General features: G+C 42.4%; 2 protein-coding genes, 2 long non-coding RNA genes and 1 pseudogene across 6 annotated transcripts; all 5 read right to left on the reverse strand.

Moving 5' to 3' along the window:
* Positions 1–2,067: 2,067 nt before the first annotated feature.
* On the reverse strand, positions 2,068–4,270 carry LOC111071631 (fork head domain-containing protein FD4). The gene has a single exon (XM_022363080.2). It carries the CDS (start codon positions 3,453–3,455, stop codon positions 2,316–2,318), a length of 1,140 nt encoding a protein of 379 aa, XP_022218772.1. The 5' UTR covers positions 3,456–4,270; the 3' UTR covers positions 2,068–2,315.
* Positions 4,271–21,634: 17,364 nt separating this feature from the next.
* Positions 21,635–21,994, reverse strand: LOC121404272. The gene is made up of 2 exons (XR_005967856.1): positions 21,819–21,994; positions 21,635–21,759 (listed from the first exon to the last, which is right to left on the reverse strand). It is a non-coding gene; the product is annotated as an uncharacterized LOC121404272 (long non-coding RNA).
* Positions 21,995–22,654: 660 nt separating this feature from the next.
* On the reverse strand, positions 22,655–34,814 carry LOC111071620 (protein unc-13 homolog 4B-like). Its single transcript, XM_041593610.1, has 3 exons — positions 34,741–34,814; positions 22,985–23,350; positions 22,655–22,930 (listed from the first exon to the last, which is right to left on the reverse strand). The coding sequence occupies exons 1-3, from the start codon at positions 34,777–34,779 to the stop codon at positions 22,655–22,657; spliced, it is 681 nt and encodes a 226-aa protein (XP_041449544.1). The 5' UTR covers positions 34,780–34,814.
* Positions 34,815–34,866: 52 nt separating this feature from the next.
* LOC121404271 lies at positions 34,867–36,123 on the reverse strand. Of its 3 annotated transcripts, none has more exons than XR_005967853.1 (3): positions 35,926–36,123; positions 35,015–35,285; positions 34,867–34,951 (listed from the first exon to the last, which is right to left on the reverse strand). It is a non-coding gene; the product is annotated as an uncharacterized LOC121404271 (long non-coding RNA). The 3 variants fall into 3 exon arrangements; XR_005967855.1 differs by lacking the exon at positions 35,926–36,123 and adding an exon at positions 35,726–35,740; XR_005967854.1 differs by lacking the exon at positions 35,926–36,123 and adding an exon at positions 35,377–35,391.
* Positions 36,124–37,777: 1,654 nt separating this feature from the next.
* On the reverse strand, positions 37,778–39,713 carry LOC121404269 (annotated as a pseudogene).
* Positions 39,714–72,089: the final 32,376 nt, after the last annotated feature.

A 72,089-nucleotide genomic window follows, 5' to 3' on the forward strand; every position in this document is an offset into this window, starting at 1 on the left:
AATAAAATAAATAGTTCAAATACAATGGCTCTGGCTCTAGAACGGGCAATTTTACGTTTCCACCATCGCAACATACGACAGACAATGAACCGATATCAACTCAGCGAAGATCATGATAGGCTATTGCGCAATCGTATTCGAAAGCAGCGTGATTTAAGTCTACTGATCGAATTTGAGGTGGTAATTGTGCTTCGCGAACCTGTGAACTTCTGCACGTTCCTCTTGCGTTAGATTAATAGGGACATTCCGAATACTTATTTCACGACGTGTACGTCGTCCAAGGTTTGCTCGTCTAATAGCAGTCATATTGTAACTCAATTGATGAATAATAATCTCGATCTTAGAACTAATCTTCGACTATGACAATTTCCTCATCGCTTACTTAGCAGACATTAGTCAAGCACATAACTCAATTGATGAATAATGAACTCATCTTCAACTATGACAATTGGCTCTTCGTCTACTTCCATAAAAGAAACAAATACAAAATCACTTTTTTCGCGATCGTAGGTTGGTTTTTCCAAAATTGTCTTTCGTAAAACCATTCTTTTGGCAAATTCAAACAAATGAGCAAAATTTTAGCCAAATCGGCTCAGCCGTTCTCACGTGATAATGCACTATACATTTTTATCTTTCCATTGTTATATATATAGATAAATATTAAACGTCAAAATAAAACAAATTTTAATCAAAAGTTCTCAAAGAACAACATTTTTTCTTAAATTTGTACGTATGATTGTTAAAGTCACAATTAGTTTGATATGATCCAAGCACTTTTGGGAGCATACCAGTAGGTACATATGTATGTATGTATATTAGGCTGGGCCAAAAAACTGAACTTTCCAAATAATTGTAATCAAGAAAATTTAAAAAAAATTTTTGCTGAATGAGTTGGATAATTGGTGAAATCTATTGCATATATATTGATTACATTCATTTCGTCATTAATCAGTTATTGGCACTAAAAAACCTGCACAAGTTTTTGCGAACTAGTTAACTAAATATATCAACCTCAGCTGAACCTCTTGATTTTCACCAATCGTAAATTTTTTAACAGTTACTACAAAAAAAAATTAAAAATACTTTATCAATATGATAAGTTTCTAAGTTTCAATATTATTTGAAAAAAACCGACGAATTAAATTTTTTTCAAATTTATATTTACCCAATAATTTGTAAATTCTTTTCGTGGTAGCAAACCCCAAACATTAAACTAAAAATTTGAAAAAAATGTTGTAATTTTATTGAATAACAAAGAACAGAATTGTGGGGTGTCCACTTGAAAAATAAGAAAAACAAATTTTAGGTCGAATTTTGGCCCAGCCTTATGTATATACATATGCATGTAGTTTTCATACGAAAATAACAGTATATATTTGGTGACTACGTTTCTTCTACTCGTACGTACATCACATAACTTACACGCCTATTTTACTTGGCGAAAGCGTTTTACTTAGCGGCAAGTTATTAAAAAAATATTCAGATGAATACCGCATCTCCCTTACTACGATCGCTGATGTTTAGTATTTAAGCCAAGCTCAGAAATAAATAATTAATTTTAAAACGGTATATGTAGCTCTAAAAGCTCTGAAACTGATGGAGCAAGTCACTTTGACAGACGGACAGACGGACATGGTAATGCCCGGTCGAATTGGGCGAAAATTATTGTTTATCCATCAGCTGCCTTCTGCCCCCTCAAATAGCTGACTACCATTTATACTTACTTTATACCTACTCTGAAAAGATTTGTTCAAATTGGGTTATTTCCTGTTAATCTTTATACTTTTTCTTTACAGACTTTGCCTTGTGACCGATAATAATTTATATTGCTACTATGTATGTACATACATACATACATACATATGTACATATTTGTTTGTACACTTCTGTAAATGTTTAATCACCATCAACATCCGACACGCCTTAAACAATTTTTAATATATGTACATACATATGTGCATACGAGCATTAAATTTTTTAAAATAATCCCAAGTAGCGCCTATCTTGTTATTAAAACGTTGACTAAAAATATAATCATTAAAAAAATGTTTTCTTCTGGTATTTTAACTTTTATATTCTTCAGATAGTTATTGATCTTACATATGTATGTATACAATCTTATACAAATAAAATAAATAATTTATGGATACGGTATGTGATAAAAATTGTGTAATAGGCTTTCATACATACTAACTACAACTATGCCATGTTTTGGTCCTATTTATCAATTAACCTTAATAAAGAAAGGAACTAAGTTGGATGAATTTACATATCTTCATAAATAATCTGTACAGCAATATTCTAGTTTGATTTATTTATATAGTACGCAAATCATTGTCTAATCTATTTTGGGCTTCCGGTGTCAGATATTGTTGTGTCGGTGCTACCAGAGTTACGTTATTGTAATAGATATTGTGCATATTGGCAAGGGGTGCCGCCATCATGAACAGTGGATGGGAAATAGCAAGTTCATATGTGGTGCTGGGGACTCCTGAGGATTGGAGGTTTCCCGAGCTCAGTCCTGAAACATTGGCTCCTGCGGCATAATGAAGAAACGGTACGTTTCCTGCATTAATAGTGTGCAACGGCGGCAGCGGTCGCTCGCGCTGATCTTCAGTGTGGTTTAATCGACTCATAGTCATATATTCGTCGGACGAAGATGTTGGCGGGTATCTAAAAATTCCACTGCATTCCACTACATCTATATCAGTTCGGTCATCATCCTCGTCTTCCTCCTCCGAATGGTGTTCAGGCTTGTCGGGGGTAATTAGACTCTCTATCGTAAAGGAACGCTTCGGTCGTAAGCTTATCGGACCTTCAATATCTGGACTAGTTATTAAGGGCAAATTGGACAATGCCATATCTGATAAATTAGTATGATTTGCATTATATGTGGAAGTTTGGATAACATCAGGTAGAATTACACCTTGAGCTAAGGGCGTTGATAATTGATTTGTTACCCTTGGCATATGGAGAGTCGAGTCAAGACTCATGGATGCACTGTTGATATCCAGCGACGTCATATGCGATACATTATTACCATTGCGAGTGGTAAAGAAAAAACGATTTAGGTTCGCAAGTGCCGTTAGTTCTTCATTCAGTATGTCCTTATCATTTTTATGCAATTTAAATCGCTTTCTACGTCGTAGAAGACTACCGTTTTCAAACATATCAAATGCTTGCGGATGTAACGCCCAATAGGCACCTTTTCCTGGCCTGTCTGGCCGTCGCGGAACTTTTATAAAGCAATCGTTAAAACTCAAATTGTGTCGCAAAGAGTTTTGCCACCGCTGAGTGTTTTTTCGATAGTATGGAAAGCGGTCTGTTATAAATTTATATATATCGCTGAGAGGTAACATTTTCTCCGGTGAGCTCCAAATGGCCATAGCAGTCAGTGATATATATGAATATGGAGGCTTCTGTTCGCCATATGATTCACGTGAGGGTCTTGGCATTATTAAACAATGGGCAATGTTTAATTATTTAATTCTCCAGGGCTCAATCACGCGTGATCCAACACAGAACTGTGTTAAATATTTCCAAGCAATTGGTTTATAAAATAGCAAAGTCCTCATATTATTACACGATAGACTATATAAATAACATTATTTTTGTTCATCTGCTATGAGATTTTTTACAACACTATATTTTGTGTTTTTTTCTTTGTTCAGCTCATTAATTATTTAATTATTTGTTGTATTTTATAATTGAAGGTATAACATTTAAGGGTTTTTCACGTCTTTAATACATTTTGTAACGGTAAATTATTGAAAAACATGAGAAGCGAACAAATGTTTTATCCGTTGCAGGAAGTAGTATCCAATTGAAATTGTACTTGACATGGTGAGGTGAGGTCAATAGCGACGGCAAAACAAGATCGCGAACTGACGGCAATAAAATCTCCACAAGAACTAAGCTTGTTATAAGCCTCAGCGACAACACTGAATGTAAAAGCACTCTCACTGAGGTTTCCCTGGTCTGGCAAATTACCATCTAAAGCTGAATACGAATACGTGAGCGGCGGTGGTAGCGAACTTGAAGCGAAGATAGCGATAGAGAGGGAACAAAACAAACGACAACAAACGAAGAACACGGCATACAAAAAATTACTGTTTCAGCAGACTAGCAGACGACGCGCCGGTTATTGTACTAAGTGAGCAATGCCGTACAACCAACCACAGTGAGCAATGCAATCAAAATATAATCACTCACATCATTGCCCCCGTGCTCTCTCCCAATCACCGCGATGCGAACATGCATCATCCCTCCAAAACGGCGAAACTTCAAAGAAGAGAGCCAAAGCAAAGAGTCTGAGATTTACTAAACGAATAAACCAGTCTGACCAGACCACACTACGCCAGAGCAGGCTATGGCTATGGGAAAGGGGCTCTGCTTCAGATACGGGGAGTGTCGTAGGTTTTAGCTTAGCTTAAGCTACGGATATACACTCGACAAGAGGCCAACCAACCGCCCTGGCAGCTGGGTATGGCTAACAGCGAGAGAGGTGTTGAAAAAGAAAATTACAACCACTTTACCGATTTACTGATTTTACGTTTTCATAATCTTGTTAGTTGATTTGCCTGCTTTTGGACGCAGTCATTATTCTACAGAACGTTAAAACCTAAATCGTACTGCCACTGCATTTGTCGAGCGTGAGTATGTTCGGTCCCACATCGATTTTATAAGTGCGAAAGTCAATTAAATACTAATATGTATAGTTTCCGAGCTCTGAACATAGTCCTACTTAACGATGCTATTTGTATAATAAATATCAAAAAAACTAGTATAGCTAGTATACATATGTACAAAAAGTTAAATTTCGTATAATTTATATACCATTGTACACATCAACAGAAATTCATTTATTGATAATTGGCCTTTTCAAAGCGATAATTAGGTGATCATCTTCATCATCAAGTGTAAGTGGGGTTAACAACGAAATGCCGCAGCATGGAGAGCGACGGCTAGCTGACGACCGACGCGAGAGCGAGAGCGCACAATCAACACTTAAAGCGGGATGGTATGATGGTAGCTCTTCTTATTTGTCTATACACAAAAAACCTCGAATTGGATTGGCTATTGTAGAAATACATTTGTTTGGGCGGGGCTTAGGCGGTTTCTACAATGTAACGTATCGTACGTATGTATATACATACAAATGTACGTATATTTTTCATTAGTACCTCCTCATCATTCCGAAAATGTGTGTTCCCAATCTATCAGGAGCAATGAAACAACAATTCCAATAAAACTAGATGTACATACATATGTACATATATTTATGAAATCATTTATATTAAAATATTTGTATGTATTATAGAATTTCTCGGGTATATACATACATATGTACATAGACACAAAATATTTATTTATGCATTAATCTTAATTCATATGTAACATGTATATGTAACATGTATATTTATATAAATATATGTACATATGTTTGTGCATATGTATAATTTTCTATTGAATAAATCTACCATCTACATTTAGTACTTTATTAAAAAAGAGATAGGGTTATTCAGAATTCGGAAAGTCGATTGTAAGAGTGGTAGAGAAATGCAATGTACACTTATTTATGGTGAATCTACATGGACATAATGTCCAGCGATTCGAAATTAGACTTATCACTAATTTCACGACTTTTGTGCATAAATGGAGCTGAAAGGAACAGTTTGAACGATGTTGCTTTCCAATAAAACAATTGTTAGTTTATTAACATAAACCTGCGACGTAGGTGGTGTTTTTGGGAATTTCAACTTGCAAAGTTGATTGACTTCTGAACGAAGCAAGATATTTTCATAAAAATATTTTTTAATATTTTTTGGTGCCATAAAGAACTGTTAATGATCATTACATTATATCTAAAAGGTATACTCGTAATTAAAACAAATTTAACATTTAAAACCAAACTATTTGCTAATTCTGTTGTGATTTCGCAAGTTTAATGTATGGATGGGTTTTTTTTTTTTGCTGCGAGTAGTAATATTGCACAATATTATATGAAGTTCCGATAAGAGTAGTTGCAATGAATTGACCTGTTGGTCATTGTTTTTCTTTATACCGCGATATACCGGTGTACCGGAAACAAATTTACGACTGCGACACATCTTGATTTATAAGCCTCCTTTGCGCAACGCTCTGCAGATTTCTAAGCTCAACAAAACATATTAGTTCAATAGGTTTTTTTTTGTTAGTCAAGTCATTGCTGCAAAACCACAAAATTTGGTTTATAAAATTTCGAGCGCACATAAGTATGTACGTAGTACATACATAGTTAGTTAAACTAACGAATTTTTAGACAACAAATATATATATTTTTTTAATGACTTTAACTAAAAACTCGATTTATTTAAAGCATACATTTTTAAAAGATCTGGAAAATTCTCTATCTTATTCATAAAATGTTTTACTTTTGCCACCTGATTTCGGGTAAGTCCCCACTGTGCGACGTAGCCCCACTGAAAGAAGTCTAAGGACGAGCGGCCAATCGCATGATTTTGGCGACCATCCCACATCGCCTCTTTTGGAAACTGCACGCTTTGGGAACATTTCTTGCAGCAACTCAATTGTAGCGCCGGTGGTTTGACGCGTCGCGCCAAATTTTTGAAACCACATGACATTCTGGTCAATTTGTCATTCCACTGAAGCCAAAAAAGTTAGTTGGCATGTCTTATTATCGTTTTCTATTGACAGTCACCGCCTGGGCCTTCTCGCTTCGGAGCATATGATGCCTCCTGACAGAAATCCACATGAAAAAATATATAACTTATATAATTTAGTCGGGATAAAGTAAATTCCAGTCAATCTCCAGTAAATGCAAGTTATCCGGAGCATTAACAATCGAAACTGGTTTCATGTGTTATAATTTTGAAAGTCCTTATCGCAACATAAGAAAACGAACTGAGTAGACGCTAAATATCCAAACAACATACTAAGAATCAGAAAAAATGGCTAACCCTAGTATCAGAGAGAGAAGAGATTTTATTCGGTCAACAAGAGGTCAACAACACAGGGTATTAACACATGTAGTTTCAGGCACCTGCTAGCATTCAATGCGACTCAATTACAATAAAATGATGTTTTCAGTCGAGAACGTACGATTAGAACATAGACAAGAAGCAAAATAAAAACTAGAAGGAACGTTGTGAATCGCTGCTGTGTTCGTGACTATACTTTTATACCTTCTATACTTTTATATACAAGCTTATGATATGTGTGAAATTTTGAAATATTTTATATTTTACATTTTGTTGCTACATCTTTTGTCTACATCTACAATGTATATTCTACATCTTCTCCCCGAAAGGTCTCGCCCTGCACAGGGCAGATTGTGTGCGAGCGAGAAAGAGCATAAGTAGCGTCTGCAGCGCTGCGAGGCGCTGGATGAGCAGCTGAAAACTATTTACTTTATTCTGGCCACGCCATTTACTGGACATTGGGAATGGGAAGTTAGCGGTGGAGCAGACATCTGAACGAATTTCTTTTTCGGAGGATTTCTTTAATTTAGGCACAACGAGAAAAGAATTGATCGAAAGTGTAGTTCCTCAGAAATTTTGTTTAAAGCTTTTTTCAGAGGTAGCGCTGGTTTTTTTCACATAACTCTAGTATCTTACGTCTGGTTGTAAAGAACTTTGAAAACTTTGAATTTTGAAAAGATAATGAAAACAGCTAGAAGTTAAGCCCAAACACTTTGTGATTTCAGCTTACTGTCTGGGAAATATAAAGCATTGAAATGCAAAAATGAAGATTTTTGTGCGGTATTTTTTACGAAATTTTGACTTAAAAACTCAGGAAAAGTCGAAAGAAAATTATATCCTATGTACTCTATTTTTTTTTGTATAGGTGCATAATTTTGGCGTCGTTTAAGGTATCGATCATTAAAATCTATGGAGAGACTTTGGAGCTAAAATTCGTTAACCAATCCTAAAAAATGAAAAAATTGTACAAAAAATACCTTTTGGAAGGTTGCGGGCCCACGACCGCTTAGAGGTGAAGATGTTATCATGGCTTAAATTCCAATGATTCCAAAGCCATTCCAATTTAAACGATTGCAATTCCCGACTCGATTAACGTTTGCAATCACAATTAACAAGGCCCAAGCATCTTTAGAATTTTGTGATTTAGATTTATACAAGTATTGCATTTTACATGTACAATTTTATGTTACGTGTTTCCGTGTCGGTAAACCAGTAACAACGCAGAAAATGAAAAAACAAAAAATATATACATGTATATACACTCAAGATTAAACTTAACTCCATAAGCTGGACTGGGGGTTAACTTTTTAAAAGAAAGGATAGCGAGTGGATTATAACGACTATATATTTATGTATCTCCAATGTAAAATTGTACAAATGTAACCACCAAATGTATATTAGTTCTGGTTGCAGGACATTTTTTAAGTACACGCTATTCCATTTAAGCGTGAATCTTATTTAAATTTATTTAAGAATCATTTACAGCACTTTGAATATGCATATCCAATTGGAAGGCATAACAAATTCTACACATAAATTCTTGTTTCCCAAAGAACAAAATTTTTAATAAAATTATTGCCGCTGAGGTTCGCTCAATTATGTATATGTATAATGTAATCACAGACACAATCACAACAAATTTCATGCTATGCAATTACAACGCATTATGAGGAATTTGTTAACAGGGGGGGATGGTCAAGGTATTTAACCCGGAATAATAAATCTTTTTGTATTCGCCGCATTTTGTGCTCAATTCCCACCCAGTAGGTTTGACATTTGCCTGTAAATGCGAAATAATCAGGACTTCCGACAAACAGAAATTTACGCTTTAACGGAATTTGTTTCGGTATACGGTTAACAGTTGTTACAATTATCCATTGTTTGCTACATACAACCACAACGGAAACCAATAAAAGTAAACAAAAATCATGAAAAATCAAACCTTAACGACGAAATTAATATAACGTGGTAATATAACTGGAAGAATAATTCATTAGAAATCCATTATTTAAAAAATAAAATGTAATTCGGTGCGTTGTCAGGCTGATTTTCCTTTGGTGCTAAGAATTACAGACAACACCAACATGTAAAGTTAATATGTATTTATTTATTTAATTAGTGCAGCTTCAAAATTAAATTATTCGTTTTTGTAATTTTTCTATTGCGAAATGAACTGTACTGTGCACGACCCTTCGTATTTACGGGTATACATATGTGCGTACGTTTAGTCTCTACCACCTGTCGTATAGAGCGGAACAATGCCTTAAGTTCAAGTTTACATTAAATAATGAAACCCATAAATTTAAAAAGGAAACTGCTGTGTTATGTGTCAGAACCGTAATTAGAGATATTGGCCTTAAATAATCGTTCGGCGTTCATTTGTTCACTTTTTACTTGCCGACAACGCAGCGGCAGCCCTGTGTCTTGGAACCGACCCGCAGAAAAGGTGTTAGAAAAGGGCGATCTAAAGGTAAAAAGGCACACATATTTTTGTGTGCATACACTCCTATGTATGCACATATACATACACACATGCATATACGTTTGTACATTTTTTTTGGCGTTGTATTGTATTATTGGAACAAGCTGAATGAATTTTTAACGATGTAGCATTAATACATATTTACACACATATGTGTATGTGTTTTTATGCAGTTTTGTGTATTTATACCTGCTGCTATCACAACGCAGGTAAATGATTAAACGAATTCTAGGATATTTAGATGAACATTGAATTTTTATCTTCTGATTTACATTCATGTTAGTATGTAACATGTGAATCTGTGTGTAAGAGACTATCTCCGCACCAAATTGCATGCTGTTTTTTTTAAATGATATCCAGAGAATGTGGCATGGCTTGCACAAACAAAATTGTACTTTTATATAAATATTTTTTTGTTTTAATACCTTTTGTAGGAAAAATGTTTTCTTTAAAAAATTTCAATTTGTGTAACTCGACAAATTTGAACTTTTTCTTCCCGCTGTGGCCCAAAATGCCTTTTTCTGATAGATTTCGGGATATACAATTTTGTATAGTTCTATGTTTTTTTGTGGTTTAGTTTTTTAGAATTTTAAAAATTTTGTTCATGTTTTTTTCAGAGGTAGTGTGAAAAATAGAAACAATTAAAAAATACCAGATTTTTAAAAATTCTTAAAAAAAACACTGTTTGGCTAAGCGCCGGCCCATGGCAGCACAAAGAGTAGTTGATCATCTCCTAATCTAATGTCTCTCTTTATAACCGTTTGTTTGCTTGTACTTATGCTCTGGCTGGTGCGTTGCTCTTTCTCGGCGTTAGTCAGCCGCTGTGGGGGAGGCTCATCAGAAAAAGCAGACCACACTTCAAATTCGATCATCTCCGTAGTAAAACGTTTGGCTGTCTGGCACAGTGACCTGCCTGCCACAGAGTTCTAAACTAAACCTAACATAAACATATCAACTTCAACAGTCTTAAACCCGCCCCCGCGTCTTCAATCGACCTATCATTAACTCTCGTTATTAAATTCGCACACCTTTCGCTAGTTTTGGATAATACATATATATTAACTTAAGTAAAATAAATTGTGAATATATTAACTGAACAATCATCGTCTCTTAAATAATCTTGCAAAACAACGCTACTGAAGAAGCTCAGTAGCTCAACATTTGGTGACCCCGACGTGATATAAACATAAACTCTTTAAATTGTATCACAAAAAACATTTTCGTTGGATAAATTCGCTTTGAACCACGGTGTTTCGGTTCATCGTTTGTGCACAAGCAACATAAACGGTTCTCGCGTCATCTGCTTTGCGGTCTGCTTGCTTGCTGTTGTTTCGTTTCGGTTTCGTGCTCTCAGTGTGCATGCCTTTGTTGTTGTCGGATGCACAAGTGCAGTGCGTTTCAAACTGTTAGCTCTCGCTGCTGATCTGTAAAACTGCAAGACTGTGTGTTTTAAACGCTGCGATCGATTGTACAGTTCGTGTAAAACTGTTCGAGGTTATTCACCGGCTGTTAACCTCTACACTCTCTCAGTGACTCTAAGCCCAGCTTTTCTATTGAACATACACGATGGCTTCTAATAGCACCCCTTCGATCTTGCCCCCCTCACCATTGTTCGTCGATTCGGAAGCTGCATTCTACAAGCGCAAGGTGCAATCCATGCTAGGGGCGGCACGGAGAACGAGCACCATAATGCCCTGGAGAAGATTGATCTCGATGAGATCGGTAGTCCCTTGAGGGATGAGTTTGACGAGTGCGTGGTCATGCTGGAGATTCGCATAAAGCGAGAGTTAAACAAGCGGCAGCCCACAATGCTACCATGTTCAACAATGCGGGCGGACCATGTAGGAGAGGCCCCAACTACGGTCGTCGTGCAAAGTCGGCCACGCCTGCCGGAGTTGAAGCTTCCTGAGTTCGGTGGGGGCTATGCTCAGTATTCCTCGTTTTGGGGCATGTTCTCCTCCATTATAGATAAGGACCCTGACCTTACGAATGTCGAGAAGCTGCAACATTTACGATGATGCCTAAAGAGACCAGCGCTGGACACGATCTCGTCGCTGGAATTTAGCCACGCCAGCTATCCTATTGCTCTAGATTTACTCAGCAAACGATTTAATAACAAGCGTCTCATCTTTCAGGCACATGTCACAGACATTCTGAGCTTGCAGAGTGTCGAGGCCTCATCTGTTTCCCAACTACGGTCCCTTTCGGATACAGTTAATGCCAATCTGCGAGCGTTACAAAGTATGGGGACAAAGAAGCAGATTGCTGACTGTTTCTTAATACACAGCCTACTACAGAAGGTGGACAGCGCCACACAAACCAAGTGGGAGGAATGCTCGTCGTTGGATAGCATACCCTCCAGCCAGCAATTCTCCACGTTTCTGGAGCAGAGATGCCAGAGGTTGGAAACCCAAGAGCACGCAAATGATATGTACACCCAGAGCAGTCGGAAACACTGTCTAATCGCAACCAGCTCCAAGGTCTGTACATTCTGCGGTGATCCAGGACACTCCATTTATGCGTGTTCACAATTTGGGAATCTTTCCGCTCAGCTTCGGCTTCAGGAAACTAAGAAGCTGTCACTGTGCACCAACTGTCTCCGAGCAGGCCACACGCAGGGTGCATGTCATTCTCGATCCTGCCGAATATGTGGTGCCAGACATCACACTCTACTTCAATTCGAGTCCCCGTCTTACGGTTCTCAATCCATTCTGCCATCACTGTCACATTCTACATCAGCTCCGCAATTGCCCGCGGGACCCTCTGGCGTTGTACATACTGCAACAGCGTCAGCCACATCGCTTTTGGCCCATAGTCACAGGCAGGACATCGTACTTCTTGCTACTGCCATAATCAGCGTAAGGAATCGCTCTGGTACACTCATTCCATGCCGTGCCTTGCTTGATTCTGGATCGCAGGTGCATCTCATTACTTCTCGCCTGGCTCAGCAGTTGCAGCTTCAAAGGAAAGAGTCGGATGTTTTGGTGTCTGGTCTCGGCGAGTCGCGTGCCACATCGGAAGGATGCTGCGTAGATATCAACCTGGAATCACGCACATCAAGTTATGCCACGACCATTTCGGCAGTAGTTGCTCCCACCATTACGTCCAGTCAACCTAACTGCAAAATCGACCTAAACAGCTGGAACATTCCCTGCAACACACAGTTAGCGGATCCCAAGTTCTACAAGTCTCAACCTGTGGACATTCTTATTGGAGCGGGACTGTTCTTTGAGCTTCTCTGCATTGGCCAAATCCAATTGGGAGCTGGTCTGCCACGTCTTCAGGAAACCAGGCTAGGATGGATAATTGCAGGAGAGGTGTCTCAGTCTCGCGCATCAGATCCACTTTCTCCTGTGTTATTTTCAGTTAACCAGTCTAAAGTGCCCCCTCGCACGAGTATTGGACCCCTTCGTCGAGTCAGGCATGGTTTCCGGAGTGGCTATACTAAAGACGTCACCTGGATCAACAAAGGAAATGTGGCTGCCAAAGAAGGATGTTAAAGACCCGTGCTCTTCAACGGGGGCAGTATGTTCGGCTAAGCGCCGGCCCATGGCAGCACAAAGAGTAGTTGATCATCTCTTAATCTAATGTCTCTCTTTATAACCGTATGTTTGCTTGTACGTATGCTCTTGCTGGTGCGTTGCTCTTTCTCGGCGTTAGTCAGCCGCTGTGGGGGAGGCTCATCAGAAAAAGCAGACCACACTTCAAATTCGATCATCACCGTAGTAAAACGTTTGGCTGTCTGGCACAGTGACCTGCCTGCCACAGAGTTCTAAACTAAACCTAACATAAACATATCAACTTCAACAGTCTTGAACCGGCCCCCGCGTCTTCAATCGACCCATCATTAACTCTCGTTATTAAATTCGCACACCTTTCGCTAGTTTTGGATAATACATATATATTAACTTAAGTAAAATAAATTGTGAATATATTAACTGAACAATCATCGTCTCTTAAATAATCTTGCAAAACAACGCTACTGAAGAAGCTCAGTAGCTCAACAAACACTTAACCATAAAAAACCATAATTCGTTAAAAAATGTTAAATCCCGAAATCTATCAGAGAAAGTAACGTTTTGGCCACAGCGTGTCGTGTTGACTAGTGTTATCATTATTTAATTTCGATGAATTCCTAAACATTAAATGGATTTAGTAAGCAGCGAAGAGCGCGGGTCTGCTTGTATTTTAATATAATTACTTTTGAAAAAAGGAAGTATTTTTTTTCCATTGTTTGAACAGCGAAAGCTCTAAGTACATAGTGAAAAGGGAATTAGATTAGTTAATTCGAAGTTAAATTCGAATTATACTATGCAACAGCTAATAAAATACTCTGGCATCAAACATAATTTTTCTAAAACACTCGGGACTCCAAAATTGTATAATATATTATGCTTTTTTCATGATTTAGGTTTTTGTAAAGTTATTTAAAAAATTATATATTGTATGTTTTTATTTTTTCACATAACTTGAGAATGTTACACCTCAATTACACCGCAGTTCTGATATATCGAAAAGCTAGTAGATGCGGCTTTCAAACTTTTATTTCTTATAAAAGGACTTAACATGCGTAACTTAAAGCTTTTCTTACAAAGCTAATCCCTACTAATCCCCTAATCCCTAATATTTGGATTTTGGTCTAAGGGAAATTTTCTTGTTAACAAGACGAGTGAAAATATGGGGTAGAAATATGATAAATGAAGAACATCTGAAATTAAAATTCCTTTTGTATAATTCATGCGAGGTCGAGAGTATCGAAATGCTTTGTATGTATCTGTTGTTTATTCTTTAATTTTATTGAATGATTTTGGTAAATGTTCTATAAACAGGATTATGCTTAAAACTATTTTTTTTTAATTCTGAACAAATCGCGGTTAGTTGATTGTATTTGTATACCCGTACTTGAAGAGTTAAGGGGTATATAAGTGGTTGTGTGTAACGCAGAGAAGAAAACGTTTTCGACCCCATAAAGTATATATATTCTTGATCAGCATCAATAGCCGAGTCGATATAGCCATGTCCGTCTGTCCATCTGTCTTGATGAGCTCCTAGTTCTCAGAGACTATAAAGGCAACCAAATTTTGTTTCCAGACCCATGTGACATCAAACTGTTACAAGTGTATACAACACACGTACCCCTAAATAAAACTCTTTCGCATCAAGCAGGACAGCGTCACACTTTCCACAATCACAGACAAAAAATCACATTTTACCGTTTGGAACGTTCCTGGCCCAACATTTTGGACTTTACTTTACTTTCTTTGTTATTCTAATTTTGGTACATTTAAAAATCAGAAATGTCAAAACAAGCTTTGCTTGGTAAAATATAAAATGTAGTACATTTATTAAAAAAATCGTACTGTTGTCACTCTTTAGACTATTGAAATGATTTCTAACTTAAAGTGTTAAGAATAACACTACTCGACACGATTTTTCCTCAAGTAACAAAACAAACTTTTTCTTAAAGATTTGGGGCTTAGAAATAGTTTGAAGATATATTTTTTTTTCTATGGCAGAACTTCTTTTAAAGAATTTTTGAAAACTGGTATTTTTTTTTTTTTTTTAAAGCTTTTTTCAGAGGTAGCGCTTGTTTTTTTCAAATAACTCTAGTATCTTACGTCTGGTTATAGAGAACTTTGCTATTTTGAAAAGATAATTAAAACAGCTAGAAATATAAAGCATTGAAATGCATGATTTTTGTGCGGTATTTTTTACGAAATTTTGACTTTAAGAACTCAGGAAAAGTCGAAAAAAAATTATATCCTGTGTCCACTATTTTTTTGTGTATAGGTGCATTAATTTGGCATCGTTTATGGTATCGCTCCCAACTGGGTACGTCCCCCATGGGTGGAAGGAGGTGAGAGTTGTTTCATCCCCAAGGCAGGGAAGATAAACCACATCTCCCCAAAGGACTACAGACACATCAGTCTGTCCTCATTTTTTACTAAAAACGATGAAGCGACTAATGGATCTATATATTAGAACCAAGCTAGACAAACAAGTGTTCAGTGGAGCTCAGCACGCCTACCCCAAAGGTTGAGACCGCACTACACGAAGTTGTTCGGCATATCGAAAAGACTCCTTGGCGGCGTTCCTAGATATAAAGGGGGCCTTCAGCAACGTCAGGATCGAGTCAATAACGGCCGCACTGTCCAAGATTGACACATACCCGACGGTAGCTAGATGGCTGGACAGCGTTCTCAGGAGCAAAACAATAATCGCTAACCTAGGCTCCTCCTCGTCAAAAAATACGGTTACACGAGGCACTCGGCAGGGTTGAGTTATATCCCCTCTCATGTGGAATCTGGTCCTCAACGACCTTCTTCTTCAGCTGGGGAGGAGCGGGTATGAGGTCACGGCCGATGCGGATGATCTAGTAGTACTGGTAACGGGTAAATTTCTGCCCACAATAAGTGACCTTCTGGAATCTGAACTGGGCACCACCGCCAGCTGGCACACAAGAACGGTTTGGAACTGGTGCTGCTCTCACGAAGATATAAAATACCGAGATTCAAACTACCAGCAATTGGTGGAACGACACTCGAGCTATCAAGCGAAGCCAAGTATCTTGGTGTCATCCTTGACTTGAAAATCTCTTGGAAGAGAAACACGGAGGAAAAATCATCCACTGGATGTATAGAGTCTTATTACCACTCTGTACATCCAGTGGATGATGCGCGGCTGTAAGCCCCATTTTCGTCCAAACAAAAAGGCAATGCCAGCTTTCTACGCCTGCAGGAAGACCTTTGGACGAAGGCTACTAGGCTACTAGCCGCGCAGTTCTTCAAGCCATCGCCTTATGGTCACGCCACAATACTCCGTGAGGAGGATGGTGGAACGACTTGGGGGAGCGGCTACTGTGTTTCAGAATTCTCGTGGAAAAGAAACTTTAAAGGACACATACCGGACAGGGAGAAATGGAATAGTAGCACTGCCCTGGGGCAGAACGAGCTCTCCATTTTCACCCAGGAGTCAAAGACGGCCAAAGGGACAGGAGCTGGAATCTTCTCTGAGGAACTAGCAACCAACATATCCCTAAGAACACCAGACTGGTGCAGTGTATTTCAGGCAGAGATATATGCAGATGGCAAGCGGCTAAGTTGGTATACACCTTAGAGATACCTCCGAGGCACATAGCAATCTGCACATAGCAATCTAGCAGGCTGCCATCAAAGCCTTGGTATTCTGATCACAAGCAGACTCGTACGTGACTAAGCCAGATCAGCGCGCACTCAATCACACTCACGTGGGTTCCGGGTCATACCGACATAGCGGGCAACGAGAGTGCGGACGAGTGTGCCAGAGCTGGATCGGCCAAGCTAATGACGGACGCAGTCCGTGTAGTACGCAGTCCGTGGAGGCCACTACGAGTCATCATCTCGAAGATGATGGGCCGAGCAAGAACGAGATCGGACAGAAGGTGGAACACCACACCCAACTGTGACCCCCCTTAACGCACCAAGACTCTCCTAAACTTCAGGAAGAGTCGGGTGTGATCACTGACGGGAGTTATAACAGAGCACTGTGTCATCGGCCGCATGGCTACAAGGTACAGACTGCCCCACCATGACTTCTGCCGCAGCTGCAGGGACGAGGAGGAAATAGAGAGCATCCAGCACCTTCTCTGCAACTGTCCTGCACTCATGGGGAGGCGTCACCGAATACTCGGCGGCGCCTTCTATGAAGACCTGGACAGCTGGCAAACATGCCTCTAGAGAAACTGGTGCTCTTTATAGAGGCCTCGGGATGGTTCGCGAAACCTCCCTAGGCACCGAACAATATCCCGTGACGAGTGTGGGCATCACAATGGGCAGACTTGCCTCCGAGGGACCTCGACTTCGGTCGAGCAGCCCTATAAACCTAACCTAACCTAACAGTCGAAGTTACCTAACAGTCAAAAGAGTACATCCACTTGCGTGACGCCATCGCTACTGAAGGAAACGCCGCCCACATAGGTTGTTTGACCATTCTCCCAGCTACTTATGTTGGAAGCCCGCGCCACATGCATGAGTGCGCTTCAGTTGCGATGACGTACGTCCGCAATTACAGACGTCCGGATATATTCATCACATTCACTTGCAAACCGAAATGGCCCGAAATTACGAATCTGTTGCTGACAGGACAAAATTCCACCATCACGAGTATTCAAAGAAAAGATCAGATTACTCATGAATTACATTTTTAAGGAAAAGGTTTTTGGATTTACTCGTTGTTGGATGTACTCGAATGAATGGCTGAAGCGTGTTTTACCACATGCACACATTCACATTTTGCTTTGAATGTTCCCAAGATTCGACCAGATCATATTGATTCGATCATTTCTGCCGAAATACCAGATCCAGAAACTGATCCGTAGATCCAATCCTTTGAACAATGAACGAACATGGCCCTTGTGGAGCCCACAACCCAGACTCACCGTGTATGGAAAACGGGAATTGCACAGAGCGTTTTCCCCGTCCGTTGGTGAACGATACAATCAGTGGAATGGACGAATATCCATTGTATCGGCGTCGTTCTCCAAATGACACCGGCATTTCAATTGTGATGAAAGTGATAGCAAATGATTTCGTTAGCGATAACCGCTGGATCGTTCCATACTGTCCGCTTTTGTCGAAAACGCTCTCAACCTACTGCAATGTTGAGTACTGCAACTCCATCAAATCCATCAAATACGTTTACAAATATGTCAACAAAGGGAGCGACATGGCGGGGTTTGGCCTGCCGGTCCAAATGGAAACGACGAGGTGATGAAATTTGGACATTACGTGAGTTGTAACGAGGCTGTTTCGTCATGTCATCGTTTTATGCTAAGATTATTTTGAATTGTTTGAAGTCTAGTGTAAGTAGGTTAGGGCAAGGCGGGAGCGCAATAGAAGATCGCTCTTTCGCTCAAGGCGAATTCACCCCGCTTTGCCACCGTAGGTTAGCTAGGCTTAGAACAATTTGTATGAAGGAATAGAATATAATCGATAATTGGAATTTCGATCGAGCGCACGCAGTTAATTTTCGTCCCGACTTTGAATAAATCTTTAAACGCCACCAAATTTATTTTTCGGTCTCTTTTTTTTAATTATAAAAACTATTCTAATTTTTCGGAGGCAATCTGGCGGCTGTTTTCATTTCCGATTAATGAACGTCAACCGACTGTCGTGCATTTGGCAGTTCACTTGGAGAACCGCCAGCGCGTGTACTTTACATACACAAATGCAGCGCTAAGAGCAGAAAGATCACCAGCAACAACATTGACAAATTTCTTTTCGACACGCGAAAGCGATACGTTTGTAAGGACTTTACTCTATTCGGAATTGCCACGTTATTATGCATGGAACGCTTCATCAAAGAAGTTTCAACGGTAAAAGAGAGGTGACACTGCTGCTGACTTCGCTGATGTCTATTCGACTGATGCCGTCGGACGAATAAACACAGTTCATCCACGCCAAGACAAATGTATCTTCGCTTGCTTTTGGTGAACATTAGAGGACCTACATAGTTCGCTTCCTTGCGTACTGTGGATGGTGTGCTGTGCGCCACTTTTCGGGATGCTTGCCAACGTTTGACTTTGCTCGAACACGATACACATGGGACTCAACACTCGCCGATGCAACTGTTTCTGTGCCAGCGAATAAAATTCGTACTGATTGCGATCATCATCATGTCAGCGTTAAAATGGAGCGAGACATTTAATAGATATATATATAATATCCAATAACTTTATATTCTGAAAACATGTTCCCTTCCCTCTTACCTCATACCAGGCAGAGTGTGCGAGCGAGAAAGAGAATGAGAAGCGGGTCTCTTGTTGAAGGAGGCAGGGGATGCAACTGAAAATAAATTTCTTCATTCTGGCTATAATTATGATCCGATCTAATTCAGATTCGGCAATCTGGTAGATATGTTCATTCTCTACGATATTGCGTTTAGTTTTAGTTTATCTTTAAAATTGTGCCTTCCACAGATTTTCGTTCTTTGTGTTGGGCGGAAGGGAGCGGGCGAAATTTTGGAATACACTTTTAGCAGTGTGATATCATATGAGTCTGGAAACTAGATTTAGTTTCTCTAGCTCTTTTAGTCTTTGAGATCTAGGTGCTTATCAAGACGGACAGACGGTGTGAGTGTGATATCATATGAGTCTGGAAACTAGATTAGTTTCTCTAGCTCTTTTAGTCTATGAGATCTAGGCGCTTATCAAGACGGACAGACGGACGGACAGACGGACATGGCTATATCGACTCGGCTACTGAAGCTGATCAAGAATATATATACTTTATGGGGTCGGAAACGTTTCCTTCTCTGCGTTGCACACATCCACATTTACCACAAATACAATATACCCCTTAACTCTTTTTTGTATAACAAAACAAAAAGTTTTGTGACTTTCGCCAAACGCTTCTAGATTTCAGCAGAAAAACGACTTTTAACAACCAAAACTACATTTTTTCCAATAAGTTAATCTGATTCTTATTAACTAATAGCAAGCCAATATAATTGCAATTTTTTTTTTAAATAATAAATAATTTTTTTGTTGTACCATCCTAATCAAAGGGTAAAGAAAAGAGCGTTTTATTTAAAAAACGAGCCAGAGGATCGATTTTAAAATCATGTTGAGATAGGATCAGAGATGCCACAACGTTGTGCAAATGATATTTTGGCTCCAACAATTCAACATCGGGCAAAATAGGTGGGTTTAATTGCAAACTTTTCAAATTAAAAACGAGAAGGAACGTGTGAGTCGCTTCTAACGACGCGACTCTACTTATACCCGTACTCAGTCAGTATTTACATTTTTCAGCATGATTTTTTAGAATTTTAGAATTAAAAAAAAAAATTGTACATTTTACATTTTTTTGCTACATCTCTTATCTACATCTACATATATTATGTATCTTCTACATCTAACATGTAGATTATACATGTACCATTTAGATTCTACATCTCCTCCGCTAGGGGTTGCTCGCGCACTGAACGCGGCAGAGTGTGCGAGCGAGAAGGAAAATGAGTTGCACGGTCGTTGGCAGGAGGGGGCAGAGGAAGCAACTGAAAATTAATTTGTTCATTGTTCATTATGATCCCATCTGATTCAAATTTGGCAGTCTAGTAGATATGGGCATTCTCTACGATAATGCGTTTTTAGTTTTTATAGTATCTTTAAAAATGTGCCTGCCACAGATTTTCGTCCTTTGTGATGGCGGAAGGGGGCGGGACGAAATACACTTGTAGCAGTGGGATATCACATGAGTCTGGAAACCAAATTTGGTTGCCCTAGCTCTTATAGACAGACAGACAGACAGACAGACAGACAGACAGACAGACAGACGGACAGACAGACATAGCTATATCGACTCGGCTATTGATGCTGATCAAGAATATATATACTTTATGGGGAACGTTTCCTTCTCTGCGTTACACACATCCACTTTTACCACAAATCTAAATACCCCTTAACTCTTTTTTGAGTACGGGTATAACAATAGCTTAAATTGGCCGAAGGCAAAAAAAACTTGAGGTAGTTCAAAGTGGTAACGCATTATATAACCTGATGAGATTACTTAAATTAGCACAAAGTCAAAGAATCAGTTACAGACTGCGACCAATGTCAAGTCGCATAATCGTCCTTAATGTTCTTGTCATTTGTGGGGCGGAAGGGGGCGTGGAAAAATTTTGAAATACCTTTGCAATAGTGTTACTCGTATATCACATGAGTCTGGAAACAAAATTTGGTTGCTCTAGCTCATCTGAGAACTAGGCGAAAAAAAACAAGACGGAAGGACGGACGGACAGACGGACAGAGGGTTAGACAGAAAGACATAGACTCTGCTATTGACGTTGATCCAGAAGGTTGTTTATGCAAAATAGAAGAAAACTGCCGAGCGCATTGTGGGCCTTTAATTCTATAATATTTTTTTTTTTCTTACATTCGTGATTAGGCCTATACGAATCTGTTGCAGCAACATTCTATATGCGAATGTCCTCTGAAATCTTTAGTCTGCTTAAGCCATTTTGCTTTGCCAAAGATTCAATTATTCTTCGTCGCTTTTAAATTGGTACAAATTTGTGTGATTAAAATGTGTTTATGAATAAGATCATGTTTTAAATCGATATCAATCCAATCAGTCGTATCCAGGAGTACCCCTTAACTTTAAGAGAACGCCTTTCCCGTTAATGAAAGTATATGTTTTAAAATGCTAGACTTTATTTTGATGTGTAAAAACAAATTTAATATATAATTTGTTGCATCTTAGGAATACGATTTGTTTTTCAATTTTTTTATAAAATCCAGAGCACGGAGCGCTTCTGAATCTGAAATACAAAAATTTCAACTTACTCATACATACATATTTTTAAGAAAAACTAGTCACCTGTATACTCTGGTCGAGACAAATTCATAATTATCTGTTCTCCTTCAGATTCCATGAGATCACTGAATGATATATAGCATTCTCCTATGTACTGACTTGAAATACCAAATAGATCCTTATCTTTTACACTGAACAATATTAAGCTATTTCCTGCGGTCCTCTGCTGCTCATACAAATTTTTTTGCTTTTGCGAATGTCAGAGCACCTTGAAATGAAAAGTATGACTTTTTGCTGAAAACATAAAACGCAAAAGTAAGTGAAAGCGTGCCTGAGTACCTGTTTCCATTTTTTTTTGCTACATCTACATTTCTCTCTCTCGCTGTCTTCTCACACCAACACGTAATTCTTGCTCATTCTCCGTCAGAGAGCGCACACTGTGCGCCACAGATTTGTAAAAGTGTGATATCACATGAGTCTGGGAACAAAAATTTGGTTTCTCTATCTTTTATATTCTCTGAGATATAGGCGCTCAACAAGGCGGACGGACAGACAGACAATATCGACTCGATGCTGACCAAGGATATGTACTATGTACCGGGTATACAAATTTATGACAAAAAGTATAATCTAAGTTTTATGACAAAAAATATAATCTTAGTTTTTTCTGCAGGTATTTGTACTTACATACAAAATTCCTGATCGTACAGTGGAAAACAATTTTTATGGTGAACAGTAGTCTTTACTGGTGATATATCATTAAATCGACTTGTGGGCATGAAACTAGCTTTTGTAAATGAATCGACCAAACCATTTGAATCCATTGGAAGCAAATTGCGCGAATTTAATATGGTAAGCTTTAATAAAAAAATAAAAAGATACTTTATTGTTTAATTTATCTATAGTGTTTTACTTACTAATAAACTTGCATCTGTAAGCTCAGCCCTTATGGTAAGTTGTCCAAAGGGTGATAATGGTTGATTTTTTTGATATTGCAATTGCTCGATATAATATTGATGAATAAGATCTGCTGTTTCAAGGGCATAAGCGTCAAGCCTACTTTGAATTGTAGACAAAATGTTTACGTCCGTTTCAACGTTACCCATTTTGAAGCAATATATCATTGTCTGAAGGGTGTCCTTTAAATTTTTGAAATATGCTGGTGGCCGTCGTTTCTTTAAAACATAAAACGTTATAGCTATCAGATACTTATGAGAAAGAGTACTTACATCAAGATTTGATTGAATTAGGTCATAAAGTATTATCGATAGCTCTGACCAAATGCTTTCCAATATTCTTCCAAAGTTTACTTCATTAAGTGTGTTGTAGAGAGTATCCAATGAACTTTCTAAATACATCATCAGTTGGTCCATAGAATTCGAATCCTTATGAACGACTTCCGCCCCTTCAGCCAAATAGAGTTTCATTGGAGGTGCCATTTTATGGATAACAATTTCAATGAGCTCCACAATTTGATTGCGTTCGGTGTCTAATGCATTTTCAATAACAGTATGTATAGTAGATGCGCATCTGTCAGCCTCCAAATTCGTGCGATATTCTCCTAATTTTTGTATGACATTGTCGATGCCAAGTTCCTGAATGCCGTGAATGCAGAAAAAAACACTTGTTCATAAATTCATATAATCTGTTATTTACTCTTCACCGCTAATTCTCTTCATACGCTCTCCTCGAGTATAGTACGGACATGAGGTGTGAGTACTCCTAATGCTAAAACACTCTAGGAGAGAGATCAATAGGGACATCAATAAAGTATTCACTCAAAAGAGCGTATCTCCACCATTAGACAGCTGTTCAAAGAGAAAAACGACAGGTGCGAAAAAAATTTCGGCTTTCCATTGGGACTATCTGCTGTTAATAAAAATCTGATCGCAGCGTGTTTCTAGTATATACGCCTATTTTTAGATTAAAGGGATAGAAGAGAGTAAGCTACAGGCCCAGTACCCGCTTTCTCTAGCTTTTATGGTCTCTGTAGAAAATTCGAAACTATTTTTGTTTGTTTGTTTAATGCCCTTACTTAGGCTTGAGACGCGGGAATTAGCAGTATAGACCAGAGCTGTGGGCGGCGATAAAGGGCGATCAAAAAATAAACCGTGCGAAACGAAGTTCAATTTACGAGTGCTTTATTCCCACGCATCGCTTGTCGGCTATGCTGCGGGCGTGTAGTTACATGTTGCTTGGATTTACAGTGGCGGGACTTCATGCCGTAACCTTACGAACTACATTACATTTCATACATAACTTCATTGCTTTCTACTTATTGACTATTATTCTATGGTGTAACGACATTCCGGCCGCCTTGAACGACCGCACGTCGGGCTTCAACGTATCGCCAAAAGTGCCAGCTTATGGATTGGGCGTCTAATCACGCCCCCTCCTGTTCGCACCTCTGCCACCCTGACCTTGCCGTCTGCTCCCACGACGACGCTGGTGACCCTGCCGGTGATCCACTGCTGCGGCGGCGTATGGTCGTTGTGGACCACCACCATGGCGCCGACCTCGATGTTGGCCTCTGGGGTTTGCCATTTGCTGCGTCCCTGCAGGTTGTGGACGTAGTCCTTCGACCAAGCCTGCCAGAACCGTCGTTTGAGCTCGGAGAGTAGTTGCCACCTCTTGGTAAAGGTGGTACCGCTGCTCCGTCCGTCTTGCTCGCACCCTTGCGGCAGCGAACGAAGGGGCTGGCCGATCAAAAGTGGCCTGGCGTAAGCACCTCTCCGGCGTTTGGATCCGTACTGGCTGGAGTGAGCGGCCTGGAGTTCATGATGGCCTCGGCCTCGGCCAACACGGTCCTCACCTCGCTCTCGGTGAGCGCACGATCAGGAGCTTTGCCGACTTGACGGCCGCCTCCCATATACCGCCGAAGTGCGGTGCTCGCGGGGGGATGAACTTCCACTCCATCCCTTGCTCCGCCGCGAACGTCCTCAGGCTGGACTGCTGCTCCTCGAACGCTTCCTGAAGCCTCTGCAGCTCGTTCCGGGCTCCGACGAAATTTGTCCCATTGTCGGAATACATCCTCAGCGGAACGCTTCGTCTTGCGATGAAGCTTTTTAGAGATAAAAGAAAACAATTAGTCGGCAGGTCTGGGACAAGCTCTAAATGGACGGCCTTCGAAGCGAAACACACAAATACCGCTACGTACATTTTGAGCGGCTGACGACCTCGAATCCGAAGCGAGACGTTGATGGGACCACAAAAGTCTACCCTGCAAATCAGGAACGGACGACCTTCCCTAAACCTGTCTGCTGGAAGATTCCCCATAATCTGACCCATCAATTTAGGTTTGTATCGAAAACAGTGGATGCATCTCCTCACTATGCGAGTGCATTCTCGACGTGCATTTACTAGCCAAATCTCTTGTCTCAGCAAACTTACTAATGTCTTTGCATTGGCGTGACAATTCTTAAAATTCAGGTTCCTTAAATAGAGTTCGACGAATTGACTCTTGGCGGGAAGTAGAACCGGAAACTTAGCCTCTATTGGCACTGGAGCATGCAACAGCCTTCCTCCGACCCTGATAAGTGTAAACGATCGCCCCTCCTCTGATCTTTTTTGGATAAAAGGGGCCATCATCTGCAGGCTCGGTTGCAACGTATGCCCTTTTGTTCAGCTTCTTAAACTCTTCAGAGAAGACGCTTCGCTGAACCAGCTCCATTAATTTTAGAGACGATTGCTGCAACTCCTTTGCAGTTAGCTCCCTGTAACGTTCCTTGTTCTTGCCGATATTAGCAAATCGGTATACATACGCAAAAACTCGAACTAATTTGGGGTACGACGAAAAACGAGAAAATATTTCATTTGAAAACGAGTTCGCAACGCCAATTAGAACCTGGGCGGAGTTCTTCACATCATCTGGGATGTCAAAATGCGGGTTCTCTGGCCAACAATGCTCAGGCTCACATAAAAATTTCGGACCTTCTAGCCATATGGACTCCAGGAGCTCAGGCACTTCGCATCCGCGAGACGCCAAGTCCGCTGGATTCGAGAGCGATGGGACATGACGCCACGTAATGCCCTGACATAGCTCCTGAATCATGGCTACTCTATTTGAGACAAATACTGCAAGTGACGACGGTTGGGTTTTAATCCAATGTAGCGTTATTTCTGAATCCGTCCAGAAAAATACGCTCTCGACTCGACACTTTTCCAAAACTTGCTATACGTAGGCCCAAAATTGCGCCAATAACGCTGCGGCGCACAATTCGAGCCTCGGGATGGTCTTTGTTTTTAGGGGAGCTACTCTTGCTTTCCCAGCGATCAATCGAACGTACGTTTGACATTCGAAAAGCGCTCGCACATAAATGCAGCACCCATACGCTTGACTAGACGCGTCCGCGAAGCCATGCACTTGAATCGACGAGCACCCACTAGCCATAACGTACCGAGGCACGGCTATTTTGTCAAGACCACACAAGTTTAGCTTTAGCCTCTCCCAGCTTGTATGCAGTGACATTGGGATGGCTTCATCCCAATCCAGCTGAAGCTGCCACAGCTTCTGGAGGAAAATTTTCGCTGTTATGCTGATTGGACTAAGTAGCCCAAGCTGATCAAACAGTCGAGCACTAATTGACAGAATGGTGCGCTTAGTCGGATTCAAGTTTGTGAAGCTATCTTCTAAGTGATACCGGAACGTATCTGTTCTTGGACTCCACCTCATCCCCAATGTTTTGGTCGAATCGGCATCATTGAATGATAGGGATTTCTCCTCATTGTTTCCATCCATTAGTTCTGGATGGTTCGAAAACCATTTCGAAAGCTGAAACCCTCCGGAGCCAAGAATCTCAGACACCTGATCGCACATCGACTTCAGCGTGTCTACGTCATCGGCTCCTGTCAGCATGTCGTCTACATAAAAATCACTGCAGATCACCTCAGAACCCTTCTTGTGGGTGTCTCTGTGGCGTACACCGAGCTCGTGCAAACAACGAAGGGCAAGGAAAGGTGCTGCGGAAGTACCATAGGTAACTGTGTTCAACCGAAAATTTTGCAATTGATCGGTGGGATGTTCTCGCCACACGATGAGTTGGAAATTCCGGTCTTTTACGGCCACATCCACTTGACTATACATTTTCGAAACGTCTGCCGTTAAAGCATACCGATTCACCCGAAATCGAACGAGTGATAAAAATAATTCCCTCTGAATAGTAGGTAAATAAGTAAGTAAATCGTTTAATGACCACCTAGTTGTGGTCTTGCTCGACGCGTCAAAAACGACTCGAAGCTTGGTGGAACTGCTATCAGGCCTCAGGACGCACTGGTGTGGTATAAAATAATGTGGTCCTGGCGGAATCGCGTTGTCTGTCGGAGACATATGGCCGAGCTCGATATATTCTTTCATGAAACTGAGATACATGTCTCTCAGCTCACTCTCTCTTAACGTTCGTCGCTCTAACGATAAGAAACGACGTTTTGCGACCTCGAACGACGACCCCAACGATACTGGGTCTGTCTTAGGTTAGGTTAGGTTTATAGGGCTGCTCGACTGAAGTCGAGGTCACTCGGAGGCAAGTCTGCCCATTGTGATGCCCACACTCGTCACGGGATATTGTCCGGTGCCTAGGGAGGTTTCGCGAACCATCCCGAGGCCTCTATAAAGAGCACCAGTTTCTCTAGAGGCATGTTTGCCAGGCTGTCCAGATCTTCGTAGAAGGCGCCACCGAGTATTCGGTGACGTCTCCCCATGAGTGCAGGACAGTTGCAGAGAAGGTGCTGGATGCTCTCTATTTCCTCCTCGTCTCCGCAGCTGCGGCAGAAGTCATGGTGGGGCAGTCTGTACCTTGTGGCCATGCGGCCGATGACACAGTGCCCCGTTATAACTCCCGTCAGTGTTCGCACCCGACTCTTCCTGAAGCTTAGGAGAGTCTTGGTGCGTTTAAGGTCATAGTGGGGCCAGAGCGAGCGAGAGATCTCACAGTTGGGTGTGGTGTTCCACCTCCTGTCCGATCTCGTTCTGGCTCGGCCCATCATCTGCGAGATGATGTCTCGTAGTGGTCTCCTTATGTCGCTGACTGCGTCCGCCATTGGCTTGGCCGATCCAGTTCTGGCACACTCGTCCGCACTCTCGTTGCCCGCTATGTCGGTGTGACCCGGAACCCACGTGAGTGTGATTGAGTGCGCGCTGATCTGGTTTAGTGCGTCCACCGTATCACGTACGAGTCTGCTTGTGGTGTTGCAGGATACCAGGGCTTTGATGGCAGCTTGACTGTCAACGCAGATTGCTATGTTCCTCGGAGGTATCTCCAAGGTGTATACCAACTTTGCCGCTTGCCATACTGCATATATCTCCGCCTGGAATACACTGCACCAGTCTGGTAGTCTTAGGGATATGTTGGTTGCTAGTACTTCGGAGAAGATTCCAGCTCCTGTCCCTTCGGCCGTCTTTGACCAGTCGGTGAAAATGGAGAGCTCGTTCTGCCCCAGGACAGTGCTACTCTTCCATTTCTCCCTATCCGGTATGTGTCCTTTAAAGTTTCTTTTCCATGAGAACTCTGAGACACAGTAGTCACTCCACCTGGCTGTTCCACTATCTTCCATACGGAGTATAGTGGCGTGGCCATAAGGCGATGGCTTGAAGAACTGCGCGGCTAATAGCCTAACGGCACTTGTCTCAGCCTTGCACTTAAGATGAAGGTCTATCGGTTCCAGGCCTAACATGGTGTCCAGAGCTGCCTGTGGGGTGGATTTGAGAGATCCGGTGACCCCAAGGCATGCTGTCCGTTGGACTCTACGGAGGTTCTCCAGGTGGGATTTGGTGTTAACCGCTTCCCACCATACCATGCCTCCGTATGTCAGGATGGGTCTTATTACCGCTGTATACATCCAATGGATGATGTGCGGCTGTAAGCCCCATGTTCGTCCAAAAGTCTTCCTACAGGTGTAGAAAGCTGCCATTGCCTTTTTCTTCCTTTCCTCCGTGTTTCTCTTCCAGGAAAGTTTGGAGTCAAGGATGACACCAAGATACTTGGCTTCGCTCGATAGCTCGAGTGTCGTTCCACCGATTGCTGGTAGTTTGAAACTCGGTATCTTATATCTTCGTGAGAACAGCACCAGTTCTGTTTTTTGAGGATTGACCCCCAAACCGTTCTGGTGTGCCCAGCTGGCGGTAGTGCCCAGTGCAGATTCCAGAAGGTCACTGATTGTGGGCAGAAATTTACCCGTTACCAGTATTACTAAATCGTCTGCATAGGCCGTAACCTTATATCCGCTCCTCCCCAGCTGAAGAAGGAGGTCGTTGAGGACCAGGTTCCACAGTAGAGGGGATATCACTCCCCCTTGCGGAGTACCTCGTGTGACCGTCTTTCTTGACGAGGAGGAGCCTAGATTGGCGCTTATCGTTCTGCTTCTGAGAACGCTGTCTAGCCATCCGGTTACCGTCGGGTGTGTGCCAATCTTGGCCAGTGCGGCCGTTATTGACTCGATCCTGACGTTGTTGAAGGCCCCTTCTATATCTAGAAAGGCCGCCAAGGCATATTCCTTATAGCTTAGACTCTTTTCGATATGCCCAACAACTTCTTGTAGTGCGGTCTCAACTGATCTACCTTTGAGGTAGGCGTGCTGAGCTCCACTGAACACTTGTTTGTCTAGCTTGGTTCTTATATATAGATCCATCAGTCGCTCCATCGTTTTAAGCAAAAATGACGACAGACTGATGGGTCTGTAGTCCTTTGGGGAGATGTGGTTTATCTTCCCGGCCTTGGGGATGAAGACCACTCTCACCTCCCTCCACCCATGGGGGACGTACCCAGTTAGGAGGCATCCTTCGAATATTTTCTTCAGCCATGGTAGTAGGTGCAGGCAAGTTGCTTGCAGCATGGCTGGTCGGATATCATCCGGTCCCGGTGACTTGTAGGGACTGAATGATTTAATGGCCCAGATAATCTTGTCTGGTGCCATTATATTTCGTATGAGATCCTCGATTTCCTCTCCTGGATGATCCTCAGTGTCGTTGGTGGCGTTGGATTCGTCACCGGTGACATCTGAGCAACCCGGGAAGTGAGTACTCATGAGGAGCTCCAGGGATTCTTGGCTGCTCTCTGCGAAGGTACCGTCCTGGCTGCGGAGCAGGCCTGGTGTGGTGGGTGCCTTCGACAGTACGCGTCGAAGCCTTGAGGCCTCAGTGGTACTATCTATGGCATCGCAGAAGGCTGCCCATGATTCCCTTTTCGCCCTCCTACAGGTGTTTTTGTAGGTATTGAAGCTGCGGCGATACTCGTCCCAACTTTCCTGTGTGTTTGTCACTTTTGCTTTATTGAAGAGTTTCCTCGATTCCTTTCTGACTTCGCTCAACTCCCGTGTCCACCACGGGTTGTGATTGGACTTTGGGGGTCGGCTGATCAGGCAGGATTTGAGAAACGCCATCTGTAGAGCATTAGTGACGGTGGGTCTGTCTTAAAAGGCAACGGTATTTGAAACCTTCCGGTCGGTAGATTGCAGACATTGGCTTTGAAAAACTCTTCGCATGCCAGCTGCTCTGCCGAATTTGTTTGAGCATGTTTTTCTTCTGGCGTTGCATCTATCTCCCACAGTCTTTCGACCATTTGAGACAGAGAGTCTTCTTCCGGTGAGTAGGTTGCGACGCAGCAAGCGGCTTCTCCAGTCAGAAGCTTGCTACACCGACCTGAAGCTACCCAACCTAAAAGGGTCTTTTGCAACAATGGTGCCCCTTCACCCAGTTTTATTTGGCCTGTGCACAACAGATCGAAGAACGAGTCTGCTCCAATCAGCATATCTACCCTTTGAGGTCGATGGAATGCTGGATCTGCCAACTCCACATTCGCAGGAATTTTCCACTGCTTAATGGGCAGACTTCTGTCAGGCTGCTGATTGTTAATTCTGCTAAGAACCCAGAAATCTGCTACGAAACTATGGTTATTTAACCTGGAGTATATTGTCGTCGAGACTTCAATCCTCAACACCGAGCTTGACTTGCCTACAGATGTCACTGTCAGGCAACGGTTGACCCTTGCCAACCTTAGCGATTGCGCTAGACTTTCTGTCATGAAATTGACCTGTGAACCCGAATCCAACAACACTCTTGCTAAGTGAACTTGGCCAAATCTGTCCCGAACTCTTACCACTGCTGTGGCAAGGATGACATGCTCGGGCTCACTGGATGCCTGCTTCACCTGCGCAGGATGGGACGATGCTTGTACTCCTATTGCCTGACTTTCTGAATCTGCGCTCTGAGCTGCGTATCTATGCAAGAGGGTGTGATGCCTCTGTGAACAAACTCTGCACTTAGAGGATGTGCACTGAGATACCCTATGTCCAGATTGGAGGCAATTAATGCATAATTGCTTGCCTTTTGCGAAATCGAAACGCTCCAAGACGGGTATTGCCCCAAATCCCTGGCAGTTTCCGATCGAATGGTTGGCGCCGCAATATACACACTTGGGGTCGATCGACTTTTCGGCCCTCGCGCAAGAAAATGACGATCTGCTGGTTTTCTTGCTGGTCGACGGCATGTCAAACTTTGGTTTGCCTCTCGCTTTGGATGACTCCTCTGCTGAAAGGTGTTGGTACCGGCGGTTCAACATTTTTGCACAATCCGACCAGCAAGGGAGCTCATCGTAGTTCAGCTGCTCCTCAAACTTTGTTTTTGTGTATGGGTCCACCTTGGATAACACCAGATGTATTATCATGGCGTTAGCAACCTCTCGCTCGTCTCCTAACGATAAAAGCGACTCCAGAATGGCTGACACTGTATCTATAGTTGATCGCAATGCAGACGCTGACGGCTTGGTTACGGCAGGAATGTCAAACAACTGGGCAAGTGTCTCAAAGAATATTAAGCACTTGTTGTCGTACACCCTCTTCAAACTTTCTAACGCCTTTGGATAGTTGGCATCTGACATTTGGAACGCCTTAACGGTTCCCAAGGCTTCATCGGACAAGCACGATATGAGATGGTTGAACTTCTCTATATTGGACAACGACGGGTCGGAATCTACCAAACTTTCAAACAGACTAATAAACTGTTTGTAATCCGCATGCTTGCCGTTGAACTTCGGCAACTTCAATTTTGGCAAATTGGAGTGGTGGTGTGTGGGTGCTGAATTCATGTATGGTTGAGGGGATCTGTTGGTCGCTGCCGACATGTACAGAGCCTTTGTGATCACACACGTTTCTTCCAACGCCGCCCTATCTGAATTATCTGGGTCTAGTACATCGATCTCGGACTGCAAGGCCATTGCTTTTTCAATATAGGAGTTCAATATTTCAAAACGACATTGGATTTGTAATGGATCCAGCGAAATTGAACCCTCCTCAAATGCTATCCTCATTCGATTTATATCTTCGCTTATCTTCTTCAACCTCACATACAATTTTGTGAGCTTCGTGCTTCCACACATTCCGCTCCCAGTTGCCTTCTCTTCATCATGATCTTTGGACATGTTGATTAAATTACCAACGTTGGCTGTTCCTAACTTCTAAACTTCAAACTTGCTAAGCGAAGGCGACGATAACCTGAGGAAATGCACTGCCTTCAATGAGAACAATGTTTGACAGTACGGCAAAAGTATTCAAGTACCCACGTATAAACGTATTAGGTTCGATGCGACACGACTGCAACAGTTAGAACGCAACAAACGCAACCGAGCTCTGTCACGGCGAACCAAACTCGACCCACGTTCGATCCCCTACGAAACGGACGTCTGGAGTTCCAATGCGCGCAACGCTAAGCTAAGCGTACGCAACCAACACCAAGTTTGGCTCGACACACTGAGCTCGAACCAAGTTCGAACCAATAAGCAAACGCAATTCTAATGCGCGCAACGCACTCGACTCCCAAATTAGAACAGCGTTCGACCCGAAAACTAAGTGGCGAACGATGTTTAATTGAGTGGCGCAATATAAGAGCGGATGATCAGCTCTCTGGCGCATACGGCAAGCTCGGCGACACCAGCTAGAAAATTAGATGTCAAAGCGCACACAAATACCTAAATTAGAACAGCGTTCGACCCAAAAACGAAGTGGCGAACGATGTTTCAATTGATTGGCACAATATAAGAGCGGATGATCAGCTCTCGTCACAAACGACAAGCTGGGCGACACCAGTTGGAGAGTTGGATAACCACGAAGCTGCGGGAGCAAAGTTACGACGAGGGTACTGCACGAACGTAAACTTAAGAGAACCGTATGCTGTACATTAAAGAGCGCGAAAATTAGTTTACCGCTGCAAGGGTCAATGTTTTCTCAGCGAACGAAACGAAATGAGAAATAATGCTACCAAATGCGAAATGAGCGGTAAACTATGTCGTTGGCGCCTTCTAATACTCTTCCCGAACTACCCAGCTATCACGAATAGTTAAACGGTAGGTGAAACGGTATGTACAATACTGTTCAATGCCAAGCCAATAGGTATTACACGCTATTATTTTAGCCGCTATTGCTTTGGCATTGTTACCTGGTCGTCGGATGAATCCACTTCCCTGGGCGTTGGCAACTCAATGTCCATGTTCTGCTTCGGTTGTAGGTGTGGATGGCTGTCTCCAATGTGGTCTTCCGTGGATTCCGTGATCTTCCTTCTGGATTGTCGATTGTTGGCTCGGCGGTTTTTTCGCGGCTTTAACTCGCGAACAGCGTTCTGGTCGAACAACGATTAATTTAAAAACGAAACTAATCCCAAGGTCCCTGCTCGGGCGCCATGTAGAAAATTCGAAACTATTTTTGTTTGTTTGTTTGATGCCCTTACTTAGGCTTGAGACGCGGGAATTAGCAGTACAGACCAGAGCTGTGGGCGGCGATAAAGGGCGATCAAAAAATAAACCGTGCGAAACGAAGTTCAATTTACGAGTGCTTTATTCCCACGCATCGCTTGTCGGCTATGCTGCAGGCGTGTAGTTACATGTTGCTTGGATTTACAGTGGCGGGACTTCATGACGTAACCTTACGAACTATATTACATTTCATACATAACTTCCATGCTTTCTACTTATTGACTATTTTTCTATGGTGTAACGACAGTCTCTTTCTTCTGCCTGCTGCATGTGAATATTTACATGAATATAATACCATATACTCTGTAACAAACATGGGATCCAACATTGTTTCTGATACTAGATTTTTGGCTCTGAACGATAACATTTTTTTTATTTTTTTAATGGTTTTCTCTTTTTTATAATTTTGAAAAATGCGGTGTGTTTTTTAATAGTTTCGGTTCAAGTTTTAGGAAGAAGAGGCACAGAAAATAAAATATCGGACGAAATGTCACTTCATTAGCAACAACTACATCTAATAACAATACAAGGATGAAAATATCAAAGGCAACAAAAAACAAAAGAATTCTCAAGCGTGAAGGGATGTGTGGGTTGTGCGATCGAGCAATGCGAGTGCGCAGAGCGCTTCTCCCTAGTTATTGTATATAATATTCATATTAATACGTTTTTAACGTTTAAAGCAGTGCTCGCATACAGTGCCCGTTTTAAAGTGCGCTTGTGTATTTAGCTAAAACCCGAAGATGCCTGAGATCGAAAACGTTTTATGCTTTACACTGCGACAAACGATTTGTAGTAAGAGTAGCACTTATTTCGTGCTAATACTTTCGTGTAAAATTAAAATTGAAAAAAATAGGCAACAGGCAACATAATAACATATGACGTATTGCGCATATTTTGGATGAAGAAAAAGTTTTGTTCCGATTTAGTAAAAACAATCAAATTACACCTATACGTCAACGAAACGTAAGACCTGGTAGAAACATTCCCGCAGTCCTTGAGTCTTTCTCAAGGGTGCATTAAATTTCATTTCGACGAGACTTGGTCCACCAATGTCCAAAATCCAATCGCCCAATAGCTAGGTAATGACAACTAGATTCACGAAAGGGACTGCGATTTTATTATTGAGGATAATTTTTCGATTAACGTGTCAACAAGTTGTGTTCTCCCTCCCGATGCCAACCCAAGCAAACGTAGTAAACAGTATATATAAACACAATAGATATCATCTTCAAGGGTGTAAAAAGGCTTACCTTTATAAATGATGGTAAGCTCTGACGGATGTAATCCATATTGTTAATTGCTAGACATCATTCTTCTGATAAAACTAGCAGGTCAAAAAAATTAATAAATGAAATTTAAGTTAAAGCTTACTTAAAATCTTGTTATTATCCCCAATTAAGTTAACTTTTCGACTCTTTGTGACATTCGTTGAGCATAGAAAATGCAGCATCGACATAGATCCTATTTTAAATAGTTGATAATACGTTTAGAATATGGTTTTGTTACATGTGGTTTAGATCTTACGTTTACAATTTTAGCTATAAATATATAGGAGCCCTCAATTTCTGGCCTTTTTGCCAAAATATTTTAATTTGATAAAAAATTGAGAGAGTATCCACAGCAGAAGAGCTGTATTTTACGGTTTCGTCGACCGCCTTTAGTTGATCCAGATCTATAGCTTTCTGGATACGATTGAGGGCCTTTATTATTGAAATGTCAAGCCAGTGTGTCACACTTGTCTCGAACCATTGATAAAATCCACTCATTTCCAATTCATCGGTACACAATGATTCTCCTATAATATAAAAATAATAATTTCATAATACATATCTTATTTATATTCCAAAAACCAAGACAGGCTAGCTTCATGCCGAAGATTTGTATACCCTTGCAGATTAATCCTTTCTGCGGGTGCTCTGTAAATTAGTTATCTAATATTGAAAAAAACACATGCCACAAAAGTTGTATAAATTGGCTTGTTTGATATTGGTACATATGTACATACATACATATTTAGTTCATAAGGGATTTTCCATGATGTCAAACGGAACCACCAGACACATTTAAAGTGAAAAAAGTAAAAGCCTATATTTTTAAAAAGGGCTAACATTGAAAAAAAAAACCCATTCACATGTGACAAAAAAGAAGTGGTGTTAAAAATCAAAAACAATTTAAAAAATAATTGGAACTCATGTTTTTGGAAATGTGTTTACAATTATTTAAATCAAATATTACATTTGCTTTTATGTTTCCGGTGGACCTTTCGGTGGATCTTCCCAATTTGTATGTATTTTTAGTACTTCGAAACTTTTGTTTCCGAAAGAAAAAATAAGGAGATATGTGGGTTTGCACAAAACAGAAAAACTTTTGATGTTCTTAAAAAATGTAAATTGGTCGCAAATGCATACTTCTTTGGCTTAAAGATAAAGTTTTACCTAGTTGGACGTATCGCTTGAGCACCAAATAAAGTTCAAATAATGCTGTTCCCATATTCAAATTATCGATTTTCGGCAATTATTCGAATTGATCGTCTGGAACATCCAATCATTTAATGTTAATGATAATTTGATAATTGATTTACAGATTTTATTCAGCTTTGAGTCATATAATAAATAAAGGATAGCTGAATAGTTTAATTGAATTTTGCTGAAATTAATAATGTAATAAAACAGTTAACAACAATACAGCTATGTAGGTTATTTTTATACCCGTACTCAAAAAAGAGTTAAGGGGTATATTAGATTTGTGGTAAAAGTGGATGTGTGTAACGCAGAGAAGGAAACGTTTCCGACCCCATAAAGTATATATATTCTTGATCAGCATCAATAGCCGTCTGTTCGTCTTGTTTGACGCCTGGATCTCAGAGACTATAAGAGCTAGGGCAACCAAATTTGGTTTCCAGACTCATGTGATATCACACTGCTACAAGTGTATTTCAAAATTTCGCCCCGCCCCCTTCCGCCCCCACAAAGGACGAAAATCTGTGCCAGCCACAATTTTAAAGATACGATAAAACTAAAAACGCAGTATAGTAGAGAATGCCCATATCTACCAGATTGCCGAATCTGAATCAGATCGGATCATAATTATAGCCAGAATGACGAAATTAATTTTCAGTTGCTTCCCCTGCCCCCCTCCTGACAACGACAACGCAACTCATTTTCCTTCTCGCTCGCACACTCTGCCGCGTTCAGTGCGCGAGCAACCCCTAGCGGAGGAGATGTAGAATCTAAATGGAACACGTACAATTTACATGTTAGATGTAGAATAGACATTGTATATGTAGATGTAGATAGCAGATGTAGCAATAAAATGTAAAATGTAAATTTTTTTTTTTTTCCAAAATTCTACAAAATCATAAGCTGTATATACTGACTGAGTACGGGTATAAGTAGAGCCGTGTCCCCAGAAACGACTCACACGTTCCTTCTCGTTATAGTTTTAAAGTTGGCCTTACAGCTTTTTTTAATTTCCCACAATTATTTTAAATAGTCAGAACGTGTGTCAGAACGTGTTTGACAATACCTGGTACTCAGTCATTAACGAGCAGGAACGTGTGAGACGCTTATGGGAACGCGACTCTACTTGTATACCCGTAATCAGTCAGTATATACATTTTTGAGCTTATGACTTATGTAGAATTAAAAAAAAAATTTTAATTTTACATTTTCTTGCTACATCTGTTATCTACATCTACATATACAATGTATACTCTACTTCTACAATTTAGGTTGTACATCTACCATTTAGATTCTACATCTTCTCCACTATAGAGCGCTCGGGCACTGCAAAAGGCAGAGTGTGCGCGCGAGAAAGAGAATGAGTAGCGTGGTCTCTTGCTGGAGGAGGTGGGGGAAGAAACTGAAAATTAATTTCTTCAATCTGGCTATAATAATGAGATCTAGACGGCAAGCAAGATGGACAGACAGACAGACAGAGACTCGGCTATTGATGCTGATCAAGAATATATATACTTTATGGTGCCGGAAACGTTTCCTTCTCTGCGTTGCACACATCCTTTTTTACCACAAATACAATATACCCCTTAAATCTTTTTGAGTACGGGTATAGAAAAGATGTAAATAAAAAATGTAAATAAAATATTGCGTGCACTTGGACCAGGTGTCACGATGGTGATGGTGGAAACATAGAGAGAGATCTAATCTGCTTTTAGCTGTTTCCGTACGTTTCAAGGCCTCAAGACAGGATTTCCTTATTACTATATTTTTTGGGCTATATTGTAAGTTTAAAGTACGAGGTAGTGATCTACTCATCCAGGTATACAGCCTAATTTTTGGCTCGTGCAAAGTAAATATAAAAGTTGCGCATTTGTCGCCCAGTGTTATCACTGAAAAGAAAATCATAGTAAAAATGTTAAAATAAGTTAACCTTAGCCTACTGGTATAATTATTTTTGCAAAACGGATGTAGAAAAAAATGTAAGCAAATAAAATATTTTCAAATTCAAATATTTATATACTGACTGAATACGGGTATAAAAGTAGAGTCGCGGCCACTGCAACTTACAACGTTCCCTCCTGTTTTTATTACTCATACGTAATTAAAATATAAATAAGTGGAATAAAAAAGGTTATACGATCTACATATAAGATTTGTATAGATATATGTATATATGTATTGTTAGACGATATCTTCACTACTTTCGACGATATTAGATTTTATAAGCTACATTGGCCCTTTCACAGGCTAGATACAAAGTCCTGTGCTGTGTCAACACACACATGCAAGCATAATTGCCATTACTCATGTGGTTTTTTGAGCATCAGAAAATCACTTTTTAGATATGCAATTTCATTACAATAATTAAGACTGCTGAACTTTTTTGGGGCTTTGAATCTTAATTATCTTAATCTTTTTAATAAATATAAATATAATAAACAATACATATGTAAAGATAGATGTAGTACATTTTTTTTTTTAACTTGCTGGTAAAACAGTTTATCGAAATATTCTATTGCGCGCTGAAGGTCATACCGGATCATTTGAATGAGTTTTATGATATACTGCAATTTTTCTTCATCCTTCATGTTCCTGCCATTCTTTCGTACCGGTATTGATAGCATCTATTATGGCAGAATCAATATTGCATATGCTTTGAGCATCATTTCTATGAATCCAACCGTACACAGACGTTGGAAAAATATCTATAGTCACTGGAACTTCAAAAAGTTTAACTTTTCCCAAAATATCTAGAACCTCGCTTACAGCTCTTGTTACGTTCAGATCACTGACGTTTTTATACCGTATCTTTCGTAATACTGCAAAACAAGAGGGAAGTATACGCCTTACTCCATCCCAATATGTAGCAAGATCTTCTGAATCTTTCTGCATACATCTAATTACTGGAGTCAATATGTCGAGTATAGAATTAAATAGTGAAAAATTCAGTTTGTGAGTTTCATGTATGATACTATATGCATGCCATTGGCTAATGGCACAATCAACAGAGGTCAATCCACTTTGAACGGCATGTTGGGATCGGATAACTTCAGCGTTTGCGCTAAATTTTCCATTCCACCAATAATATGCCACTTGCGAGGTTTCCAGCTCATAGATCAATAATAGCTTTAGTACATTTTTATGCTCCTGTACGGCCACGCTCTTGTTCTTTTCAGCGCTCAGGGTGAGATTTACTAAAATTGATCCTCGACTTCGAGCTTTATTTCCTTTTTCTAGATTATACCAAACTGTTAGTCCACAAACTGGAATAGACTAATTAAATAAAAAACAGTGAATAAAACAAAAAAATCAAAATAATATACATAGTCCAGTAGTGGTGGATTAAAATGGTATAGAAATTAAGGCTTTTTTGCTAAATAAAATACTCTGTTTCCAGATTGGAGTTTATAATACGGTCTTTTAATAGACTTTTAATTTAGTGCTCTAGTGTTATTGCTCTATTCTCGGTGTAGTGTCAATCGATCCCATGTGTGCTAAGAAAGAGTTATGCTGGGTACAGTCTGCAACTAGCTAGAAAAGTACTTATAATGCTCTTATTAGCAGCCATGCTTATTCAAAACTGAATTGCTCAATCACATATATACAAATTTGTATTAGCGGGAAAAATTTAGGATAACAATAGATGACTGATTGATGCATTGACATGGATTTGACACCATTACCAGTGCAATTGAGCTTGTGCCCTATTTATAAATAATTTTTATTTACACCAACCTCAAAATTGGTCTGCGCTTGTTGCGCATTCACTAAATGTTGTTCATTTAGTGAATTCGTGCGAACGCTATCGCAGCCCGATTTGATTATCGATAGATCTAACAACAGCACATTTTTACATATGACTCTTGGCTGAAAATGTCAAAAGCAAAAGTAAGTGAAAGCCGGCCTGCCTGAATATTTTTATTTCTTATCCCACTTCAAATTTTACTCTACCCAAATAAACAACACCAACAAAAGACGGCGAATTCCCGTCGACAGATCAAATATCGATATCAATATCGATCATTCCTTAATTTACGAATTTTTCGTTTTCGTATCATATAATGCGATTAACTAAACGATGGAATATTTTTTTGTTTTGTCTGGACGTTGATATGCAATGACTGCACCATCAAGTGGCCCATGCGACACCAAGCCGAGGCCTGTTACGCGCGGAACCCAGGCAGAAACTCCCAACCGACCGAGGGGCGCTCCCGCATGACGCGCGACGCGTGTTACCGAACCGATCGCGAGCATGCAGGAAAGATAGGTGTTAGACTAAAATTCGAGGAAAATTAGAGCTAAACACAACTCAAAGGGCTACGGCTCGAAAAACTCTGTTTCGTGGATAGTTTACCGTAAACTTGACAATCACATAAATAAACTAAAAATTAAACAAAAACGAGAAGGAACGTGTGAGTCGCTTCTGGGGACGCGACTCTACTTATACCCGTACTCAGTCAGTATTTACATTTTTTAGCATGATTTTTTAGAATTTTAGAATTTAAAAAAAAAATTGTACATTTTACATTTTTTTGCTACATCTGTTATCTACATCTACATATATTATGTATCTTCTACATCTAACATGTATATTATACATGTACCATTTAGATTCTACATCTCCTCCGCTAGGGGTTGCTCGCGCACTGAACGCGGCAGAGTGTGCGAGCGAGAAAGAGAATCAGTGGTTAGTTTTCTTGCCGGAGGGGTTGGGGAAAGCAACAGAAAATTAATTTTTTCATTCTGGCTATGATTATGATCCGATCTGATTCAGATTCGGCAATCTGGTAGATATGGGCATTCTCTACGATACTGCGTTTTTAGGTTTATCGTATCTTTAAAATTGTGCCTGCCACAGATTTTCGTCCTTTGTGTGGGCGGAAGGGGGCGGGGCGAAATTTTGAAATACACTTGTAGCAGTGTGATATCACATGAGTATGGAAACCAAATTTGGTTACCCTAACTCTTATAGTTTCTGAGATCCAGGCGCTCAACAAGACGGACAGACGGACGGACGGACAGACAGACATGGCTATATCGACTCGGCTATTGATGCTGGTCAAGAATATATATACTTTATGGGGTCGGAAAATTTTCCTTCTCTGCGTTACACACATCCACTTTTACCACAAATCTAATTTACCCCTTAACTCTTTTTTGAGTACGGGTATAATGAGTGACGACAATATAAACATCGCGTCCGCCCCGGATGTCACGCCGTCGAGTGGCGCTCCAGTCGGTGAAGATGCGGCTAGTGCTGGTCCAGCGATTTGCAATCTTGACCCTCAAGACAAGGGCCACCTTCGACCGACTTCAGGCCCTGTGCTCCCAATTGGACGTCGAAAAGTTGCGAAGCTTGGACGAATATGATCTGAAAGGCTTTCTAGATCTGTTGGACAAATTGGAGTCGAATTTTTATGTCGCTAACGACCGATTGGAAGAGCATGATTTTCAAGCTATTACTAGCGACTTGCCTGAGCAGTTCGGTACTGCCTTACTAAAAGTGAAAACCCTTCTGCAGCGTGAGTTAGGCAAGCACTGAAAGCCCACGCTTCGTTCAACTTTTCGGATAGATCCCAGTGAATCACAATCCATCATGTATATGGCCAATCGATCGCGTTTGCCGCAGCTGCCCAAGTTCAGCGGAGCCTATACCGAGTGGTCAAGCTTCTATTCAATGTTCACTGCTGTGATTGATAGTGAAGCTGATCTGACTTGTATCGAGAAGTTGCCACATTTGCGATCATGTTTGAGCGGCGCGGCGTTGGACACCATTAGTTTGTTGGAGAAAACCGGTTTAGTAATAAACGTCTCAGCCTACAGGCACACACTAGAGATGTATTTGGGCTGGAGCGAGCGAATTCGTCGGTTGGAAAGCTGCGGGAAAGCTGCGGGCGTTTACGGACTCCGTCACCGCACATCTTCGCGCTCTGGAAGCGCTGGAAACAAGAAGGAGATCGCCGACTGCCTTTTTGGACAAAAGATGTCGTACCCTGGAAAATGTTGATCTGGGAATTCTGGTCAGGTTAGCAAGCCAGTAAAGACCATGAGTACGTACCCAAAAAAATAATTCGTTGCATCGGCGGGCTTAGGTTTTTGTGAGCTATGCCGTGCCCAAGACCATATGTCTCCTAGAGCGCGGCATAAAGAGGCCAAGCGACTGTCACTTTGCATTAACTGCTTGCATAAGGGCCTTCAGATGCGAGATTGCCGATCAGGTCCCTGCCGTACTTGCCAATCAAAGCACCATACGCTGCTTCATTACATTCCATCAGCCCGTGTCCACGCAGTCTATGGACCAATCTGCATTTGCTAACCCCAGCATTGCCCAACCTCGCTCGATGATCGCAGTTTGCCCAGCGCTCCCCAGTCCTCTCGTATCTTGTCTGATGTGGCGCTTCTAGCAACAGCTGTTGTGCTTATCTGGCTGGCACGTTTTTACCATGTCGAGCTCTCTTGGATTCTGGTTCCCAAGTTCATTTCGTCACTTCTCGGTTTGTGGAGCAGCTAAATCTTCGCAAAATGAAATAGTTGGCTACAGTTTCAGGCATTGGAGACGTCAGTTTTTCCACAGAAGGTTACTCAGTCGAACTCGTCATAAAATCTCGCATCTCGGAGTACTCAACAACTATGAGGGCCGTTGTAGCTCCGAGGATAACAGACCAGCAGCCTAACCATTTATTCAACATTCAATCTTGGAGCGTACCGCCGAATTCGGTTTTCGTACCACAGCGAATTGATTTGCTCATCGGAGCAGATCTATTTTTTGAATTGCTGTGCGTTGGCCAAATCCATTTAGCTTCGGGATTGCTATTGCTGCAAAAAACACTCCTTGTATGGGTTTTCTCAGGAGGCTGCAATCGATGCAATCATTCGTTGCATCGCAAAGAGCAACGCCTGCGCCTACCCCAGTTGTCCAGTAAGATGAGTTGATTCGTCAGTTCTGGGAAGTAGAACATGCCTACGAGCCAATCTCAAGGATGTCCGCAGAAGAGCGAGATGTAGGTCTGTTAGGCGATTCGTATTTGCAAGCCAAGAAGCGATTTGAGAATCTTGAGCGCAAGTTTAGTCGAAATCCAAAGGTAAAGGAGCAATACGCAGCATTCATTAAGGAATATTTGGACCTCAAGCATATGTTTTCCGTGCCTAGCTCGCAAGTACATGAGTGTAAATACTTCTTGCCGCACCATTGCGTATTGAAAGAGGAGAGTTCGTCCACAAAGTTAAGGGTCGTGTTAAGGCTAAGCTCTTCACCACTCTAGTGCGTTTTCGTACATTTCCTATTGGAATTACCGGAGACATTTGTAAGATGTACCGATGTGTGCGCGTGGCAAAACCATATTCTCTGTTACAGTTTATCTTGTGGCGTGATTCATCCAATGACATCCAAGTTTTTAAGCTGGACACGGTCACGCATGGCACCAAGCCTGCTTCATATTTGGCCATTCGTGCAATGCAGCAACTCGCCATGGATGAGTCTTCGTCGTATCCATTGGGCTCGAAAGTCGTTTTGCGGGACTTCTATGTTGATGACGGGATATCAGGAGGCGATGCCGTTGTAGAAGAACGGAAGGTCATGCATCAAACAACACAACTAATTGGTCGTGGTAATTTTCGTTTGAGAAAGTGGTGCTCGAGCTCTGTAGAAGTGCTTCAGGATGTCCCAGAGGCCGACAAGGAAAGCCTTCTTAAGTTTGACGACGGGAGCGACATTACAAAGACTCTTGGGATCCACGTATGAGATCTACGCAGGGACAAGTTCTTCTTCACCTTTGCACCCAACATCAGTCTTGGCCGACACACAAAGCGGACTGTGCTATCAGTACGCTCACGGTGTTACGATCCCCTCGGTTTAATTGAACTAACGTTGACAAGGGCGGATATAATTCTTCAGAAGATGTGGAGAAGCAAGTTGGACTGGGACAAGAGCTTGCCGCAGGCTTTGGAGAGTGAATGGACCCAATTCTGCCAGGATGTTGCCGAAGTTGACCGTACTGAGTTTCCTCGCTACGTTCTGCAAGTTGGAGCCAGGTTCGAAGTGCACGCATTTTGTGATGCCAGTCTCGCTGCGTTTGGAACATGCATTTATTCGCGATCAGTTACCTCACTTGGAGTTCAGACACATCTACTTTGTTCGAAATCTCGGCTGGCACCTCTGAACACGATCGGCATTCACAGTTTAGAGCTCTGTGGTGCCGCGCTTCTTGCGCACTTGGTTAGCGAGGTCTTGAGGATAGAAGCGCTCAATTGCAAATTCTATTGTTGGTCAGACTCCTCTGTGGTGCTGTCGTGGCTGAAGGAAGAGTCTTCGAAATGCAACGTGTTCGTTGCCAACAGGGTCGCTGCCATACAGCAGCTGACGCAGGGAATGGAATGGAATTATGTCCCGACCACGTTGAATCCGGCTGACATCATTTCCATGGGAGCCTCACGTCAGGAATTCTTGCAGTCGTCTCGGATGACGGGACCGGCATTTCTACAATTGGAGAAGGATAGTTGGCCCAAATCTTGTTTGCCAGAGAGAGACCTTCCTGAAGTTCGGCAGAAGGCTCTGTTAACTTTGGCTCGAGTGGACATTTCGCTTAATTTCAAGTATATCAACTCGTTTGGAACGATGCTACGCATCTTTGGATATGTTTTTAAATTCGTCAAAGGGATTAGGTCACCAAAGCTCACACTCGAGGATATTCGTGGGGAACCCACATGTTCCTTCGCTTTGTTCAAAGGGCTTCATTGTCTCCAGAGTATAAGGCTTTGACAAATGAAAGTAAAATCAATTCTTCAAGCAGCATTGCATTGCTGTCTCCTGTAATGGACTCGTTTGGATTAATTCGCATAGGTGGACGACTTCAACACTCATCGCTTGATTATAATGCTCGCCATCCAAATATTTTACCTAAGGATCATCCGTTGACGTTTGCCGTCGTTGAGCACTTTCACCGGAAGCATCACCATGCAGGCCCGCAGTGGCTGCTCGGCTTGATTCGGTTGTAGTATTGGCCGATAGGCGGAATAAAGACGGTTTCACGCGCATTGCGGAAATGCATCATCCGCAATAAATATCGGCCTCGTCTCGTAAAGCACATAATGACAGATTTGCAAAAGGATCGAGTGGAGAAGTCACCGGCATTCACTGTGACCGGGATTGACTACGGTCAAGACCGATGTACGCAACAAGGCCCCACAGAAGTGTTACATATCGGTGTTTATTTGCTTCGCCACTAAGGCAGTATGGCTGGAGCTGGTAAAGGATCTGACAACAGCTTCGTTCCTGGCCGCCCTCAAACGTTTTACGGCCACAAGAGGCATTCCAAAATGCATTTGGTCAGACAATGCGACCAACTTCGTTGGCGCAAGAAATGAGATGGAGGAACTAAAACGCCTGTTCTTGAGCCAGAAGCACATCGGCGACGTTCATGCGCACTGCCTAACCAGTGGCTTCGATTGGCCTCGATTCACGCACTTTGGCGGACTTTGGGAGGCTGCTGTCAAAATAACTAAGCGGCACCTATACATTTCCGTCGGATTGGGCATCCTTGGTTTCACAGAGCTTCGGACCTTGGTATGCCAAATACAGGGAATAATCAATTCTCGCCCTCTTGTTCTCCTTTCAGAGAATCCAGATTATCTTGGCGTCCTCACTCCGGTCCACTTCCTCATTGGTCGACCCCTTGCATCGTTTCCGGAGCCGGACCTATCGTCGTTAAGCTACAGTCGGCTGGATCGTTGGCAACACGTCACCCGCATTCAGCAGATGTTCTGGAGAAGGTGGAGCGAGGAGTACCTAACTCAGCTTCAAAGGCGCTCGAAATGGCGGTCCGTGGAGCCGTCCGTAGCATCGCTTTGGGCACGGGCAACTCGGTCCGTCTGCCCTAACAAGCCTTCGCAATGGTCATGATCTGGTCTAGAACTTGCATGCCTTTGCAATCTCTCGCACTTTTCTTTCGTCGCATATATAAACACAAATCGCGGTTTATATATGCATCTAGCTTTCTTCTTTCTTTCGTCTTCGCTATCGCTCTCTTCATCTATATTTATCTCGCTTGTATTAGGGCACAGGCAATTCGGTCCTCCTGCCCTTAGGAGAGTCTTTACGTAGAACTCGCACCTGACACATCGTCGCCTAATCGACCAGGAATATTATCAATAAACAAACATATATGTAAATTAATCTGTTCGTGACGTTTCATTGTAAATAAAGGTGATACATCTGGTATCCTCCTCTAAACAGCGAGCTCATAGCAGATTTATTCTGCTTCTTCTTTGAATTTCACCACTGCGACTTTTGCTAGTCGTCTGCGAACCCTATTACCGTGGCAGCCATTGGCATCTTTAGGATTCCATCATACATGATGTTCCACAGCAGCAGTCCGAGTACTTATCCTTGGGGAACACCTCCAGTGATTTGGTGCTCACGTGTTTCATATATGAATGAGCACTTGGTATGTATGGTAGGCAGCGATGATTGTCCGCAAATACGGCGCTTCTTAGAAGTTTTGCAGTGCTTCTAGTATGTGGTCCCAATGGCAGAGTTAAACGAATTTTGTGGACGTCGAGTGTTGTCACTATGAAGTACTCTTTTCACCCATACATCCATCGGGTGCCATCTATAGCTCGCTATGCTATCTCACATACCTCACCGATTGTGTCTATCGTGGAGCAACCTTTGAGGAGCCCATACTGTCTCGGTGAGAGTTGACGCACATACGCGATACGAACTTGTCGTTCGGTGATGCTTTAAAACATCTTCTGGGAGTTTTTTTGGGTCGTCTCCTGCAATACCCTTATGCCAGGCGTATTCTTCCTTTTCCTGGCAGTTTCTCTGCTACTGCCGGTGAGAATTTCAGCGTCAGTGTCTGGGTGCTCCCTTAGGCTGGTCTGATGGCAATGAGTATTCTCCTCATCCCTTGCAAAAGAGCTTGTTAGCGGGGAGCTGCAAGCTGCAGCTGGTTCCTGCTGATCGCTCATCTCCAATCAGCTTATTTTTTCGTTGGTCTGGCAATGCTGCGATATGGCAACGTTGAGTGCTGCGATCATTTTACAACACTTATTTGGTGTGTCTGATATGGCAGTGCCCTGCCAGCTGATCTCCAATCGCTTTTTTTTTTTTCCTAATTAGAGTTGCGGCCAAATAGCCGCTTCCCAGTTTGTGAGATCTAATCATTGTCTGATTTTTCCAGTCTGATTTCCGTATAAAGCAGTGATTTTTACGGATCGAGATAAAATCGAGACCGGACTCAATAAGTTCACACACTCTCTCCCCCTCTATTCACTCCCCAGTAAATATTTAGGCGACTGTTCAATCGCGAATCGCCGAAAAGAATCTTCTGGGAATCGAATGTTAAATTGCTAGAAGATTGAAACTTTCAAGCAATTGTTTAGCGATTAAAACACTCGAAATGGAATAAAGTAACAAAGGGAAGGCAAGCGACTAAAATTTACTGTAAGTGCGAGCAGGACTGAATGTTCAAAATTCGACAGAACGAACGGCCGTATTTCGAACATTTTATCTCGGGGAAAAAACAGCTTAGATGCTGCAACTGCAGAAACGAAGAAGGCGAAATAAAGAATCAAGAGAATGGCCGCTCCCGAGCGTAAGCATTTGGGGTGTAGAATGCTTATTGACAGTAAATAGTGCAAATATAGAACAATAAGGAACGTTTACGTTAGGCTGCTCCACTAACCATGATTTAAAGATTTTATGACGAACTATCACGCTAGGAAACCCAATACGTTTCAACCCTTAAACCCTTACCTAGCTCTCGCATTTTTTGTCTAATTAAAAAATACTTAACTTAATTTGATAAATTTTAATTCGCTCCTATGTATCCGAGTTGCACACATCTTTTAACTGGATAATACTCGTGAATACTCCGTGTTTTTGATTGATTTATGAACTTTTAATTTTCTGAGACAATCGAACGTACAAGGAACAGTTAAGCGTAGGATTGTTTATGTGTAAGAAATTGATATTGCTATTTAATCGGTTGCTTTGGCTCATCGCTCTTCGGTGCTCACCGTTCTCGCGCATCATCCGTTGCATGGCTTGCTCACTCTCTGGAAAGCACAAGAGATGCACGTACTCTTGCTTTCACTCTCACCGAACGTCACCAGCATTCTTCGTTTTTGACTGATATCTCGGCGTCTTTGCTTTGGAGTTCGCTGTTAGCTTTCGTCGCGTCGCTGTAACGTCTGCACTGCAGACTGCAGAGCACTTGTGCTCTCACTGCGTTATTTTTTGTTTATCTCTGTTCCGTGATTCAACACCTGTCGATATTTTATAAGTGACCGAGTGTTACCCGCATTGGACACTGGGCAGAGGAATTTCTGCCAAGCATGCATTTCGTCAGGCGTGGGATCGGACGATCATGGTCGATCCCACCTAAACACCTGCGCAAGTGTCAGCATTTAAGCCGGCGTCGCGACCAGCAGCAGAAGGTTCGTCGCCGCAGGGCTTAGATAGTTTATTTTTTATTGATTTGCCGAACTGCAAGATCGTATTCGTCTTGCATTGCCTCATTAATTACTCAAACAATCAAATATGTTATATCAACCATAATCACTGTTGAGCTACTGAGCTTCTTCAGTAGCATTGTTTTACGAGATTATTTAAGAGACGATGATTGTTAAGTTCATATATTCACAGGTTATTGTACTTAAGTTAATATATATGTATCATCCAAAAATAGCGAAAGGTGTGCAGACTTGATAACCTGAGTTAACGATGTTCAAGACTGTTGAAATTGATTTATTTATGTAAGCTTTAGTTTAAAACTATGTGGCAGGCAAGTCACTGTGCCAGACAGCAAAACGTTTAACTATGGTGATGATCGATCTTGAAGTGTCTTCTGCTTTCTCTGACCAGCCTCCCCCACAGCGGCTGACGACCGCCGAGAAAGAGTAAAGCACCAGCGAGAGCATAAGCAAAGGCTAACAAAAACGGTGATAAAGAGAGATGTTACACTTTATGCTGAGCTAGCTGTAAATAGAGAAGGAGAAAGTGGAGCTGCCTTGAGAGACGGAGAAACCTCTCCTGCAACTAACCATCCCAGTCTGGTTTCCTGAAGACTTGGCAGACCAGTTCACAACTTGATATTGCCAGCGCATAAAAGCTCGCATAAAAGAACTGGTAGAAGACTGGTAAAACATCTGATCCGCCAGAAGTATATTGAAGGGCATGTTCCAGCGATTAATGTCGAGGATACCGTTGGGTTGGTTACCCGTAGTGGTTGGAGCAATAAGTGCCGTAATGGTCGCGGCATATTTGGACGCGTGTGATTCCAGTTGGATATCAACGCAGCATCCTTTGGATATGGCACACGAATCGCCTAGACCAGAAACTGAAACTTCCGACTCTTTCTTCTGTAGCTGCAACTGTTGAGCCAGACGAGAAGTGACGAAATGCAACCTGCGATCCAGAATCGAGCAGGGCACGGCAAGGAATCAATATCCCAGAGCGACTCCTTGCGCTGATTACGGCAGTGGGCAAAATCACGGCGTCCCGTCGATGACTATCGGCCAAAAACGTCGTGGCTGACGATGACGATTCACCGACAGAGGGTATCGCGGGAATTCGTGAAGTCAATGTTGATTTGAAGAGTTGAGGCAGAATGGATTGATAAGTGTAGGACGGAGACTCTAAATGAAGTAGTGTGTGATGCTTATCACCACATACTCGGCAGGATCGTGAACGACATTCACCTTGCTGATGGCCTGATCGGAGGCAGTTGGTGCATAGCGATAGCTTCTTAGCTTCCTGGAGCCGAAGTCGAGGAGAAAGGTTGCTGAACTGAGAACATCAGAGCGCACAGGCAATCGGCTTTAAGGTAGTTGCAACAAGGCAGTGTTTCCGATTGCTATTGGTGTACATATCCTTAGCGTGCTCCTGAGTCTCCCACCTCTGGCATCTGTGCTGCAGAAAAGCTGTAAATTTCTGGCTTATGGGTATGCTATCCATTGACGAGCATTCCTCCCACTTGGCTTATGTGGTGCTGTCCACAACGCACGCTGTACTGACTCGATTAGTGCAGATTCAAAGTGCAAATATCTGTTTGAACACAAAACGAGAAGGAACGTGTGAGTCGCTTCTGGGGATGAGACTCTACTTATACCCGTACTCAGTCAGTATATAAAATTTTAAGCTTATGATTTATGTAGAATTTTAAAATATTTTACATTTTACATTTTTGCTACTTCTGTTATCAACATCTATATCTACAATGTATATTCTACATCTAACATGTAGATTATACATGAACCATTTAGATTCTACAGCTTCTCCACTAGGGGTTGCTCGCGCACTGAACGCGGCGAGTGTGCGAGCGAGAAGGAAAATGAGTAGCTTGGTCGACGGCTGGAGGGGGCAGGGGAAGCAACTGAAAATGAATTTCTTCATTCTGGCTATAATTATGATCCGATCTTATTTAGATTTGGCAATCTGGTAGATATGGTCATTTTCTACGATACTGCGTTTTTATTTTTATCGTATCTTTAAAATTGTGCCTGGCACAGATTTTCGTCCTTTGTGGAGGCGGAAGGGGGCGGTGCGAAATTTTGAAATAACACTTGTAGTAGTGTGATAACACATGAGTCTGGAAACCAAATTTTGTTTCTCTAGCTCTTATAGTATCTGAGATCTAGGCGCTAATCAAGACGGACAGACGGACGGACAGACTTTGCCATATCGACTCGGCTATTGATGCTGATCAAGAATATACATATATACTTTATGGGGTCGGAATTTTATTACAGCGAACTACGCAAGGGCCTTGGATGACAAAGGCCCTTAACTCACAAATTATAAACAGGGCGGACAAAATGAGACCGACCAGTATAGAAGGCAGGGAAAACCCCATTTAATCACCTCGTCTTAGAGAACTCAGATCACTAACAAAAAGAGTATGAACAGCTAGCGATGATGAAGCGATGAAGCAAATGCAGGGTACGTGACGGATATAGTCAATTTTTTAGGGGGGAATCCCTGCTCCCCTTCGTCAAGCGAACTGAAAGTCAAGCGAATTGAACCCGTAAACCGATCTATTCTGAGCATCATTTCAAAATTTTCTTCGGAGGAACCTGGAAGATGGTATAAGTTCGTACCGCGAGTTCAGTGGGCTATTAATAGCACTGTTCATGGATCTACAATGCGTATCCGCTGCGCTGATACTCCGTTGGACGCGAGCAAGCCAAACAAGTCCTAATCAAGAAGCCTTGGACAGTAGGAAACAATATCTGTGAATTACAGATAAGGGATTTCAAGATGATTATACCTTTAAACTAAGGTGAAATTTCGATTCTTTCAAGAAAGCACCATAATTATATCAACGAGAACCACACGATGTCAAGCCTAAAGCTGCAAGGGACACAGGTTGGACATAAGCCTACTAATAGGCTGTGACATCCACGCTTTGCACACCCAATGGGGGAGCTCGGAACTAATAAAATGGCTGAATCGTTTTTCAGCTTTGTACTGAACTCTTATTTATTGCTATGTTATCGGTGTTATAACCGCCATTTATAATAAAAACCTGGAGAAGTACCTTTCCTCTAAAGCACCAATTACGCACAATTACACCCAAAACCACATCAATAACCTCAAATAATTGTCCATCATAGAGATGACTGGCTCGGGGTAACACCGGGCCCAGGCGGAACACCAACAATTTTCACCGATTGGCGAAACTAGATACCAGGTTCAAAAGAAGAATATGCTCCAATCAACTTCAGGCATCAGTCCTTCCTGCAGTCACCCAGATCATTACAGCGTCGAAGCCTTCAGGGGAACATTATAAAGTAGCGCTCCACTGAGCTCTGCAGAAAGAGGTACAGCACAGTCATCCGCTACAAGGACAGTTTTTAATAGGAAATGTTGTCTAATTATTTCTGCAGTAGCTGAAGTGATTGGAAAGAGGTGGTAGAAGATCTGTTCTGCTCCTGTCCAGATCTCAGCAGATGAAGGATACCAAAATAAGGTTCACCCTTCATGAACGAAATTGCAGAAATTTCTGCAATATCATCAAATTTAACCTCATCAGGATTGGATTGAAATCAGCCGTTTCAAAACCCACAAAGCAGAAGGGATTAATAAATCCATCGGTATTAGGTATTCTACCTAACCTAAACAAACCAGTGTCAAAAATAAATTCTACTTCAATGTTTGTTCTGCTTCATGGTACAGGTACTTCAACTCTCTTTTCGGCTCTGACCGCATCAGCGCTGCATACTCGGATTGGTTTCTGCTAGAACAATATTGAACAAAAGCAGCGGTGGACTTTCCTCCCACACGGTTGGGAGTTTAACTTACTAAAAATTTCTGTGCTGGATCCTGGACAGACTGAGAGTAATACCAATAGGAAGTTAGGACCCAGCTTAAATATATGGCTTCTGTAGTTCTATGCCTATGTACTATATCATAATAGTGACCATCTATTCGAACCACGTTGGTCCTGTTTAAGACACTCTTGAATAAGTCTGTAGCGAATCGAATTAAATAGAGTGGCAATACGTGCCAACATGCTTATTCCTATCGGATTATCCACCATCTCCACCATGGTAGATGCTGATGCTACAAATGCTATTACGTGCAATCGAGGAGACCTCAAAAGAAACCTTGAAGAGGTTACAGAATGTACCCTGCACTTGTATTGTGAGGTGCTATCTCAGGCTGAGGTATGCATTGCACTGATCACAAACTACATTACAACATAATAATTTACACTTAATTGCTATTCGTTAGTCTGGTATTGATCTTCGTAACCTTCGTAATATACATACGCGTACTGCCGCTACACATGCCAATAAGCTATTATTTTTATACCCGTACTTAAAAAAGAGTTAAGGGGTATATTAGATTTGTGGTAAAAGTGGATGTGTGCAACGCAGAGAAGGAAACGTTTCCAACCCCATAAAGTATATATATTCTTGATCAGCATCAATAGCCGAGTCGATAGAGCCATGTCCGTCTGTCCGTCCGTCCGTCCGTCCGTCTGTCCGTCTCGATGAGCGCCTGGATCTCAGAAACTATAAGAGCTAGAGAAACCAAATTTGGTTTCCAGACTCATGTGATATCCCACTGCTAAAAGTGTATTTCAAAACTTCGCCCCGCCCCCTTCCACCCGCACAAAGGACGAAAATCTGGGGCAGCCACAATTTTAAAGATACGCTAAAATTAAAAACGCAGTATCGTAGAGAATGACCATATCTACCAGATTGCCGAATCTGAATAAGATTGGATCATAATTATAGCCAGAATGAAGAAATTCATTTTCAGTTGCTTCCCCTGCCACCTCCTGCCGACGACAAGCTACTCATTTCCCTCTCGCTCGCACACTTGCCGCGTTCAGTACGCGAGCAACCCCTAGCGGAGGAGATGTAGAATCTAAATGGTACACGTACAATCTACATGTTAGATGTAGAATATACATTGTATATGTATATGTAGATAACATATGTAGCAAAAAATGTAAAATGTAAATTTTTTTTTTTAATTCTGAAATTCTAAAAAATCATATGCTCTAAAATTTATATACTGACTGAGTACGGGTATAAATAGAGTCGCGTCCCCAGAAGCGACTCGCACGTTTCTTCTCGGTATTAAATCTTCTCGGCGCTTTTTATTAAAATTAAGCCTCAATAGCTATTACAAACGCTTAATAGCTCAAAATTTGGTATAATTTGGTATAATCAAACTGATATACACAGAGCCAACGAACCATGGCTCTGGCCACGGTTCTCTACAAATAGCGGTGTGTCAGCGCCTCCGGAAAATAAAATAGTCTTAAGCAACACACAATTACTCAAAGTAAGAACTCTCCATCAATTGTCATCGAAGCACCAAGCTTCGACCTACTTACCCCACCCCACAATTATTGTTGCCCAATAATCATAAGCTACCAATAATTAATTATTTCCAGGTCAAAGACACACCGTGGAAAATCATGCTCTCAGGTGCGAAAGGGCCAAGATCGGCCGAAGAAGCAGGCAGTACATCAGCCTCAACCCAAGAGGCTGCACTAGGCTGTACATCAGCCCGAACCCAAGAGGCTGCACTAGGCAGTACATCAGCCCGAACCCAAGAGGCTGCACTTGGCAGTACACCAGCCCAAACACAAGACACTACACTAGGCAGCACAAATTCAAGACACTACACGAGCAGTACATCAGCTCAAACTCAGGAGACTACACTAGGCAGTCTACCAGCCCACAACGCAAGTAGCAACACCAACACCAGGTTCTAAATTGTAAACAAACCAGTCAAGCAAATAAAAAAGAATTAAATAATCAACAAAACCGAAACAAAAGGACCGACAGAGGTTCTTGAGTCATAAAACGTCCCACCCTGCCTACAATGTGCTAGTTCGCGGCCCTCCCACTGCGTTTCCTGAGCATAGCATTACATGCCTGATCTAGCGTCAATTGGATCTTGATTTTTCACTCACTTCTCTCGCATATTGAACAGACCCTTGCGTCTTCAATCGACATCGCTTTGATTTGATCAACCGGCACATCTCGCTATCTCTTTCGCTACACCTATACACCACATTTCGCCTACTTCTAACAAGTAAATTGTACACACATAAACCATATTGGATCCTCTCGAGTTCTTATTTTACTTTAAGTCAACAGCTAGTGAAAAAGCGCTATAGCTTAACAAATTATTTCACATGTAAAACATTTTATATTTGCACTCTTTCTACCAAATCCCTTTATTGCTATAGATTAAGAGAAAAATGCTAAAGAGACATAAAAACGAGTTAAGTAAAGGGCTATTTTTTATACCCGTACTCAAAAAAGAGTTAAGGGGTATATTAGATTTGTGGTAAAAGTGGATGTGTGTAACGCAGAGAAGGAAAATTTTCCGACCCCATAAAGTATATATATTCTTGATCAGCATCAATAGCCGAGTCGATATAGCCATGTCTGTCTGTCCGTCCGTCCGTCCGTCTGTCCGTCTGTCGGTCTCGATGAGCGCCTGGATCTCAGAGACTATAAGAGCTAGGGCAACCAAATTTGGTTTCCAGACTTATGTGATATCACACTGCTACAAGTGTATTTCAGAATGACGCCCCGCCCCCTTCCGCCCGCAGAAAGGACGAAAATCTGTGGCAGCCACAATTTTAAAGATACGATAAAACTAAAAACGCAGTATCGTAGAGAATGCCCATATCTACCAGATTGCCAAATCTGAACTCATAATTATAGCCAGAATGAAGAAATTAATTTTCTGTTCCTTCCCCTGCCCCTCCTGAACACAATAACGCAACTCATTTTCCTTCTCGCTCGAACACTCTGCCGCGTTCAGTGCGCGAGCAACCCCTAGCGGAGGAGATGTAGAATCTAAATGGTACATGTAGAATATACATGTTAGATGTATAATATAAATAGTATATGTAGATTTAGATAACAGATGTAGCAAAAAAATGTAAAATGTAAAATTTTTTTTTTTTTTAAGTTCTAAATAATTATATGCTTAAACATGTATATGCTGACTGAGTACGGGTATAAGTAGAGTCGCGTCCCCAGAAGCGACTCACACGTTCCTTCTCGTTTTTATTTTGCTTTTTATCTACATACATATGTACTAATCCAACGTTCGCGACCGAAAACATAATTTTAATTGCTTCGCATTGAACGTGGCTGAAACTTCATGAGTTAAATAAGTTTTGTGTAAATTATTGGAATATTAAAATGATTTGGGGTTAATATTAACCAAACTTTTGATTTTCAAAATAGCGTACGTTCGCGACCGTAGTTATTGTTTTTTATACCCGTACTCAAAAAAGAGTTAAGGGGTATATTAGATTTGTGGTAAAAGTGGATGTGTGTAACGCAGAGAAGGAAAATTTTCCGACCCCATAAAGTATATATATTCTTGATCAGCATCAATAGCCGAGTCGATATAGCCATGTCTGTCTGTCCGTCCGTCCGTCCGTCTGTCCGTCTGTCCGTCTCGATGAGCGCCTGGATCTCAGAGACTATAAGAGCTAGGGCAACCAAATTTGGTTTCCACACTCATGTGATATCACACTGCTACAAGTGTATTTCAGAATTTCGCCCAGCCCCCTCAAAGGACGAAAATCTGTGGCAGCCACAATTTTAAAGATACGATAAGACTAAAAACGCAGTATAGTAGAGAATGCCCATATCTACCAGATTGCCGAATCTGAATCAGATCGGATCATAATTATAGCCAGAATGAAGAAATTAATTTTCAGTTGCTTCCCCTCCCCCTCCTCCCACAAACGACAACGCAACTCATTTTCCTTCTCGCTCGCACACTCTGCCGCGTTCAGTGCGCGAGCAACCCCTAGCGGAGGAGATGTAGAATCTAAATGGTACATGTGGAATACATGTTAGATGTATAATATAAATAGTATATGTAGATGTAGATAACAGATGTAGCAAAAAAATTTAAAATTTTTTTTTTTTTAAGTTCTAAATAATTATATGCTTAAAAATGTATATGCTGACTGAGTACGGGTATAAGTAGAGTCGCGTCCCCAGAAGCGACTCACACGTACCTTCTCGTTTTTTTTTAACTTTAACTTTTAATTTTTTAATACACAAACAAATATTTGCAGATGGCTAAAACAAGTGAAAAATGTAACCGATATATCAATAAAATTAATCCAGTAGTAGGTGAAAGTCAAATTGTAGAAGAGATTTTCTAATGTACACAAATACAAAAAAAGGAACGAGATTTGGTGGCTGCAATATGCGTGCTCTCGATTCGATAATAATTTTACGACTTATTTTCCTCTTTGTTATAATATCTTCTTAAGCTAAGAGCGAGCAGCTTGAGGTGTGACGAGTATCCGTCAAAAACGATGGTCCACTAAACCAGATTCAATATTTCCTGAACGTCACAATCTCTCGACACTATGTCTGCTGGGTTTTATATAGTTGGCACATGTCGCCACGTAGCGTCACCTGACCACTTCTGAATCTCAGCTACAGCTCAAACTCAGGAGACTACACTAGGCAGTCTACCAGCCCACAACGCAAGTAGCAACACCAACACCAGGTTCTAAATTGTAAACAAACCAGTCAAGCAAATAAAAAAGAATTAAATAATCAACAAAACCGAAACAAAAGGACCGACAGAGGTTCTTACGTCATAAAACGTCCCACCCTGCCTACCACTGTTTTGGTAATACAAGGCCAGCCTCGAACCTTAAGTTCCAACCAATCTACAAAAAAAGGTATCTTATAATGTGCTAGTTCGCGGCCCTCCCACTGCGTTTCCTGAGCATAGCATTACATGCCTGATCTAGCGTCAATTGGATCTTGATTTTTCACTCACTTCTCTCGCATATTGAACAGACCCTTGCGTCTTCAATCGACATCGCTTTGATTTGATCAACCGGCACATCTCGCTATCTCTTTCGCTACACCTATACACCACATTTCGCCTACTTCTAACAAGTAAATTGTACACACATAAACCATATTGGATCCTCTCGAGTTCTTATTTTACTTTAAGTCAACAGCTAGTGAAAAAGCGCTATAGCTTAACAAATTATTTCACATGTAAAACATTTTATATTTGCACTCTTTCTACCAAATCCCTTTATTGCTATAGATTAAGAGAAAAATGCAAAAGAGACATAAAAAAGAGTTAAGTAAAGGGCTATTTTTTATTTTGCTTTTTATCTACATACATATGTACTAATCCAACGTTCGCGACCGAAAACATAATTTTAATTGCTTCGCATTGAACGTGGCTGAAACTACATGAGTTAAATAAGTTTTGTGTAAATTATTGGAATATTAAAATGATTTGGGGTTAATATTAACCAAACTTTTGATTTTCAAAATAGCGTACGTTCGCGACCGTAGTTATTGTTTTTTATACCCGTACTCAAAAAAGAGTTAAGGGGTATATTAGATTTGTGGTAAAAGTGGATGTGTGTAACGCAGAGAAGGAAAATTTTCCGACCCCATAAAGTATATATATTCTTGATCAGCATCAATAGCCGAGTCGATATAGCCATGTCTGTCTGTCCGTCCGTCCGTCCGTCTGTCCGTCTGTCCGTCTCGATGAGCGCCTGGATCTCAGAGACTATAAGAGCTAGGGCAACCAAATTTGGTTTCCAAACTCATGTGATATCACACTGCTACAAGTGTATTTCAGAATTTCGCCCCGCCCCCTTCCGCCCCCTCAAAGGACGAAAATCTGTGGCAGCCACAATTTTAAAGATACGATAAGACTAAAAACGCAGTATAGTAGAGAATGCCCATATCTACCAGATTGCCGAATCTGAATCAGATCGGATCATAATTATAGCCAGAATGAAGAAATTAATTTTCAGTTGCTTCCCCTCCCCCTCCTCCCACAAACGACAACGCAACTCATTTTCCTTCTCGCTCGCACACTCTGCCGCGTTCAGTGCGCGAGCAACCCCTAGCGGAGGAGATGTAGAATCTAAATGGTACATGTGGAATACATGTTAGATGTATAATATAAATAGTATATGTAGATGTAGATAACAGATGTAGCAAAAAAATTTAAAATTTTTGTTTTTTTTAGTTCTAAATAATTATATGCTTAAAAATGTATATGCTGACTGAGTACGGGTATAAGTAGAGTCGCGTCCCCAGAAGCGACTCACACGTACCTTCTCGTTTTTTTTAACTTTAACTTTTAATTTTTTAATACACAAACTAATATTTGCAGATGGCTAAAACAAGTGAAAAATGTAACCGATATATCAATAAAATTAATCCACAGTAGTTAAAAGTCAAATTGTAGAAGAGATTTTCTAATGTACACAAATACAAAAAAAGGAACGAGATTTGGTGGCTGCAATATGCGTGCTCTCGATTCGATAATAATTTTACGACTTATTTTCCTCTTTGTTATAATATCTTCTTAAGCTAAGAGCGAGCAGCTTGAGGTGTGACGAGTATCCGTCAAAAACGATGGTCCACTAAACCAGATTCAATATTTCCGGAACGTCACAATCTCTCGACACTATGTCTGCTGGGTTTTATATAGTTGGCACATGTCGCCACGTAGCGTCACCTGACCACTTCTGAATCTCAGCTACTTGGTACGCAACGAATGTTTATAGCGACGAAAGGTGGGATCGGATTCAATGAAGGGTCACTTCAGAATTCGACCAGTATACCATTCGTTCTATCGGCACCTTGAGTCGAGCGATTTGAGTTGATGACAGAGATCTACGAGAAGGTGAGCGATACATACCTCAAGCCTTGGCAGCGTTTTCGTCTTGAGCAGCGCTACTTTCGACTTTGCAGTCAACAACGAGACCTTGAAACCTTATTTAGTCTTACTACGGATATAGACGCATGCTCCATAAGCTCTCATGGAGGCGACGGCAAAGGCATGTTCTTAAATCGGTGACATGGGATCAGTATGCCCAAATTGAGGTATGGCAATCTTCTCCAGCTGACCCAAGGATACTTTTAATAAGTTCCATGATGTTACCAGAATCATTAGAATTGACTCATCCTAATATAGTTTAATATGCCACAGCTCGTGCAGTAGGATCTTGCCTTGATTATTAAGGGGCTTAACATAATGCATTCCGTTTTGTCACTCTAACTACAGCATGCAACTCAAGCTCTACTATGCCATACGAATGTGCCAAGAACTGAAAGCGAGGTGCACTTATTTTAGCACAAGACAGTAACTGCGAGGTTTTAATGTTTATGCTCACACAAACACACGACGCGGGCAACTGTATATAATATATACTTATATACTTTATATATATATATAAATATTTTATATTTTTTCTCCACTCGTGTCACTTGTGTCCACCCGGGGGCGCCATGAAATTTTAGAAGAGTTTTTCTAATCGTTGAATATGTAAACTTAAGCAACGCTGTGTCTTCTCTATTTTACTTTATGTTATGCATTATTCCGCATAAGTTCATATGTATGTATGAGTCGCAATGAAGCGGCGTTCTCTCGTCTCCCTTTTTATACCCGTACTCAAAAAAGAGTTAAGGGGTATATTAGATTTGTGGTAAAAGTGGATGTGTGTAACGCAGAGAAGGAAAATTTTCCGACCCCATAAAGTATATATGTATATTCTTGATCAGCATCAATAGCCGAGTCGATATAGCCATATCTGTCTGTCCGTCCGTCCGTCTGTCCGTCTCGATGAGCGCCTGGATCTCAGAGACTATAAGAGCTAGGGCAACCAAATTTGGTTTCCACACTCATGTGATATCACACTGCTACAAGTGTATTTCAGAATTTCGCCCCGCCCCCTTCCGCACGCACAAAGGACGAAAATCTGTGGCAGCCACAATTTTAAAGATACGATAAAACTAAAAACGCGGTATAGTAGAGAATGCCCCTATCTACCAGATTGCCGAATCTGAATCAGATCGGATCATAATTATAGCCAGAATGAAGAAATTAATTTTCAGTTGCTTCCCCTCCCCCTCCTCCCACAAACGACAACTCATTTTCCTTCTCGCTCGCACACTCTGCCGCGTTCAGTGCGCGAGCAACCCCTAGCGGAGGAGATGTAGAATCTAAATGGTACATGTAGAATATACATGTTAGATGTATAATATAAATAGTATATGTAGATGTAGATAACAGATGTAGCAAAAAAATGTAAAATTTTTTTTTTTTAAGTTCTAAATAATTATATGCTTAAAAATGTATATGCTGACTGAGTACGGGTATAAGTAGAGTCGCGTCCCCAGAAGCGACTCACACGTTCCTTCTCGTTTTATTTGTATTCCGTCTGCATTTAACATACATCTTTTTGCTTTTTAGTTTATTATTATTTTATTTATTTGTGGTCAGTAGTGTGCGGTCTAGAAGTGAAAAATTAAGAAGATAATGATGTGCAGAAGGTACAGTTTGATTTAAAAGACGAAAAGGCTCTTGCGAGTATTATGATGTGTATCTAGCACATCTACAATAAATCATTGAAAATTTCATTAGCAAATTTCATAAAATCGTAAAGTTTTTCCTGTCAAAATTGTAAACAATTTTTTGAATTTATTTCTAACAATTTCTACGAATTTTCTACATGAAAAGTTCTAGTGGGTATCCTTATGCCATCATAAGCCTGTTTGAGCAGTTGTTGTTCGTAGAAATGACCGAAAATAAATCACGTAAATAATTTTTGTTCGATATTGGAAAAACTGAAAGAAATTGATTTAACAGTTCCTGAAGAAATTTTTTATTTTCTGTTGCTATCGAGCCTGCACGAAGAATACGAACATTTTGTGATAGCAATGGAGACACGTGATCTGCCAAATTTTAACTCTCTCAAAGTCATGAAGAAGGAGACAGGCGCAAGGCAAATCAAGAATGTGCAAAGTAAAGTGAACAACAAGCGTCCCGTTCGGGTGTTAGAAATTGGTCGTCGTGAAAACAAAAGACGAATAACGAAAATGGGCAGAAGGTCGTCGCGAACACAAGGCGTCAAAGCGTAGAGCAAATCAAGAAAACAAACCGAAAGGAAATAACGAAACCGAGAGAGAGAAATCGTATTCCGTTTTTGCGTGCGCGTTTCTTTCCGAAGAGAATGTGGTGTGTCGACAGTGGTGCCTCGGCTCACTTGTGTTGTCAGTGATCTCGTTTTTCGGAACTAAGAAAGCACAAAGAGCGAATTGCTTTAGCGGGCAATAGCTTCATAGAAGCTGAAGGGCGCGGCACAGTAGATTTGATTTGCGAAAATAGCCACATAAAACATGTCGACGTTCTGTATGCAAAAGAATTGCAATGCAATTTTATGTCAGTGTCCAAGGCCATCGAAAATGGTTTCTCTGTTGAATTTATAAAGACAGAACCACGTAAGAAAAACAATAGGGCCTCGCCATAATGATAATGTATAAACAAATCCGGTAAACGTGTGGCACGATCGTTTCAGACTATTAAACTATGGAAGCCTGTGACGCCCATCGCCACAAATTTACACCGACCTGCATTAAAATTAGCGCGCCACACCCAGTATGACCCTGAAACAACTACAAACGGGCACACTAACAGATGATCGGAAAGTGTGACCCTGACGCAACCACAAACTGGCACACTGTCGGCTGATAACCAAAACGCGTTAGGGACAGGCAAAAAAAGCTGACTTTCGGCAAAAAAAAGCAGCACCTGGACTCGGCTAGGGTCAAGATCAGCCTTCCTGATCACCCTATTTTTATACCCATACTCAAAAAAGAGTTAAGGGGTATATTAGATTTGTGGTAAAAGTGGATGTGTGCAACGCAGAGAAGGAAACGCTTAAGACCCCATAAAGTATATATATTCTTGATCAGCATCAATAGCCGAGTCGATATAGCTATGTCCGTCTGTCCGTCCGTCTGTCCGTCTCGATGAGCGCCTAGATCTCAGAGACTATAAGAGCTAGGGCAACCAAATTTGGTTTCCAGACTAATGTGATATCACACTGCTACAAGTGTATTTCAAAACTTCGCCCCGCCCCCTTCCGCCTCCACAAAGGACGAAAATCTGTGGCAGGCACAATTTTAAAGATACTATAAAACTAAGAACGCAGTATAGTAGAGAATGATCATATCTACCAGATTGCCGAATCTGAATCAGAATCATAATTATAGCTGGAATGAAGAAATTAATTTTCTGTTGGTTCTTCCGCCCCCTCCAGCAAGAAACGCGCTACCTATCTCTTTCTCGCTCGCACACTATGCCACGTTCAGTGCGCGAGCAACCCCTAGCGGAGGAGATGTAGAATCTAAATGGTGCATGTACAATACACGTGTTAGATGTATGATATACATAGTAGATGTAGATCTAGATAGCAGATGTAGCAAAAAAATGTGAAATGTAAATTTGTTTTTTATACCCGTACTCAAAAAAGAGTTAAGGGGTATATTAGATTTGTGGTAAAAGTGGATGTGTGTAACGCAGAGAAGGAAACGTTTCCGACCCCATAAAGTATATATATTCTTGATCAGCATCAATAGCCGAGTCGATATAGCCATGTCTGTCTGTCCGTCTGTCTGTCTGTCTGTCTGTCTGTCCGTCTTGTTGAGCGCCTAGATCTCAGAGACTATAAGAGCTAGGGCAACCAAATTTGGTTTCCAGACTCATGTGATATCACACTGCTACAAGTGTATTTCAGAATTTCGCCCCGCCCCCTTCCGCCCCCACAAAGGACGAAAATCTGTGGCAGGCACAATTTTAAAGATACGATAAAATTAAAAACGCAGTATAGTAGAGAATGCCCCTATCTACCAGATTGCCGAATCTGAATCAGATCGGATCATAATTATAGCCAGAATGAAGAAATTAATTTTCAGTTGCTCATTTTCCTTCTCGCTCGCACACTCTGCCGCGTTCAGTGCGCGAGCAACCCCTAGCGGAGGAGATGTAGAATCTAAATGGTACATGTAGAATATACATGTTAGATGTATAATATAAATAGTATATGTAGATGTAGATAACAGATGTAGCAAAAAAATGTAAAAATTTTTTTTTTTTAAGTTCTAAATAATTATATGCTTAAAAATGTATATGCTGACTGAGTACGGGTATAAGTAGAGTCGCGTCCCCAGAAGCGACTCACACGTTCCTTCTCGTTTTATTTGTATTCCGTCTGCATTTAACATACATCTTTTATACGGGAAGGTAGGTGCCCCCCTTCCCCCCCCTCCCCCTCCCCTTCATAGGAACCAATTGTGTCCTCTTCAAATTTCGCCCCGCCCCCTCCCCATCTGGCCCTTTAGATACGATAATTAGAACGCCCTCCATCGACTAACGCTCCAAAATAATCGTTTCTTCCCCTCCCCTCCCCCCCACAAAAAAAACCCCTTTTTTTTTCTCCCCCCCCCCTTATATGCTGGTAGAGTGTCCACCCTTTTTGCTTTTTAGTTTATTATTATTTTATTTATTTGTGGTCAGTAGTGTGCGGTCTAGAAGTGAAAAATTAAGAAGATAATGATGTGCAGAAGGTACAGTTTGATTTAAAAGACGAAAAGGCTCTTGCGAGTATTATGATGTGTATCTAGCACATCTACAATAAATCATTGAAAATTTCATTAGCAAATTTCATAAAATCGTAAAGTTTTTCCTGTCAAAATTGTAAACAATTTTTTGAATTTATTTCTAACAATTTTTACGAATTTTCTACATGAAAAGTTCTAGTGGGTATCCTTATGCCATCATAAGCCTGTTTGAGCAGTTGTTGTTCGTAGAAATGACCGAAAATAAATCACGTAAATAATTTTTGTTCGATATTGGAAAAACTGAAAGAAATTGATTTAACAGTTCCTGAAGAAATTTTTTATTTTCTGTTGCTATCGAGCCTGCACGAAGAATACGAACATTTTGTGATAGCAATGGAGACACGTGATCTGCCAAATTTTAACTCTCTCAAAGTCATGAAGAAGGAGACAGGCGCAAGGCAAATCAAGAATGTGCAAAGTAAAGTGAACAACAAGCGTCCCGTTCGGGTGTTAGAAATTGGACGTCGTGAAAACAAAAGACGAATAACGAAAATGGGCAGAAGGTCGTCGCGAACACAAGGCGTCAAAGCGTAGAGCAAAGAACAATCAAGAAAACAAACCGAAAGGAAATAACGAAACCGAGAGAGAGAAATCGTATTCCGTTTTTGCGTGCGCGTTTCTTTCCGAAGAGAATGTGGTGTGTCGACAGTGGTGCCTCGGCTCACTTGTGTTGTCAGTGATCTCGTTTTTCGGAACTAAGAAAGCACAAAGAGCGAATTGCTTTAGCGGGCAATAGCTTCATAGAAGCTGAAGGGCGCGGCACAGTAGATTTGATTTGCGAAAATAGCCACATAAAACATGTCGACGTTCTGTATGCAAAAGAATTGCAATGCAATTTTATGTCAGTGTCCAAGGCCATCGAAAATGGTTTCTCTGTTGAATTTATAAAGACAGAACCACGTAAGAAAAACAATAGGGCCTCGCCATAATGATAATGTATAAACAAATCCGGTAAACGTGTGGCACGATCGTTTCAGACTATTAAACTATGGAAGCCTGTGACGCCCATCGCCACAAATTTACACCGACCTGCATTAAAATTAGCGCGCCACACCCAGTATGACCCTGAAACAACTACAAACGGGCACACTAACAGATGATGACAGTGAAGTCGATGGTCAAGTGCGGTTGTGTTTTCAAAACGAGCTCCAAGTTTTCCGCAAAAAGAACCTGTGCCACGCCTAGAAACCAAAAGGAAGGCTGTTGAAAGCAGTCTACTGTCGCACCGGTACGTACTGTGTATGTTATCTGGCCTCGCCGACGTCCCGCCTGGTTGCAGGGGCACGGTTCAGTCACGGTGTAGTAGCGCTCCACGTAGGAGGGGGAGGGGTGAACCTCTGTTTTGGCGCTTTCCACTATCCTCATTGTTAGTGGAAGAAAAACAATTTTCACTCAACCTGCTGCTCTCGACTGGAGTTTCACAGCTGATCACGGAGTTGCCAGACAGGTGATCGTGCAGAGTTGCTCTACGGACGAAGCTGCCGGACTACACGGAACGACGCAAGGTTGCCAGATCGGTGGAGATTGGTCAACCGGATGGGAGTTGATCGCCAACGGAAATTTAAAATTTAAAATTCGAATTTCCAAGTAGGAGGAATGGAGGAGGAGGAAAAGATGGCCTTCGAGAGGAGGTCAAGCCTGCAGCGTTCCCCACCGCAGTGGCAGACGCCCAGAGGTGTCTGGCCAAAAGAGCAGGCCGTCGGAAAAATGGCCCAATTTTGCCTTGGGATTGGCTCCCCGGTAAAGGAGCCTCAGAAGTTGAGGCAGCAGCCAACACTGACTGTCTCAGCCCCTGCAGAAGCCCCAGTCAATCCGTTCGACTTCAGCGGCGAGACTGGCGAGGGGAGCAATATGGGGACGGAGGTAGCCGCAGACCTGCGGACTATCCTCATGACTCTGGTCGATAGGTCGACTGAGCTGTCCAAAATGTTGAAGGACGCCCGCTACCTAAACAAGGATATGAAAGACCTGGCGCAGAAGGTGCTGAGACTGCAAAAGTCGGCCCTATTTAGTTTCGACGCTAATTCCCGGACGAACAAGAAGGAGGGGCAGAAGGAGCAGGAGACACAGTGGTCACCAAAACAGGACGAAGTCAAAATGCCAGCGAGGAGCAAGCCGAAGCATAAAAAAGGACCCGCAGGTCAGCCCACAGAGCTATCCAGCCAAAGGTCTGCTCGGCGGACGGAGACAGTCCCACCAACAAAGGAGTGGACGGAAGTCAAGGGCAGGACACGGGGTCGACAGCTGCGGCCGCGTGCAGATGCCATCATTATTGAGCCGAAGGACAGGATGTCGTACGCTGAGGTGTTAAATATGGTAACACGCAGCCAGAACGAAAAGTTGAGGAGTGTTGGCGAGAGCGTGCGCAGAGTAAAGTGCACAGCCAAAGGGGCACTGTTGCTGGAGCTTAACGGCGCCGATCTGGAGACAACCCAGCAGATAAGGGATAGCATAAGCGATGCCTTGCAAGGGAAAGTGGAGGCGAGAGCACTCACCCAACAGACGAGGCTGGAAGTATTGGATCTGGATGAGATGGCCACGGTAGAAGATCTCCAACTCGCTTTTAAAGAGCAAATCGGCGTCACGCTCGAAGAGGCAGACATAAAAAGCCTGCGCCCAGCGTTTGGTGGCACGCAGCGCGCCATCATCAGCCTCTCGGCGACCAGGGCTACAAAGGTCCTTTCTGTGGGGAAGATCAAAGTTGCCTGGTCCATTTGCCGCATTCGGGAGCGAAACCTTCCCACTAGATGCTTTAGGTGCTTGGAGCAAGGCCACATAGCAGCAAACTGCCGCAGCCCAGAGGACAGAAGCGGATGGTGTTTCCGATGTGGAGCTGACGACCACAAAATCCGAGACTGCCATAAGGAAGTGAAATGCTTTCACTGCGCCGGGAACGGAAAGCCGCACAACCACATGGCTGGAAGTCAGAGATGCCCAATGGCATCCAAAGCGAACGGGAGGGTGAAGAACAACGGCCATGATTAGATTCTACCAAATCAATCTGAACCACTGCGAGGCGGCCACAGACTTACTTACGCAGTCAGTGCGAGACTTGAGGACGGATGTTTGCATCATTAGCGAGCCGTACAGATCGCCAGAAGATGGTTGCTGGGTCCACAGCTCGTCGGGGAAAGCAGCGATTTGGTCCTGCGGCGTACAATGCTTACGGCCAACAGCAGTCGCAGAGTATAGACACTTTGTTCGGGCGAAATTTGCGACCCTCTGGATCTACAGCTGCTACCTACCACCTAGTCTGAGTCGCCAAAGCTTCGCAGCAGCAATAGACGACCTAGTTGAAGATGCCAGAGACCACAAGCCTGCTATAATAGCAGGGGATTTCAACGCGTGGGCTCAGGAATGGGGTAGCGACATCTCAAAAACCAGCAGCTCGGATGCCATAGCAAAGGGACAGGCCCTTCTGGAGGCCTTCGCGACGCTGGACGTTGTTTTGCTGAACCAGGGCTCAGCAAACACGTTCAACCGGGGAGGTGCAGGATCGGTCATCGATCTCACCTTCGTCACGAGCTCCCTCTCCCCGCAGGCCAAATGGAGTTTGGGAAATCACTACACTGCCAGCGACCATGAGGCACTGGTGTTCTCGATCGGCGGTGGATCTGGAAGAACCCAGAACCAACCGACACGGAGACTAGCCTTCAAAACAGAGACTCTCCGGGTTCCTGTCTTTCTGGAGGCGATTAGCGGCGTGGAAGTAGAAGGAACAGCGCAGCAGATGGCCACCCAGCTCTCAGACCAGGTTCTGCTCGCCTGCGACGCTAGCATGAGCCGCAGGAAGTCTTTCAGGGGCGCGCAGAAGTCGACCTACTGGTGGAGCGGCGAGATCGCAGAGGCCAGGCGCACCTGCCTGTCCGCCAGAAGGCGTTACCAGAGAGCACGCAAACGGAGTGACAGCGACTGGCCAGGATTACACGTAGCGTATGGAGCGGCCAGGAAAACGCTGAAGACAGCCATCAAGAGGAGCAAGCGGGAGTGCTTCCTGCAGCTGTGCGACGCAGCCGAGCATGACCCATGGGGAAAAGCATATAAAATGGTGACGAAGCGATTACACGCCAGTAACGCAGAAGCGCCGTCGGACCCAGATCAACTCCGGGTTATCGTTGAAGCGCTGTTTCCTACTCACATCAGCAACCACACGCAAGGAGTCGACGCGCTCCAGCCGCCACACGAGGTGGAGCCAGTGACGACCGAGGAGCTACTGTCGGCAGCGAGGAAGATGAAGCCAAATAAGGCTCCTGGCCCGGATGGAATCCCCAACAGGGCAGTAAAACTGGCGATCTCGTTTAAGCCGCACAAGTTTGCGCGTGCGTTCACTCAATGCCTACGCGAAGGAGTTTTCCCAAGGCAGTGGAAGACCCAGCACCTAGTGCTCATCCCAAAACCCGGAAAGCCGCCAGACGACCCTTCCTCATATCGACCGATATGTCTGATCGACGGATTGGGGAAGACGTTGGAGCAGATTATCTGCTCAAGGCTGGAGAGCGCGCTTGAAGAGTCGGGAGGCATTTCAGAGAACCAGTTCGGCTTCCGGAAAGGGGTATCGACGGTGGACGCCATAGGCAGGGTGGTCCGCATCGCATCCGAGGCTGTAGAAGGAACACGCTGGAAGGGTGGCAAGAAGGAGTACTGCCTGATTGTCACCCTGGACATCAGGAATGCCTTCAACTCGGTGAAGTGGGGGTGCATAACGGACGCGCTGAGCCAGAAGGGCATCCCTCCATACCTCCAGGCGATGGCTAGAAGCTATTTTGAGGACAGGATCCTCAAGTACGACACGGTGAGTGGGGCTCAATCACACCCCATCTCGGCAGGAGTTCCCCAAGGCTCAGTGATGGGCCCTCTATTGTGGAACGTGGCATATGATGGAGTTATGCGGATTCCACTTCCAGCCGGCTGCCATATGACCTGCTACGCTGACGACGTGGCACTCTCAGTGGTGGCCAAACACCTGCATGAGGCGGAAGAAGTCTGCAACACGGCCATACGGCTGATAGCAGATTGGCTTCTGACAGCGGGGCTGGAGTTAGCGGCGCACAAAACGGAGGCAGTCCTGGTCAGCAGCCGTTCGATCGTGGAGACAGCGCACGTCAGGATTGGAGACCAGACGATAGCGTCAAAGCGAGCCATCCGCTACCTCGGGGTGATGCTCGACACCAGGCTCTGCTTCCGGGAGCACTTAGGCTATGTTCAGGAGAAAGCGGCAAACACGTGCCGAGCCCTCTCCAGAATATTGCCTAACACACGTGGACCTAAGCAGGAGAGGAGGCTGCTGCTGACCAGCGTTGTCAGGTCAGCCATCACCTACGCTGCTGCAGTGTGGGCGGACGGCATAAAGGTCGCCAGCTACGCCAGGGGCGTCAAGTCCACCCATCGTCTCTGCGCACTCCGGATCTGCTGTGGGTTTAGGACCATGTCGGACGACGCTGCGCTGGTCATCGCAGGAGTTCTTCCCATAGATCTCCTGGTCGTCGAGGAGAAGAACGTGGCATTGGCCACCCGAGCAGGCACCGAGCGGAAAGTGGCGAAGGAGCAGGCTAGAGAGGAGAGTCTCAGGATCTGGCAGTGTCGCTGGGACAGCTCAGAAAACGGCAGGTGGACCCACCGTCTCATACCTGACGTGAGAAGTTGGGTTAGTAGGAGCGAAGGCACGGTGACTTTCTACACCACGCAGCTACTGAGCGGACACGGATGCTTTGCCCACTACCTGTGTAGATTCGGGCACGAGGAGTCGCCAAATTGCAGATGGTGCGGCAGCGTGATAGAGGACGCGGAGCACGTCCTATTTGTCTGCGGGCGCTTCGAGCAGAGTAGGAGGGTGCTTTGGCAATCCGCTGGAAGGCAGCTAACACCAAGCAGCCTGGTGGAGGCGATGCTAGGAGACGCCGCGGTATGGTCGGCAGTAAATACTTTTGCTGCCGTCGCGATGAAGGAGCTCCGGCGATGCGAGAGGCTTAGAAGAGAGAGAGTCTAAGAGGAACCACTGTCCCTGCGAAGCAATGCTTCGCGGCCGTCCCGCAGGGACTAGGTATCTTTAAACGGCTCTACAAGATCTTGGCCATCAACTAATGTTATTATAGATTAGTATTTTTATAAACACTAGTTAAGTTATATATGTACATACCTATGAGAAATAATTAAAATAATCGAGATAATGGAAAAAAAAAAAAAACACTAACAGATGATCGGAAAGTGTGACCCTGACGCAACCACAAACTGGCACACTGTCGGCTGATAACCAAAACGCGTTAGGGACAGGCAAAACAGCTGACTTTCGGCAAAAAAAAGCAGCACCTGGACTCGGCTAGGGTCAAGATCAGCCTTCCTGATCACCCTATTTTTATACCCATACTCAAAAAAGAGTTAAGGGGTATATTAGATTTGTGGTAAAAGTGGATGTGTGCAACGCAGAGAAGGAAACGTTTAAGACCCCATAAAGTATATATATTCTTGATCAGCATCAATAGCCGAGTCGATATAGCTATGTCCGTCTGTCCGTCCGTCTGTCCGTCTCGATGAGCGCCTAGATCTCAGAGACTATAAGAGCTAGGGCAACCAAATTTGGTTTCCAGACTAATGTGATATCACACTGCTACAAGTGTATTTCAAAACTTCGCCCCGCCCCCTTCCGCCTCCACAAAGGACGAAAATCTGTGGCAGGCACAATTTTAAAGATACTATAAAACTAAGAACGCAGTATAGTAGAGAATGATCATATCTACCAGATTGCCGAATCTGAATCAGAATCATAATTATAGCTGGAATGAAGAAATTAATTTTCTGTTGGTTCTTCCGCCCCCTCCAGCAAGAAACGCGCTACCTATCTCTTTCTCGCTCGCACACTATGCCACGTTCAGTGCGCGAGCAACCCCTAGCGGAGGAGATGTAGAATCTAAATGGTGCATGTACAATACACGTGTTAGATGTATGATATACATAGTAGATGTAGATCTAGATAGCAGATGTAGCAAAAAAATGTGAAATGTAAATTTGTTTTTTATACCCGTACTCAAAAAAGAGTTAAGGGGTATATTAGATTTGTGGTAAAAGTGGATGTGTGTAACGCAGAGAAGGAAACGTTTCCGACCCCATAAAGTATATATATTCTTGATCAGCATCAATAGCCGAGTCGATATAGCCATGTCTGTCTGTCCGTCTGTCTGTCTGTCTGTCTGTCTGTCTGTCTGTCTGTCTGTCTGTCTGTCCGTCTTGTTGAGCGCCTAGATCTCAGAGACTATAAGAGCTAGGGCAACCAAATTTGGTTTCCAGACTCATGTGATATCACACTGCTACAAGTGTATTTCAAAATTTCGCCCCGCCTCCTTCCGCCCCCACAAAGAACGAAAATCTGTGGCAGGCACAATTTTAAAGAAACGATAAAACTAAAAACGCAGTATCGTAGAGAATGCCCATATCTACCAGATTGCCGAATCTGAATCAGAATCATAATTATAGCTGGAATGAAGAAATTAATTTTCTGTTGCTTCCCCTCCCCCTCCTGCCAACGACCATACAACTCATTTTCCTTCTCGCTCGCACACTCTGCCGCGTTCAGTGCGCGAGCAACCCCTAGCGGAGGAGATGTAGAATATGAATGGAACATGTACAATCTACATGTTAGATGTATAATAGACATTTTATATGTAGATGTAGATAGCATATGTAGCAAAAAAATGTAAAATGTAAAATTTTTTTTTTTTTTCTAAAATTCTAAAAAATCATAAGCTCAAAAATGTATGTATATACTGACTGAGTACGGGTATAAGTAGAGTCGTGTCCCCAGAAACGACTCACACGTTCCTTCTCGTTTAATTCTAAAATTCTAAAAAATATTATGCTAAAAAATGTATATACTGACTGAGTACGGGTATAAGTAGAGTCGCGTCCCAAGAAGCGACTCGCACGTTCCTTCTCGTTTGGAATTACTATTGTGGTAGAGCGTACGACTCCTCTGCGATCCACACCACCATTGCAATAAATCTTCCTTCTCGGAGCACATTATGCTTCGTTTTCCGATCCTCTGGAGCGGAGAACTATCATCTTGACGAGATGAGGGGGCTCAGTAAGCGTAAGGAACCCAAGAGCTATACCGGCGGTAGCGTATGCTACCAGAAGGGCCACCCAAGCCGGGCAGGTCATGGGGGAGCGCCGAAGCCAAA

This window comes from Drosophila obscura, unplaced genomic scaffold (assembly GCF_018151105.1).
Source record: "Drosophila obscura isolate BZ-5 IFL unplaced genomic scaffold, ASM1815110v1 contig_192, whole genome shotgun sequence".
NCBI lineage: Eukaryota > Metazoa > Arthropoda > Insecta > Diptera > Drosophilidae > Drosophila > Drosophila obscura.

Bases quoted from the DNA above. Each gene is read 5' to 3' on its own strand.
- LOC111071631 (XM_022363080.2), bottom strand. From the start codon at position 3,455: ATGCCAAGACCCTCACGTGAATCATATGGCGAACAGAAGCCTCCATAT.
- LOC111071620 (XM_041593610.1), bottom strand. From the start codon at position 34,779: ATGGATTACATCCGTCAGAGCTTACCATCATTTATAAAG. The intron at 23,351-34,740 runs GTAAGCCTTTTT...CACGGCATTCAG, and splicing joins GCTTACCATCATTTATAAAG to GAACTTGGCATCGACAATGT. The intron at 22,931-22,984 runs GTAAGTACTCTT...TATGTTTTAAAG, and splicing joins TAATTCAATCAAATCTTGAT to AAACGACGGCCACCAGCATA.